Here is a 72,089-nt window from a genome sequence, read left to right on the forward strand (position 1 = left end):
CGAATTCGTCTGTTACATTGTTGGGTGACATTCCAAAATTTTTGGCTGTGATATACCCCTGCTCTACCTAGTGGACAGGGAAATACATTTCACAAATTCGTCTGTTACATTGTCGGGTAACATTCACCAATTTTTGGCTGTGATATACCCCTGCTCTACCTAGTGGACAGGGAAATACATTTCACTAATTTGTCTGTTACATTGTTGGGTGACATTCCCAAATGTTTTGCTGTGATATACCTCTGCTCTACCTAGTGGACAGGGAAATACTTTTCACTAATTTGTCTGTTACATTGTTGGGTGACAAATGCTCATCTTTTCCGCTAGAAAGTACATTTGCGGCCTACACTGCATTTAGGACAGTACAAATGGTGAGGCCAGAACAAGTACAAACGATAGTAGATTGGGTGGCTGACAGTGCCTCCAGTTCCTTCACATTGTCTCCCACCCAGTCCCCTGCTGAAAGATCAGAGTTGGCACCTACAGCCTATGGCCATCTGTCTTTCAACTCACTCCCTTGCAAATCAGGCAAGCAGTCTGAGCCCCAAGTCATGCAGCAGTCTCTTATGCAGCAGAAGTGGAAGAGATTGAGTGCACTGATGCCCAACCACTTATGTTTCAGGATGAGGACATGGGAAGACCACCGCAGCACATCTCTGATGATGACGAAACACAGATGCCAACTGCTGCGGCTTTCTGCAGTCTGCAGACCGACAAGGAGGGCAGGGGTAAAGAGTTGGTGGAAGATGATGTGGAGGATGATGAGGTACTAGACCCCACATGGAATCAAGGTCATGAGAGTGACGTGTGCAGTTTGGAGGAAGAGGCGGTGGTCGCACAGAGGTACAAGCACAGCAAAAGAGGGAGGAGGGTGCAAAAACGTCTGTTACATTCTTGGGTGACATTTTACCATTTTTTTTACATGAATAAACCCCTGCTCTGCATAGGTGACAGGGACCTAAATTTTAAAAAATCGTCTGTTACATTCTCAGGTGACATTTTACAATTTTTGCCGTATACAAACCCCTGCTCTGCATAGGTGGCAGGGACCTAATTTTTGTAAAATTGTCTGTTCATTTGGTGGGTGACATGAACCCAGTTTTGCCGTAAATAAACCCCTGCTCTGCATAGTTGACAGGGACCAAAATTGTTATAAATCGTCTGTTCCATTGGTGGGTGACATTAACCCATTTTTGACAATGAAAAACCCCTGCTCTGCCTAGGTGACAGGGACTTACATTTCTATAATATATGTCTTTAATTGAAGCGCGCCCCTTCCTTTCATTCAATCCTTCGCTTTAACAACTTGTCCCACATTTCGGCTCAATCACATTTCAGCCTTGATCTCCCTTGGATGTGGTATCCCTTTCTCACGCTCCCTCTCCGGCATGGAACCTTGATTCCCCTTTATCCGTGATCACCATGGTAGGCTCATAAATGAACATCGAAAGTTGATAGGGAAGATATCCAATTGGATCAAGGCCGTCACGGGGACGTGCGACATGGTTGAGCAGTATGTGTGCATACGCCTACACGTACTGACTGATTGGTCTGCCCCCTTTAACTTCTGGGTCTCCAAATTGGGCACATGGCCTGAGCTTGCCATTTACGCCTTGGAGGTGCTGGCCTGCCCTGCAGCCAGGGTATTGTCTGAACATTTGTTTAGCACGGCAGGAGGGGGTTATGAAAGAGAAGCGCAGCCGTCTGTCCGCAACCAATGTGGACAAGCTCACGTTCATTAAAATGAACCAGGCAGGGATCCCACAGGACTTGTCCATACCTTGTGCAGAAAAGACATGTATACCGGCCTCACCCAACCATTGTTATACTACAGCACACCTTCTCTTTGTTTTATTTTTTAGATTTCCCAATGTTTTGGGGTCTACCCAAATTTTAACAAAATAAAAAAAAATTATAAAATAATTCAAAACCAAAACCAAAAACCAGTGTTGGCTTTCTCCTCCACCGCCGCTTCCACCTACAACACCCCATACACCGCCTCCTCAACCTCCTACTCCATATGGACCTCCTCCTCCTAGATCAAGATTATTGTCACGAGGGTGTCAAGACCCACGCCTGACTCCGTTATACCCGGGGTCAGGAAGTCACAGCGGTTGGCTGCGCGCTCTATGTAAGATAGTGCTGTTTCCTTATGGTAGCTTTCTGGGTTTGCTTTGCAACCCTTTTTGGCTCACTCAGGGATCCGTAGCTCCTTCTTCTCAGCTGTTCCTTGTCCAGCACTCCCAACCTCCTTATATTCCCCTCTCACACTTCTCTGGTTGCCAGATATAGAGCTTCCTGCCTGGACTTCTATACTGACCCTCTGGAGCTGTGTTGCTGCGTTCTCTGGTAGTTGGTCCAGAACGTTACCCTCCGGATCCCTGTTGGACCTTTGTTGGTCTGCTGTGGTCGCCCACCTGGGTGTATGTGTTTGTCTGTATTGTCTGTACTCTCCCTGGTGTTTCCCTCTTAGTGTCAGTGGTGCGGACTAGCGATCCCACCGGCCCGTTCACTATCTAGGGCTCATTCTAGGGAAAGCCAGGGTTTAGGCACGTGATCGCCGCACGGGTGAGGAACCCGTCTAGGGACGTCAGGGCAGTCAGGTGCCAGCCGCAAGGTGAGTCAGGGGTCACCACCTTTCCCTCTCCCTTGGGCAGGGCTTTCCCTTTTCCCTCCCTGTGCGTGACGCCGGTCATTACAATTATTATTTTTAATTTTTACATATTTTATGTTATTTTAAGTCATTTCCCTATCCACATTTGTTTGCAGAGAACTTGCCATGCTCTTAACCACATTTTGCTGCCTTTTGCAGCCCTCTAGCCCTTTTCATGACTTTTTTAGAGGCATTTTAGTACTCCAAAGTTTGGGTCCCTATTGACTTCAATGTGGTTCGGGTTCGGGGTCAAGTTCATGTCAAGTTCGGATCCCGAACTTGAACTTTTTTGTGAAGTTCGGCCGAACCCGAACATCCAGGTGTCCGCTCAATTCTACATACCTTATAAAATATAGAAAATGGTGCAGAATTTTAACAAAGACTATATTAGTAAGTGTCATATAACCACCTCACAAATTGGTCAACAGTAACCAGAAAGTGGCCAACCTCTTTTGAATAACAATGTATTCAAAAATGAAACCAGAAACACCATTTTGCATGCTTAAAATGTTTTTTCCATTTAGACCCCCACAATCACTTGCGAAATGCCATCACTCCTTTGTAAAAATTCCTTGGAGCTGAAGAAATTAAAATTAGTTTTTCCTAGATATATAAATATATATATACATACAGGAATGTCTACCAGAGCTGTTGCCCGTGCAATGAATGTTCATTTCTCTACCATAAGCCGTCTCCAAAGGCGTTACAGAGAATTTGGCAGTACATCCAACCGGCCTCACAACCGCAGACCATGTGTAACCACACCAGTCCAGGACCTCCACATCCAGCATGTTCACCCCCATGATCATCTGAGACTAGCCACCCGGACATCTGCAGCAACAATCGGTTTGCATAACCAAAGAATTTCTGCACAAACTGTCAGAAACCGTCTCAGGGAAGCTCATCTGTATGCTCATCGTCCTTATCGGGGTCTGGACCTGACTGCAGTTCGTTGTCATAACTGACTTGAGTGGGCAAATGCTCACATTCGATGGCGCACGTTGGAGAGGGGTTCTGTTCACAGATGAGTCCCGGTTTTCACTGTTCAGGGCAGATGGCAGACAGCGTGTGTGGCCTCGTGTGGGTGAGCGGTTTGATGACGTCAACGTTGTAGATCGAGTGGACCATAGTGGCGGTGGGGTTATGGTATGAGCAGGAGTATGTTATGGACAATGAACACAGGTGCATTTTATTGATGCCATTTTGAATGCACAGAGATACCATGACGAGATCCTGAAGCCTATTGTTGTGCCATTCATCCACGACCATCACCTCATGTTGCAGCATGATAATGCACGGCCCCATATTGCAAGGATCTGTAAACATTTCCTGGAAGCTGAAAACATCCCAGTTCTTGCATGGCCAGCATACTCACCGGACATGTCACCCATTGAGCATGTTTGGGATGCTCTGGATCGGCGTATAAGACAGCATTTTCCAGTTCCTGACAATATTCTTCAACTTCGCACAGCTATTGAAGAGGAGTGGACCAACATTCCGCAGGCCACAATCAACAACCTGATCAACTCTATGCGACGGAGATGTGTTGCACTGCGTGGCAAATGGTGGCCACACCAGATACTGACTAGTTTTCTGACTCCCCCCCAGTAAGGCAAAACTGTGCACATTTCAGAGTGGACTTTTATTGTGGGAAGTCTAAGGCACACCTGTGCAATATTCATGCTGTCTAATCAGCACCTTGATATGCCACACCTGTGAGATGGGATGGATTATCTCGGCAAAGCTCATGCAAGATGGGAGCAAAACCGAAAGTGTTGCGCTTATATTTTTGTTCAGTGTATTTAAACTAAACTTCGAATAAGGCTATCCAAGATGAGATATATTTTTACATAGTTATAAATAGCTGAGTTTTTCTACGGAACATAAAATAAATAGTAGGAGACAAAGTTTGGTGGAAATGCACTTTAATCATAGTATTATTATAAAAATCTAAGTGATGGATTTCATTCAACAGTCACTCAGAAAACATTTGGGGTGTTCTAGTAACTAATTCCAAACCTTCAGCAAGAAAACAACTTTATTGTGGTGATGAGTCAAATAGTTTAGCCTGGAGAAAAACTGCATAAAAATTGTTCTCCCAAATTAATTTCTTTATTAAATTACCATAATGTAAACTGTAAACTGTAAACAAAGTTAGAAGGGACGTTCTATACATAGCATCTATTTTAGGTTGCTTCAAGTGCCCATGTGTAAAAAGAACTGTAATTACTGTAATAGATGTGTAATGCAACGGAATGACCCTTGCATTACACATCAAATTGGTGTAAAATGGAACTGACTTAGTTGCCCATAGCAACCAATCAGATTCCACCTGTAAGGAATATGGATTATCATTTATTGGCAGCCCTGATTATCATTTGATTCACCTTTTGGCATGTACACAGTCAGTGTACATGCAAAATATGTGCTCACCCCCCAGCCATCTGCTGTCAGCAAGCAAGGGAGGAATCTCCAGGGGTCCAGGCTTCAAGGAGGCCCCAGGTAGATAACGTCCCACCTCAACCAGCCAGGTTGGAGGCAAGCTAATCCTGCAGGAAAACCCCCAGCAGGAGGTCTTAGCCCTTGCCCAGGATCAATGATACCTCCCAGACATGTTGGCATCTACATTTCATAAGGAATTATGAATCGTCCATCCATCCCAGGCATAATTTGGTTATCTTTTTGCGATCCTGGGGCAAAGCCAAACATCAACGTCGTCCTGGCTTGATGCTAGGATGCCCGGGAGGGGAGATATACATATCTCCCCACAGAAACCAAATAACAGTACCATGCTTGTACTCTAGTTGTAGCCAGAACCCAGGTGCATCAATTGGGCCCGGAACCATCTTCCTGCGGCATTCTGGTATGGGGCTATGAGCCCTAAGGGATTTTATCCACAGCAAAAAAGATGAAACGGCTCTCACCTGCTCTTCACCTGCTATGTGCCCGTGTGGACAGAATGTGTATGTGTAAACTGTACCAAGCTGACCTCACCTCCGGCAACTGGCTCCTTGGGGAGCTTTGGATGCACTCCCCCTCGCCTTGCAGGGTTCCTCCTCAACTGGAATGTCAGAGGGCCAGGTTAGTCCCTTCTGGACTGGCGACTTGGTCAGGAGCTGAGGGGAAGCAGGCACTACCAGCGGTGGCAGTGGCCATAGCTTCTGTCACGCGTAGTGGGAGTGCTGGGGCCCTGGGGGCCCCTCAGAGGACTGATGGCTTTCCCCTTCCGACCAAGTGGCTGCCAAGTCAGATGGAGGCCCGGGGACCTGAGAGAGGACGTGGCAGTCTCATCTATTCTGGCCACGTCCGATCAGGGGTTTCAGGTGGCGTTAGTGGCTGAATGCTCTAAAGGAGCAAGCGGCACTGCCGCCCTCGGACTCAGACCTCGAGTGGGTGTTCTGGGGCCAAGGACGGCTGTACCGGGTGACGGTCCAGCAGGGATCACTGGAGGAGTGGCCTAGGGACCGGCAATCTTCCTCCTTTCCCCCTTACCCCATTACTCCTACTGTCAGTGCTCAAAGCTGCACTGAAATACATTGTCAGGACTGCTGGGCACAAGCACCGGAGCCCTCTCCATTATGTTAGAATGGCATAGCAGGCTGGACTGTGTATATCAGTGCAGCTTTAGGTGCTGACAATAGAGGAACAGGGGGCAGTATGAGAACATAAAATAGTGATTTGGAGTCTCATGTATTACTGCAAATATGAGTCTAAGATCGTGGTTACAGATTCCTTTTGAATAATTGGTTATGAGTCAGTGGCGAATCCAGAGCCTGGTCTCGGGAGGGGCACTTCCAGATTATTTTCTGTCCGCCTACACAAAACAATGGTGCTTGGTGCTTATAGAACAGACTACACAGTGTAGAGGTATACTGTATATTGTGTGGCACAGTGTAGGCTATATGTGTATAACAAACATATTCCACATGAAAACTTACAATTACTTCGTTTGACGCCACTTCAACACTTTGACCGGGGGGCTTGGCGGAGCTGATGTGTTTTATCCTAATGAGAAAGATTTCATAATAAGGATTTGGAGAAGGGGCAGAGGGATAGCAGAGCAGGGGGAGGCTGGTGCTGCCACTAGGGGGTCATACGATGAGGGAGTAATAAAGCCCACCATAATGCCCCCCCAGTAGAAATAATTGTCCTTATAATGTGCAAAACATACCCCCTTGTAATGCCCCAGGTGAGCTAATGTCCCCATAGTGCCCCCATAATGTGCCAGTATAAAATACCCCTATATAGTGCCCCCAGTAAATGCCCCCATAGTGCTCCACACCCTCCTAGTACCCCCCATAATGTACCAGTATAAAATGCTCCAGTAGATGCCCTCAGTGTCCCCCATAATTTGGAAGTATAAAATACCCCTTCTTAGTGCCCCCGTAGATAACCCCATAGTACTCCTCTCCCCCCTTCCCCATAGTACCCACCATAATGTGTCCCAGTATAAAATTGTACTGTACAGAGCCCCCAATATAAAATACCCCTTCTTTGTGGCCTCAGTAGATGCCCCTATAGTGCCCCCAATAATGTTCCAGTAACAAGAGCAACCCCCCCAATCATGTGCCAGTAATAAAAGCCCCCCATGTGCCAGTAATAACAGCCCCCCATGTGCCAGTAATAAGTCCCCCATGTGCCAGTAATAACAGCCCCCCCATGTGCCAATATTAATAACAGACCCCCCATGTGCCAGTATTAATAACAGCCCCCCATGTGCCAGTATTAATAACAGTCCCCCCATGTGCCAGTATTAATAACAGCCCCCCATGTGCCAGTATTAATAACAGCCCCCCATGTGACAGTATTAATAACAGCCCCCCCATGTGCCAGCAAAACCAGCCCCCCCATGTGCCAGCAATAACAGCCCCCATGTGCCAGCAATAACAGCCCCCCCATGTGCCAGCAATAACAGCCCCCCCATGTGCCAGCAATAACAGCCCCCCCCCCCATGTGCCAGTAAAAGTATTGTATATATATATATTTAAAAAAAAAACATACTTACCTCAGCGATGCGATCAGGGCCGGTGCAAGGATTTTTGCCGCCCTAGGCAAGATAAAAATTGCCGCCCCCCCCCCCCCCCCCTTATCAGATGATCTGTGGATGACGCACTGTTATGGGGAGGATCTGTGGATGACGCACTGTTATGGGGGGATCTGTGGATGACGCACTGTTATGGGGGGGATCTGTGGATGACGCACTGTTATGGGGGGATCTGTGGATGACGCACTGTTATGGGGGGGATCTGTGGATGACGCACTGTTATGGGGGGGATCTGTGGATGACGCACTGTTATGGGGAGGATCTGTGGATGACGCACTGTTATGGGGGGGATCTGTGGATGACTTACTGTTATGGGGGGGATCTGTGGATGACTCACTGTTATGGGGGAAGGGGATCTGTGGATGACACTTATGTCATCCACAGATCCCCATAAGTGTCATCTACAGATCCCCCATCAGATGCATCAGTGTGGAGGGAGGAGGCGGAGACACTCATGGTGGGGCCCGGTGCAGTGATTCTACTCTAATACACTGGGTCCCGCCGCAGCTGTTAAGTCCATTCAATCCGAATGGGTCCACAATTACTGTACTGTACTTACTGTAGTACCTTATGTATAGCATTAAGACGGCGCAGACTGGCAGCTCCCTCCTCATGCGCCGCCTGCCTGCTTATCTCACTTTATGAATGAACAGGCAGACGGGCAGGCGGCGCATGAGGAGGGAGCTGCGGCAGGCGGCGCATGACCGAGCGAGCTGCTGGTCTGCGCCATTATACTGCTATACATAAGGTACTACAGTAAGTACAGTACAGTAATTGCGGACCCATTCGGATTGAATGTACTTAACAGCTGCGGGGCCTGGTGTATTAGAGTAGAGTCACTGCACCGGGCCCCGCCATGAGTTTCCCCACCTCCTCCCTCCACACTGATACTTCGCTGGCCGCGCTGTGCAGCATAGCGGCCAGCGAAGTATCCCCAATCCGCTTTATAAGACGCACGTCCATTTTCCCCCCACTTTTGGGGGGAAAAGTACGTCTTATAAGGCAAAAAATACAGTAAATAATAAACATATTGCATTGTCTACTGACTACTTACCAGTCCAGGACAATAAGATGAGCTGGTCTCTGGCTGCAGTCTGGCTCTTGGTCGGGCTCTGGGGACTGGAGACAAACACGGTACGTACACCATTCAGGAATGTCGCCCTGGCTGGGGTCCTGGGGAAGAAGAAAGCAGCTGCACCTGCAGGCTGCACTCCAATCCAGGCAGGTAGGAGGCTAGGAGCCCACTTCTAGTTCTGTCCCAGAAGGCACAGGCACTGCACGACTGCACTGCCGCACTGGGGGTCGGGGGAGGAAAATTGCTGGTGGTGGGCCACTGTGGCTGCTGGGCTGCTGAGTGTGCGGCCTTGCCGCCTTCTCTTCTTCCTCCTTCGCTCCACCCCTCATTAGCTCCAAAGTCAGCAGAGCTCCGCCTCCGCTCCACCCTCTGCACTGCAGCCTGAAGCCAGGTAAGCCGGCATAAGCTAGCAGCAGTTAGAACTTAGAATAGTCACTCAGAGTCAGGACGTCAGACCCCCCCCCCCCCCCCCCCCCCCCCCCCCCCCCGCCCCCACGGCTTTACTGAGGCAGCAGCGCTCAGTCACAGACTGTCACAGTCAGGAGTCAGCAGGCGCCGGCTCAGCCCAGTGCTGCGCAGTGCGCAGCCTGCTGCCTGTGTGCGCTGCCTGTCTGACATGTGCCGCCCGCCGCCGCCCGCCCGCCGGGATTCTTTAGAGCGCTCAGCCGCTCTGGCGGCGCAGCATGAGGGGCGCCGCCGGCCGCCACTGTTATGTTAGTTCTAACCAACTTCTTTTTTTTTTTTTTTTTTTTTTAAATCGCGGCGGGCGCCCCCTGCTATGTGGCGCCCTAGGCGACTGCCTAGTTCGCCTTACTGGAGGCGCCGGCCCTGGATGCGATGCATGCCTCTTCCGGCCTGTGTCCCGCGCTGTACGGTTCAGGCGGCACGATGACATCATCGCGCCGCCTGCGCCGGCCTCTGATAGGCTGCAGGCACTAGTGCCTGCAGCCTATCAGATGAGGGGAAAGGGACACGCCTCTCCCTCCCCTGCCCCACAGCACAGTAATCTGTATCGCTGTCCTGAGGACAGCGATACAGATGACTATGGAGATGAGCGCTTCCACAATGGAAGCGCTCATCTCCCTGTGCCCCACCGCCGCCAGCTCGGGGGGGGGGGCAATTGCCCCGTTGCCCCCCCCCCTGGATCCGCCACTGTTATGAGTAGTGTTGAGCAAATCGAGGTTAACAAAGTGGACTTCAATCTGAATTTCAGGAAAAATTTGATTCATCATGAATCCGAATTTCCTTGCATTTCGTCAGTAACAAATCACTTTTTCCTGAAGTGGCAGTAAAAAACAAAAAAATACATACTCACCTCATCCATTTGCTCGTGATGGGACTGTTGTGGCCATCTCGATTCAAGAAAACGCACCAAATCTCACACGCACTGATGTGTGACATTACCACGTCAGTGCTGGCTGGGCACAATGATGTAATTGGTGATGATGTCACCACGCACGGCCAGCGTGATGACATGATGATGTCATCACGTCAGGGCACGCAAGATTTGGCACATTTTCTTCAATCAAGATGGCCGATATGGCTTGTCTGCAAGCAAATGGATGAGGTGAGTATGTATTTTTTGTTTTTTTACCCCTGATTAACCCCTGAAAGGCCTTAATGTGGTTGTCAGATGCCACGATTAGCGTGGAACGTGGCATCTGAGGGATTCAATGACCGGGGACGGCATAATCGCCGTTTCCTGTCATTGTGTCCGCTACATACAATGGAATACGATTCGTGACAAAGTAATTTGGAATGAATTGAATTTCTTTACGAACTTCGGTGAAGCAGCCAAATTGAATTTTTGATAACTTTGCTAATCTCTAGTTATGAGTTCTGATAACACAAATACAAACATTTTAAGAAAATCTAGGATATTTTATACTTTATTCCAATCTGTGATTTTCCATTTTCATTCTTTCCTATATTCATCATAATGTTTGTACCATATTAAGCTATTCTAGTGTATCCAAGTATTAATATTTGTCAAAATACCATCACCAAAATACCCCCCCATGTGCCAGTATTAATAACAGCCCCCCCATGTGCCAGCAATAACAGCCCCCCCATGTGCCAGCAATAACAGCCCCCATGTGCCAGCAATAACAGCCCCCCCATGTGCCAGCAATAACAGCCCCCCCATGTGCCAGCAATAACAGCCCACCCATGTGCCAGCAATAACAGCCCCCCCATGTGCCAGCAATAACAGCCCCCCCATGTGCCAGCAATAACAGCCCCCCCATGTGCCAGCAATAACAGCCCCCCCCCATGTGCCAGCAATAACAGCCCCCCCCCCCATGTGCCAGTAAAAGTATTGTGTATATATATATATATTTAAAAAAAAAACATACTTACCTCAGCGATGCGATGCATGCCTCTTCCGGCCTGTGTCCCGCGCTGTACGGTTCAGGCGGCACGATGACATCATCGCGCCGCCTGCGCCGGCCTCTGATAGGCTGCAGGCACTAGTGACAAAGTAATTTGGAATGAATTGAATTTCTTTACGAACTTCGGTGAAGCAGCCAAATTGAATTTTTGATAACTTTGCTAATCTCTAGTTATGAGTTCTGATAACACAAGTACAAACATTTTAAGAAAATCTAGGATATTTTATACTTTATTCCAATCTGTGATTTTCCATTTTCATTCTTTCCTATATTCATCATAATGTTTGTACCATATTAAGCTATTCTAGTGTATCCAAGTATTAATATTTGTCAAAATACCATCACCAAATAATGTGTTCCTCCAGCTATAAACGTAAACTTGAAAGTACTTTTATATTTCAATAACTTAAATGGGTTGTATGGGATTAGAAATAAAAAGATCACTTGCAATACCAGATACAGCTGATGGACAACAGTGGTGCTATATCTGGTGAAAAAATAACAGACACATTTTTTTCTTATAGTTTTGCTAAAACAGGATGTGTAGGAAGAATAAAAAAAATTACGAATGTTTAATGGCGTCTTTGATGGTACTTACAAAACACCATAAACAGTACTTACGGTCTGCTGTCTTTAAAATAATGCCCTCTATTCCCTAGAAAAATAAAATTAAAGTAAAAACACTTTAATAGAATTGAGATACTTTTAGACAAGTATGTTCTTTTTGCCTGCAGCTTTAAGAGGACCTATCACCTCTCCTGACAGGTCTGTTTTAGTAACTACTTGTGTAGTGTACGGGAGTTGTAATACCCGTCACTACCAAAGTGTCACTTGGTGTGCTGTCGTCCCTCCTAATTATGGGGAAATTGTTGTATGCCAGTTTTATAAAATGTAATGTAATGTGTGTATTTCCCTGTCACTGAAACTTGCACTTACAGGCCGGCTAGGGGTGTCATTCCAGCTCTTAGGCGTTAGAGGGAGCTAGGGAGCCCTTGTTTATATAAGGGCCAGACAAGGAAGGGAAAGTCAGTGTAACCTGATCTAGTGTGGAGTGCAGAAGTCAGTCTAGACCACAGCTCAGAAGTTTCTAGAGCCTGAGGAAGTTTCCAGAAGCTGAGAGAGACAGAGGCAAAGATCAGGAAAGCAAGAGGTACTCAGAAAGACAGAGGAGGTACTTATTAAAGCTATAGCCAAGGAGATAAAGCCAGAACTAGGTTAATGGGCCTTGGTGAAGATATGCTGTATTCCAGGATCAGACAGAATTAGAGTGCAAGCTCCTTTGCTGCAAGTCCTGTGTTCAACACTCTGTAATTACCCTGCTGTACTGAATTGCCTGCATCGACCGAATTGCAAAATCGACTGTATGCTGAGGAACTGCGTTTCCAATATTGTCTCTGCCTGCAAACTACTAAAAGTTGAAGTTCTGTTTTAACACCACGTTTCCTCGAATTATTCCTGCATCCGCAAACGGCGTGCCACCGTTTACTTGGCACTGGCGTCACGAACTATTTCTACCTATACCTGCCCTTGCAGAGAGTCAGCTGTACCAGGTTAGTGTATATTGCACTACATCACCCAGAAACACCTACTGCACACAACTTGAGTACGCTGCACCTCTCTTTTGGCGTTCCACGAACAGGATACGCACGCTTTCTAGTGCAAGAAGCGTGAACTTTGTGCCTTATACAGTTGCCCTGTGACCAAAGTGACAATTTTCCTGTTTTATTCAAGTGGACTTTGTGGACTGAAAATCGTACCCAAAGTGTACCAAAAACCTCTAAAAAGCGCTGTGCAGTGTTGCGCTACCCAGAGGAAGAAAATCGCCGCATTGGAGTGTGGTTTTGTGGACTTTTTACAATCCTGCTTGCTGTCAGTGAATGGACAGCGTTTTGCTAAAGATGGCCACCGGCTGCCTGGAGTAAAGTTTCCCGCGCCGCTGAGGACATTCGTGGGCGGATCCCTGCAAAGACACAGAGAGTCCCGCCCCTCTTCATCATCGCACCGCTGCGGCCCTGCTTCTCCTGCGTCACCGCGGTCTCAGGACGTCCGGAATCTCGCGAGACTTGGCCTGCGCAAGACCAGCGATACCGGTAAGCATTTGTAACCGGAGGGAAGGGGAGTGTACCGGCCACTTTAGTCGCCAGCGGCCACCTCTCAATAGACTACCATGTCAGAGCCAGGAGTGCCTGAGCAGCCGGCCCCGGGAGAGCTTGCGGCTCCTAATCATCCTACAGCCCCCAGCATGATGCCCTTTACCATGCCTTACTATTTCGGGGCCCCATGGTTCCCCCGCTACAGGGGAGAGACCCATACCCTAAGGGACTTTAAAGAAAAGTTGCTGGCACTATTCCGATTGTACCCTATAAATGCCGACCAGCAAATGGAAATCATGCTGGCGCAACTGGAGGGAGCTGCCCGCAGGGAAGTGTTATCATGGCCTGCTACTGAGCGGAGTACTCTAGAACAGATCTTCACCCGCCTCAGAGCCACTTTTGAAACTAGGACTGCCTCAGAGATAAAGATGCACTTCTTTGGCAAGAAACAGAAGTCCGGTGAGTCCCTCCGTGACTTTGCCCTAGCACTTCAGGAGGCTTTAGGGGCTGTAATCCAGATAGATCCCAAAGAGGCTGATAACCGGGACCAGACCCTGAGGGAACAATTTATCAACGGGGTGTCTAGTGAACAAATAAGGACCCAGTTAAAGATGCTGTCCGCCCAGCACCCTAACAGTGCCTTTCTGGACTTTAAAGAACTGGCTATAAAAATTCTGGGGTCCACAGTATCTCCTGAGTTGAGCGCCCTATCTGAGTCATCAGCCTGCAAGCCAAAACCGCTTGTCACTAACCGAGCTGAGGCCGGCCAAGCTGTTCAAGTGTCAGCTACTGATACTATTGCCATGCTGACAGAGCAAGTAAATCACCTCACTAAAAGTCTAGAGAAAGTGTGCAGAAAAATAGAGGAATGGGAAAAACCCATAATGCTAGATGAAGAATTCCTGTCATCTCCTAGGCCGTTCCCACCTCCATACCAAGAGACTCACCCCAGGGATCCTGGGAGGCGTAATAGAGGTCGCAAGAAGCCCGTGTGTACATACTGCAAAAAGCTGGGACACACAGAATCCACGTGCTGGCAGTTAAACGGGCAACCCCTGAGGCTGAGGACCAACCCTCGGGAGGTAGAACACTAGGTCCAGAGGATCCAAATTGGATGCCACGTTATGTAGGATCCCATCCTAAAATCAATATAGAGATCAACGGGATCCCCTTTGAAGCCCTATTAGATACTGGGTCTCAGGTCACTACTATTCAGCTGCCTGCATTTGAAAAGTTCTGGGACACCAACCAGTTGACCCAACCGCCTGAATCCTGGGTGGAAATTATCGCCAGCAATGGCAAACCAGTAAAGGTTCATGGATACTGGGAACCCACCCTGCAGGTGGGAGAAGTAACCCTGCCTCAACAGGGAGTGATCGTAGTACAGGCCGGTGACAGAGGAGGACATCCTGTCATTCTAGGCACCAATGTCTTCAAAAACTGTTATTCAGAAATACTTGCTGTATTACATCAGACTTTGCCCACTGCTTCCTCTGCATCCAGGAGGGTGATTCAAAAGACTATCACTGTGTTAAGTGCCCAGCAGAGGTTTGCTAATGGGAAAGGAGAAATTTGTACTGCCAGGATCCGTGATATTAAGCCTGTGACTTTGCCTCCTAATTCTCAAACTCTTTTGTGGTGTCGTGCTGTCCTGGGAGTCGAAGGCCGAGATTATCCAGCCCTGGTGGAACCACTCCAGATGGAGGATTATCCTTATGTGAGAGCTGCCAAGTGCCTGGTGAACGTCTCCCAAGGTAAAGTACCTGTCCGTCTGATTAATCTGAGTAATCATCCTGTTGCGCTTACTAAGCATTGCCCTGTTGCCCAGCTGTCCCAGGTGTCCTTCCAAGACATCATTCGTCTTCCAGTGACAGAAAAGCCGCCAGCTGCAGACAGCAGATGTTCGCCGGTGACCCAGCCACAAGTGCCCTGGTGGGAAGAGCTCCATGTAGGGGACGAGACTACCCCCCAACATCAACAAGAAGGGATTCTACAGCTTGTCAAGGAGCACCACCAGGCCTTCAGTAAGCATGCTACTGACTATGGAGAGGTTAGTGTCATACAACACACCATACCTACTGGCTCTCATCCTCCTATCAAGGAGAGATACAGACCCTTACCACCTACTTCATATCAGACTGTAAAGGAAATGATCCAAGAAATGAAAGACTCTAATGTGATCCGGGACAGCCGTAGTCCGTGGGCTGCACCCCTGGTTCTTGTAAAGAAGAAGGACGGTAGTATCCGTTTCTGTGTGGATTATAGGAAAATTAATCAAATAACCCACAAAGATGCATACCCACTGCCCCGCATTGAGGAGTCACTAACTGCTCTGGGCTCCTCTGCCTATTTCTCCACATTGGACTTGACCAGTGGCTACTGGCAAGTACCCATGGCCCCTGCAGATAGAGAAAAGACTGCCTTTACTACTCCCATGGGCCTGTTCGAATTCAATTGTATGCCGTTCGGGCTATGTAATGCCCCAGGAACTTTCCAGAGACTAATGGAACGGTGTTTGGGTCACAAAAACTTCGAAACAGTGCTGCTGTATCTTGATGACGTCATTGTGTACTCAAAAACATATGAGGACCATCTGAAACATTTGGCAGAAGTATTTGAAATCCTTATCAAATATGGCTTGAAGGTAAAGCCATCCAAGTGTCACCTGCTCAAACCTGCAGTAAGATACCTGGGGCATATAGTAAGCGGAGAGGGAGTGCAACCTGACCCTGATAAATTGGCAGCTGTCTGTAATTGGCCGGTTCCTACTACCGTCAAAGAGGTGAGGAGTTTCCTTGGTTTTGCCGGCTACTATAGACGTTTCATCCCCCATTTTGCTCAAATAGCTGATCCTATCCAGGAACTCTTGAGGGGGCAACCCAAAAAGAGTCCTAGAACTCCTGTGCCCATTGAGTGGAATGAGAAAAGAGAGATAGCGTTCCAATTGCTAAAAAAGAAACTGACCGAGCCTCCAGTGTTAGGTTATCCAGATTATAGCAAGCCCTTCCATCTCTATACTGATGCTAGCAAGCGAGGCCTGGGAGCTGTGTTAGCCCAGATCCAAGAGGGAAAAGAGAGAGTGATAGCATATGCAAGCCGCTCCCTGAAAGGAGCTGAGAAAAATGACCAGAATTATAGTTCCTTCAAACTAGAGTTCCTGGCATTAGTGTGGGCGGTGACAGAAAAATTCAAGGATTATCTAGCCGCCACCCCGTTCATTGCATTCACTGACAATAACCCTCTGGCACATCTCAATACAGCTAGATTGGGGGCCTTGGAGCAGAGATGGGCCTCTCGCCTTGCCAACTATAATTTCTCTGTAAAGTATCGTGCTGGACGTACTAATGATAACGCTGATGCTTTATCCAGGCTTCCCACAGAGACAGCTCCTGATGATGTGCGAGATGCTTGGGAAGATGTAGAGATGCCGGCTTTCTATAACAAATTTGCTCAACAGGATCAGGCTCGAGCTACCAATAACAGAGCTGCAGTTCCTTCACCCTCCAGTAGGCCTGAACCTAAAGAAGAAAGGTGGGTGAAACTACAGTCTGAAAGTAGAGTGCTGGGTGAGTTGTTGGACTTCATTACTAGTGGCAGAGCCCCTGAGAGGATCCGGCGTAAGAGTGCAGATCCTGAGCTCATCAAACTGTGGAGACAGCGCCATCAACTCTTCATACAAAAGGGCCTATTGCTACGGAGAAGCCTAGACCCAGTGTCCAACGAAAGAGTACACCAGATTCTCATACCCCGACGAGATGCAGGTATGGTGTTGGAGATGTACCACAATCAATCCGGTCACTTTGGGGTCCAAAAGACTGAAGCTACTATCCGCCAGCGGTTTTACTGGGTAGGCATGAGAGAAGACATGGAGAAGTGGTGTCGAGAGTGTGTAGCCTGTGCCTTGAAACGGAGTGAGCACCATGATCAGAGGGCACCACTGAGACCCATTGTAAGTACCCGTCCTCTTGAACTTGTCGCCATCGACCATGTAAAACTGGAGCCTAGTCGCTCAGGGTATGCTTATGCCATGACTATTATTGACCATTTCACAAAGTTTGTTGTAGCAGTGCCTGTGAGAGACCAGACAGCCAAGACTACAGCCGAAATGTTCTGGAAGCACTTCCTCCTGCCCTATGGATGTCCAGAAAAGATCCTCACCGATCAAGGACCTGCTTTTGAGTCCCATCTGTTCCATGAACTGTGCCGCTTACACAACTGTAAGAAGATCCGGACGACGGCCTACCATCCTCAAGGTAACGGATTATGTGAAAAAATGAATCAGACCTTGATAGAGATGCTGAGGGCCGTGCCTCCTGAGAACAGAGGAGATTGGCCCAGTCTGTTGCCACAGCTCATGTTCACATACAATCATACCATACATTGTTCCACCGGGTATACCCCCTTTTATTTGATGTTTGGGCGCCAAGGGACATTGCCTGCTGATCATTCATTGGACATACATGTGCCTGATTGCATTAACCCATTACCTAACACCGACTGGGTTGCTGAGCACCAAAGGCGATTAGATGCAGCCAAAGCCATTGTTCAGGAACGTATGGACCTTGCTAGAGACCGACAGCAGAGAGACTATGATCAGGCAGCCCATGCAGAACCCTTGACCATAGGGGCCGTGGTATGGTTAAAGAATAACCGTCGTACCAGCAAATTGGACAGTAAGTGGGAGCGAAGTCCCTATGTTGTCACTGCAATCCCAAATGTTGGAACTCACACTTATGAGATCACCCGGGAAGACAAGGGATCCCAAATTGTACACCGAAACCGGTTGAAGCTCTGCCTGACACCAGAACCTAGTGCCGAGAGTTCCGGATCTGAATATCCTGTGTCAGAGTCAGCAATACAGCCCGATGATCCTATGCAGGCTGTCAGTGACCTAAGGTATGACGCTGATCCCATGCATTGGCTTCTGACACCTTGGTTGAACTTGCTGGTGCCTGCTCCGGCACCTATTGCGTCTTCACCTCCAGAAGAGCCGGTGCAAGATGCTCCGGATCCAGTTCCCCCTCTCGTGGATATTGTTGTTCCTGTTGTTCCAGTTGTTCCTGACCGAGGTCTCACGGATGGAGACCCTCCTGTTGCTCCTCTCCCTTCTACCTCGTTGCTAAGGGAAGAGGAGACCCCTGTTTTGAGAAGGTCTACCCGGATGACCAGGGGACGCCCACCAGTCCGTTTAGGAGACTTTGATTATTCTGGTGGTGTCTCCTCCCAAACAGTTGCCACGGGCAATACCTTGTTGGACATTTGTGCGCAAGAATGGACTCCCCCACGTGAGCCCTTGCCTGTGCTACACCCACAGGAAACCCCTGGGTAGTTCCGTTATTATGCTGTCATTTTATTGTGCAACTTCATACTAAGGAAATGTGCCCAGAGATGGACTCCACCGCATGAGAGCCTCTGTGATTAATAAGAAATAACCTGGGTACGGACTCATGTTTGTTATTTGAGCCTCCAAGAACTTTTATACTGTTTTATCCATTTTACTGTTTTATCATGGACTTATTCATTGTCATGGACTATCCTGGTTCTAATGTTACGCTGTGCCAGGTCAGCGCCCCAGTTCCATTCACTATCCTGAGAGAAGAGAACGACGCCCCTTGTCACCACACTTCACTTTTGCCAATTGGACCTGATGTAAATGTAAATGCAGATGAATTACATGTATGTATGCCTGCATGTCTCTATTTTCTATTTCAGGTAGAGATTCCAGTTGGGAGACCCATGATGGAGTACGAGGTCGTACTCAGCTTAAAGCAGTGGGGTATGTAGTGTACGGGAGTTGTAATACCCGTCACTACCAAAGTGTCACTTGGTGTGCTGTCGTCCCTCCTAATTATGGGGAAATTGTTGTATGCCAGTTTTATAAAATGTAATGTAATGTGTGTATTTCCCTGTCACTGAAACTTGCACTTACAGGCCGGCTAGGGGTGTCATTCCAGCTCTTAGGCGTTAGAGGGAGCTAGGGAGCCCTAGTTTATATAAGGGCCAGACAAGGAAGGGAAAGTCAGTGTAACCTGATCTAGTGTGGAGTGCAGAAGTCAGTCTAGACCACAGCTCAGAAGTTTCTAGAGCCTGAGGAAGTTTCCAGAAGCTGAGAGAGACAGAGGCAAAGATCAGGAAAGCAAGAGGTACTCAGAAAGACAGAGGAGGTACTTATTAAAGCTATAGCCAAGGAGATAAAGCCAGAACTAGGTTAATGGGCCTTGGTGAAGATATGCTGTATTCCAGGATCAGACAGAATTAGAGTGCAAGCTCCTTTGCTGCAAGTCCTGTGTTCAACACTCTGTAATTACCCTGCTGTACTGAATTGCCTGCATCGACCGAATTGCAAAATCGACTGTATGCTGAGGAACTGCGTTTCCAATATTGTCTCTGCCTGCAAACTACTAAAAGTTGAAGTTCTGTTTTAACACCACGTTTCCTCAAATTATTCCTGCATCCGCAAACGGCGTGCCACCGTTTACTTGGCACTGGCGTCACGAACTATTTCTACCTATACCTGCCCTTGCAGAGAGTCAGCTGTACCAGGTTAGTGTATATTGCACTACATCACCCAGAAACACCTACTGCACACAACTTGAGTACGCTGCACTTGTATGGCCCATGAAATTCTTCAGCTTTTATTTTATCATAACTAGATGTTGGGCTATTCCTCCTGGATATTTATGAGTAACTTGACAGCTGGGCACCTTTCCACTGGTGCTTCCACCGCTAGAATAGTTATTTTATGAAGACCATTTATATTTACTAAAACAGGATGTCAAGAGAAATGCTCAGTCCTCTTTAGGCTACTTTCACACTAGCGTTCGGAGCGGATCCGTCTGATGTTTCATCAGACGGATCCGCTCCGATAATGCAGACGTTTGCATCCGTTCAGAACGGATCCGTCTGCATTATTACTTAGAAAATTTTCTAAGTCTGAAAGTAGCCTGAGCGGATCCGTTCAGACTTTACATTGAAAGTCAATGGGGAACGGATCCGCTTGAAGATTGAGCCATATAGTGTCATCTTCAAGCAGATCTGTCCCCATTGACTTACATTGTAAGTGTGGACGGATCCGCTCGCCTCCGCACGGCCAGGCGGACACCTGAACGCTGCAAGGTGTCCGCTCACTGAGCGGAGCGGAGGCTGAACGCTGGCAGGCGGATGCATTCTCAGTGGATCCGCCTCCACTGAGAATGCATTGGGGCCAGACGGGTGCGTTCGGGGCCGCTCGTGAGCCCCTTCAAACTGTGCGCACGAGCGGACACCCGAACGCTAGTGTGAAAGTAGCCTTAAAGGGGTTGTCCAAAATTTGAATACAAGAAACGTGCAAGCAACGCAATACATAAAATATAAATAAATAAATAAATAAATAAATAAATAAATAACCAATGCTCACCTGCTAAAGCCCCTGCCAAACCAGTGGTCTATGACCATTGCAACCCATCAATGACGGCAGGAAAAGTAGAAAAAGATTGGCAGGGACCACTGGAGTGTTGATGCTGGAGCAGCAGGATTTAACATGTGAGTTATTGGCAACAAAGTTATCTTTTTTTACTTTATCACATTTGCCCTACAAGACCTATAATCTTGCCTGTAAGCCTCTGTTAATTTTCAAATGTGATGTTGTTTACGAGTGACAGCACCATTGGATTTGTCATTTCTGCATATTTGGTAATAGTTTGATATGATGTGATTTCACTCCTTCATGTCCTGGCGCAGATGCTGATAAATCTGGGGGACAGGGGACATGGCCCTACATCTCACAGCCACCTGAGCCCTGTGGGGACTGAACTGGCCTGAGGAGGAAGATACATATACATGAAGATACATACAAGCAATGTATACAGAAATAGATGGTTTATCTGCACAAGTGGCACGAAAGGAGAAGTATGAGAAGCTGGAGGGCGATGAGGAAGATTAGGCAGATGACACAGTATGGAGTGGAGATGGAGGCCGGGATTCCCTCCGAGTCCCTTGAGCAAATGGCCACATGCATGGTGAGTTGCTTGCGTACCATTCAGCAGAGGGATGACTACTGGCTCTCCACGATGTTAGACCCTCGCTACTGGGCCAAAATGGGGGCCTTTTTTACACCTGCTGAGAGCGAAGATAAACTCAACTACTATCAAGACATCCTATGTAGTCAGTTGGCGCTGCCTCTACCCTCACGCTTTACTGCCATGACTGCTGGGGGGGGGGGGGGGGGGGAGGCAGGAGCAGCACCAGCTCCTTCAGCAGTAACTTGAATATCCAGTCTCTGATGATCACATTTCTTCACCTGCCTACTGAAGAAACCAGCCAGCAGCAGGAGATGGAGCAGAACCTGAACGAGCAGGTGGTGGCATACTTGGACTGCATTGTGTCACCCCAGATCCAAGATCCCCATGGCAGCTAAACTTTTTGCCCTGAACAACCTTTCCTGCCTGGCCAGTAGTGTGGCATCAGAGCAGTTGTTTAGTGCAGCGAGGGACATAGTTACCCCAAAGAGAACTTGCCTTTCAACATAAAATGTTGAGCGACTAACCAGGCGTGGATCAACCAGGATTTCCACATTCCGGTGCCTGATGCATCAGAATAGATTGCCATCATCAGAATAGTGACCACAAGACTTGGGCAGAAGTAACGGGCCATTTGTCATAATGTTCTGGTGTGGCAGCACACTACAGTCAGATCATTACAATTCAAGTTTGGCTGATGCTGCTCCTGTCATTTTAGTATATACAAACTAAAAAGACTAGCGTGGTATTAGCAGGAGGTGCTCAAACCCACATGCAGTCGTGCATATATATAGGGGAGCAAATCCTGCACTTGTGGCCCGTTGCTAATTGCGATCCCCAGCAAAAATGCATATGGTGGAGGATGCCCGCGGCGAACCACAAGTACCACAATAGACATCCTACACAAGGTAGCAAGTGCGGATGTCATAATCAATATAACAATATAACAAAAATAATAGCAAAGACAGGTGCACTCTGCAGTCTTACTAAACCCTCAAACTGATTTTAAAATTGAGAGATTAGTCAACATGTCCTTCGGTGTAGGGCATGTCTAAGCCCGGGCACCACATTTTAGGAAAAAATTTGGATTCGTGGCAAATCAATGCTTTCCTGAAATTCGGATCAAATTCAATTAGTTTCACTTCGATTTACTCAACACTAGTAATAGAGTACCAAACATGCTAATTTGATTTTATTACGTTTTATTTTTAAATAATTACAATTCTGGAAAATCTACTTCTATCTAGTATTTTAAAAAAAAGTTATTTATGTCTAAATAGTTATAAATATATTATACACAATTGATTTTAATACATGGTTACATTTGAAAGCCCCTTCCCCAAAAAAATGAATAGAAAAATATCTTATATTAACTTACTTTTACACTTATCACCCATAAAGAGGACTTATGTGTATTTTTCAATGAAGGAAAGGGGTTTGTTTTAATTATCACACATAGCACAAGTCAAGAGATTTGAATTACTATGCTGGTATGTTAGTCTGGAGTGACTCAGCCTCCTCTGAGCGGAGCTTGGGTGGTCTGCTAGAAAATCGTATGAAGCAATCCATTAGCAGTATCTAGCAGTGATTTATGCAGCTGTCAGACGGCCTTCACAAGTGCAAGTAAATTGTGAACAGCATCAACTAAGGACATGGTCCTTCATAGTAAAAAAAAAAGGGCCTGATGCAAAAGAAAAACAGCCAGAGGTGCCACCCACTCATCTTCTCGCCTCTTATAAATGACAAGCTTCCTCTATACAAAAAGCATGCAGCTGCTGATCATTGGAGACCACACTTACAGAGACCCTTCTGTGTGATCATGAACAGCCAATGAAAGCAGGCTTTCAGGGAATGCATTTGAGCTAGTGGAGCAAAGAAAGCTTGGCAGAATTCCACCAACAACCTGGAGTGTATTGATGGCAAACACACATTTGCACAAGCTTGCTTTTATGCAAATAAGGAATGGTGTAAACAGCTGAATAATAGCATAGTAAATGAAGAGAACATCCATACTGACACAAATGTCCTTTTTACGTCATTCAGTGTAACTGCATTCCTGACAGACAATGCCTCAGCTGCATCTCACAACCGTCTGAGTATCCCACACAAGTATACCCATGGACATAATCTTATCACCATAGGTAATTCAATAGACTGAGAAACTTTGGACTTGATTCTGTTCCAATTGAAAAGTCATTTATAGAGCTACTTGTTTTTACTCGTTTTGTCTTTTTAAAGTTTTGTGGAACCAGGTGGATTTTTTGTGAAGTTCACATTTTTAGGAAAGGGAAAAATCATGCCATATTCTACTTTTATATGTACACCTAAGTCATATTCTAAGGGCTAGCACAGGGCCCCTATTCTTGTGCTCGATGGGGGCTCCATCAATTAGACCCCCGAGATATAGACACTTATCCCCTATACTGTGGATTGTGGATACCGTACTTGTTTGTAATGGGACAGCCCCATTAATAACGCCAAAATTTTATTCCTCATGAATTTATTTAATCCCCTATACTGTGGATTGTGGATACCGTAAGTGTTTGTAATGGGACAGCCCCATTAATAATGCCACAATTTTATTCCTCATTAATTTATTTAGAATCTGGGAGACTATGGCCACCATATGGCACTTACATACAAGATGCATCTATAGTACCTCTACAATTACATGAAACCTAATAGTTCCTTTACCACAGTAACATTGCATAAGGTTAGCTCCACTGCAAACACCACATAGAAATGCCATTTTCCCTGATGAGACCTGAATAAGTAAAATAAGTACATTTCTACAATACTTCTGGGAGACAGTTTTTACTGATAACATATAAAACTAATATACAGTTATAAGAAAAAACAAAGTACATCCTCTTCAATTCTATAGTTTTATGTATCAGGGCATAATTTAAAAAATCTGGTCGTCGGAAAATCTTAAAATTAGGTAAATACAATCTCAAATGATCAACAATTGACAAACAACAGTTATTATTTATTTAACAAAAACGAGTCCAAAATGCCAAAGCTGTGTGTGAAAAATTAAGTACACCCTTACTACTTCCAATTAAGAGGGTAAGTAGCAGCCATGTGCTGCTTATTAAATGTCCTTGATTAACTGTTCATCACCAGTACGTGTGACCACCTCTATAAAAGCTGAATTTTTGCAGTTAGCTGGTCTGGAGCATTCAGATGCGTTTTAACACAATGCCAAGGAGGAAATAAATTAGCAATAGGGATGAGCGAACCCGAACTGTATAGTACCGAATTTTGGGGTGTCCGTGACACGGACCCGAACCCGAACATTTTCGTAAAAGTCCGGGTTCGGTGTTCGGCGCTTTCTTGGCGCTTTTTGAAAGGCTGCAAAGCAGCCAATCAACAAGCGTCATACTACTTGCCCCAAGAGGCCATCACAGCCTTGCCTACTATTGGCATGGCTGTGATTGGCCAGTGCAGCATGTGACCCAGCCTCTATATAAGCTTGGGTCACGTTGCGCTGCACGTCACTCTGCTGATTCAAGCATAGGGAGAGGTTGCAGCTGAGACGTTAGGGCGAGATTAGGCAGATTAACTCCTCCAAAAGACTTCATTCTGTGATCGATCTGCAGCTGTGGATCATTGAAGTGATAATATCGACTTGCTCACTTTTTTGAGGCTGCCCAGAGCGTTTTTAAATCACTTTTTTTCTGGGGTGATCGTCGGCCATTTTGTGACTTGTGGTGCGCCAGCACAAGCTATCACCAAGTGTATTTAACCATCAATAGTGTGGTTATTTTGTGCTATATCCTACATCAGCTGCAGGCTGAGCCTGTGTCACCGAAGTGCATTTAACCATCAACAGTCTGGTTATTTTTTGGCCATATACTACATCTGGTGCAGGATGAGCCTGTGTCACCCAAGTGCATTTAACCATCAATAGTGTGGTTATTTTTTGGCCATATACTAGATCAGGGGCAAAATGAGCCTGTCACCCAGCGCCTAAAAAATAGACCTGACATTTCTATTCAACCAAATCTGTACTGTTTTAGCTGGTCAAGTTATTTGTAGTGACCGTAAAAGCAGACTTTTTGTTCTGGGTTCCCAAATTTGCCATTCTCAAAATAACTAGTTTCTGGTATATGAGGCCTACTTGAAATCTATCCAAAAAAAGGATATCTTACATTGAAGGTGCTGATAGTGTCATTCAGAAAAACCTAAGACACACGCTACCGTGCAGATAGAAGTCTGATTCTGTGATTAAACCTATACGTGTCACACAGCGCAAAAAAAAACAGGCCTCACATTTCTATTCAACCAAATCTGTACTGTTTTAGCTGGTCAAGTTATTTGTAGTGACCGTAAAAGCAGACTTTTTGTTCTGGGTTGAAAAACTATTCCCAAATTTGCCATTCTCAAAATAACTAGTTTCTGGTATATGAGGCCTACTTGAAAGCTATCCCAAAAAGGATATCTTACATTGAAAGTGCTGATAGTGTCATTCAGAAAAACCTAAGACACACGCTACCGTGCAGATAGAAGTCTGATTCTGTGATTAAACCTATACCTGTCACACAGCGCAAAAAAAACCAGGCCTCACATTTCTATTCAACCAAATCTGTACTGTTTTAGCTGGTCAAGTTATTTGTAGTGACCGTAAAAGCAGACTTTTTGTTCTGGGTTGAAAAACTATTCCCAAATTTGCCATTCTCAAAATAACTAGTTTCTGGTATATGAGGCCTACTTGAAATCTATCCCAAAAAGGATATCTTACATTGAAGGTGCTGATAGTGTCATTCAGAAAAACCTAAGACACACGCTACCGTGCAGATAGAAGTCTGATTCTGTGATTAAACCTATACCTGTCACACAGCGCAAAAAAAAAACAGGCCTCACATTTCTATTCAACCAAATCTGTACTGTTTTAGCTGGTCAAGTTATTTGTAGTGACCGTAAAAGCACATTTTTTGTTCTGGGTTGAAAAACTATTCCCAAATTTGCCATTCTCAAAATTGTGGTGAACGGGAACAATGAGGAAAACATCTAATAAGGGACGCGGACGCGGACGTGGACATGGTCGTGGTGGTGTTAGTGGACCCTCTGGTGCTGGGAGAGGACGTGGCCGTTCTGCCACAGCCACACGTCCTAGTGAACCAACTACCTCAGGTCCCAGTAGCCAGCAGAATTTACAGCGATATTTGGTGGGGCCCAATGCCGTTCTAAGGATGGTAAGGCCTGAGCAGGTACAGGCATTAGTCAATTGGGTGGCCGACAGTGGATCCAGCACGTTCACATTATCTCCCACCCAGTCTTCTGCAGAAAGCGCACAGATGGCGCATGAAAACCAAGCCCATCGGTCTGTCACATCACCCCCATGCATATCAGGGAAACTGTCTGAGCCTCAAGTTATGCAGCAGTCTCTTATGCTGTTTGAAGACTCTGCTGCCAGGGTTTCCCAAGTGCATCCACCTAGCCCTTCCCCAGGGGTGGAAGAGATAGAATGCACTAACGCACAACCACTTATTTTTCCTGATGATGAGGACATGGGAATACCACCTCAGCACGTCTCTGATGATGACGAAACACAGGTGCCAACTGCTGCGTCTTTCTGCAGTGTGCAGACTGAACAGGAGGTCAGGGATCAAGACTGGGTGGAAGACGATGCAGGGGACGATGAGGTCCTAGACCCCACATGGAATGAAGGTCGTGCCACTGACTTTCACAGTTCGGAGGAAGAGTCAGTGGTGAGACCGAGCCAACAGCGTAGCAAAAGAGGGAGCAGTGGGCAAAATCAGAACACCCGCCGCCAAGAGACTCCGCCTGCTACTGACCGCCGCCATCTGGGACCGAGCACCCCAAAGGCAGCTTCAAGGAGTTCCCTGGCATGGCACTTCTTCAAACAATGTGCTGACGACAAGACCCGAGTGGTTTGCACGCTGTGCCATCAGAGCCTGAAGCGAGGCATTAACGTTCTGAACCTTAGCACAACCTGCATGACCAGGCACCTGCATGCAAAGCATGAACTGCAGTGGAGTAAACACCTTAAAAACAAGGAAGTCACTCAGGTTCCCCCGGCTACCTCTTCTGCTGCTGCCGCCTCGGCCTCTTCTGCTGCTGCCGCCGCCTCGGCCTCTTCTGCTGCTGCTGCCACCGCCTCGGCCTCTTCCTCTGCCTCTGGAGGAACGTTGGCACCTGCCGCCCAGCAAACATGGGATGTACCACCAACACCACCACCTGCGTCACCAAGCATCTCAACCATGTCACACGGCAGCATTCAGCTCTCCATCTCACAAACATTTGAGAGAAAGTGTAAATTCCCACCTAGCCACCCTCGATCCCTGGCCCTGAATGCCAGCATTTCTAAACTACTGGCCTATGAAATGCTGTCATTTAGGCTGGTGGACACACACAGCTTCAAACAGCTCATGTCACTTGCTGTCCCACAGTATGTTGTTCCCAGCCGCCACTACTTCTCCAAGAGAGCCGTGCCTTCCCGGCACAAACAAGTGTCCGATAAAATCAAGTGTGCACTGCGCAACGCCATCTGTGGCAAGGTCCACCTAACCACAGATACGTGGACCAGTAAGCACGGCCAGGGACGCTATATCTCCCTAACTGCACACTGGGTAAATGTAGTGGCGGCTGGGCCCCAGGCGGAGAGCTGTTTGGCGCACGTCCTTCCGCCGCCAAGGATCGCAGGGCAACATTCTTTGCCTCCTGTCTCCTCCTCCTCCTACTCAGCTTCCTCCTCCTCTTCTTCCACCTGCTCATCCAGTCAGCCACACACCTTCACCACCTACTTCAGCACAGCCCGGGGTAAACGTCAGCAGGCCATTCTGAAACTCATATGTTTGGGGGACAAGCCCCACACCGCACAGGAGTTGTGGCGGGGTATAGAACAACAGACCGACGAGTGGTTGCTGCCGGTGAGCCTCAAGCCCGGCCTGGTGGTGTGCGATAATGGGCGAAATCTCGTTGCAGCTCTGGGACTAGCCGGTTTGACGCACATCCCTTGCCTGGCGCATGTGCTGAATTTGGTGGTGCAGAAGTTCATTCGCAACTACCCCGACATGTCAGAGCTGCTGCATAAAGTGCGGGCCGTCTGTTCGCGCTTCCGGCGTTCACACCCTGCCGCTGCTCGCCTGTCTGCGCTACAGCGTAACTTCGGCCTTCCCGCTCACCGCCTCATATGCGACGTACCCACCAGGTGGAACTCCACCTTGCATATGCTGGACAGACTGTGCGAGCAGCAGCAGGCCATAGTGGAGTTTCAGCTGCAGCACGCACGGGTCAGTCGCACTGCGGATCAGACACACTTCACCACCAATGACTGGGCCTCCATGCGAGACCTGTGTGCCCTGTTGCGTTGTTTCGAGTACTCCACCAACATGGCCAGTGGCGATGACGCCGTTATCAGCGTTACAATACCACTTCTATGTCTCCTTGAGAAAACACTTAGGGCGATGATGGAAGAGGAGGTGGCCCAGGAGGAAGAGGAGGAAGAGGGGTCATTTTTAGCACTTTCAGGCCAGTCTCTTCGAAGTGACTCAGAGGGAGGTTTTTTGCAACACCAGAGGCCAGGTACAAATGTGGCCAGACAAGGCCCACTACTGGAGGACGAGGATGAGGAGGAGGTGGAGGAGGATGAGGATGAAGCATGTTCACAGCGGGGTGGCACCCAAAGCAGCTCGGGCCCATCACTGGTGCGTGGCTGGGGGGAAACACAGGACGATGACGATACGCCTCCCACAGAGGACAGCTTGTCCTTACCTCTGGGCAGCCTGGCACACATGAGCGACTACATGCTGCAGTGCCTGCGCAACGACAGCAGAGTTGCCCACATTTTAACGTGTGCGGACTACTGGGTTGCCACCCTGCTGGATCCCCGGTACAAAGACAATGTGCCCACCTTACTTCCTACACTGGAGCGTGATAGGAAGATGCGCGAGTACAAGCGCACGTTGGTAGACGCGCTACTGAGAGCATTCCCAAATGTCACAGGGGAACCAATGGAAGCCCAAGGCGAAGGCAGAGGAGGAGCAAGAGGTCGCCAACGCAGCTGTGTCACGGCCAGCTCCTCTGAGGGCAGGGTTAGCATGGCAGAGATGTCGAAAAGTTTTGTCACCACGCCACAGCTAACTGCACCACCACCTGATACGGAACGTGTTAGCAGGAGGCAACATTTCACTAACATGGTGGAACAGTACCTGTGCACACCCCTCCACGTACTGACTGATGGTTCGGCCCTATTCAACTTCTGGGTCTCCAAATTGTCCACGTGGCCAGAGCTAGCCTTTTATGCCTTGGAGGTGCTGGCCTGCCCGACGGCAAGCGTTTTGTCTGAACGTGTATTCAGCACGGCAGGGGGCGTCATTACAGACAAACGCAGCCGCCTGTCTACAGCCAATGTGGACAAGCTGACGTTCATAAAAATGAACCAGGCATGGATCCCACAGGACCTGTCCATCCCTTGTGCAGATTAGATATTAACTACCTCCCCTTAACAATATATTATTCTACTCCAGGGCACTTCCTCATTCAATACTATTTTTAATTTCATTTTACTATTATATTGCGGGGCAACCCAAAGTTGAATGAACCTCTCCTCTGTCTGGGTGCCGGGGCCTAAATGTGTGACAGTGGCCTGTTCCAGTGGTGGGTGACGTGAAGCCTGATTCTCTGCTATGACATGAAGACTTATTCTGTGCTGACATGAAGCCAGATTCTCTGTTACGCGACCTCTCTCCTCTGCCTGGGTGCCTGGGCCTAAATATGTGACAGTGGCCTGTTCCAGTGGTGGGTGACGTGAAGCCTGATTCTCTGCTATGACATGAAGACAGATTCTGCGCTGACATAAGGCCAGATTCTCTGTTACGGGACCTCTCTCCTCTGCCTGGGTGCCTGGGCCTAAATGTGTGACAGTGGCCTGTTCCAGTGGTGGGTGTCGTGAAGCCTGATTCTCTGCTATGACATGAAGACAGATTCTGCGCTGACATAAGGCCAGATTCTCTGTTACGGGACCTCTCTCCTCTGCCTGGGTGCCTGGGCCTAAATGTGTGACAGTGGCCTGTTCCAGTGGTGGGTGACGTTAAACCTGATTTTATTACAAGACACGGAGGCTCATATTTGCTTAACTCTTTCTTTACTGAAAAATAGCAGCAAAGACAATTGAAGAAAAAACCATAAGAATATCCATGGTAACAGCTCCTCCCCTTCTACCCCTATATAAGGGACATCACTGGCTGGACACTTCCTCTTTCTTTGCTGCTCCAGCTCAGATAAGTGGTCTAAAATTTCTTTCATTTTAATTGTCTTATTGATTTCTCCTTTTTAGTTTCTGAGGGGTACCTTTTGGAGATTGTGTTTGGATTATATCCTTTACCCCAGTTCCTTCTGGAACAGGGGTTCTTAGGGTTATCTTTCAGGGCCATTTCCTTATTGTGTACCCTGTTGATTTGTCCCGACTGGCAGGGGTTAATTGTGCCGCTTGCGATCCCTCCCGTTCTACCCCTGTGACACCGGGTCGGTCTCCGGCTGTTCGGTGCCGTTTTCGATAGCCCCTTAGTTATATTTCGGCCATTTTGTCTACTGTCGCTCCTTCTCCTTACCTGTGCCTTCCCGCGCTGTTTTCCCGGGCTTCGGCGTCTCACATCTCGTCGGACGGGATTCTCAGGCGCCATCTTTGTTTTCTCCCCTCAGACGCCGAGATCTCGCGTTTCTTGGCGAGATTCTCGGACGCCATCTTTCTCCTCCTTCTCTTCCGATTGGTCTCTCTCTGGAAGGGGGAGGGCTCTTGCTCCTGCGCTCCTCGTCGGATCATTGCTACACAGTGCTGTCCGCATCGCTCGTTCGGTTTCCTGCTCTCTTGCCAGCGTTTTTTCTGCTATCTGTTGGGGTGACCTACTCCTCAGGTACATATCTCAAAATGTCTTTGGTCCCTGTGTCCCCTGCCAGTTCGGTACCGGTGAGAAGATCCAGTCAGGTCTCACCTTCCCCCCCTCTTAGGGTTAATGATGTCCCGGCTCAGGAGATGCAGGCTGCTAATCTCCAGCAGTCTATTTCAGATGCAATAGTTGCTGCTATGGGGACAGTTTCCGAGTCCTTATCACACACTATATCCCAGGTCCTAAGGGCTCAAACTAACCCTGTTATGCCCCCTCCTGCCTCCAGAACAAATGTGAATGTGGGTTCTGGCCCATCCAATGAATGCGCAGTCAAATCGCGCAAAAGAGCTAATTCACGCCCGGCAGAAAGGGCACGTGCATGGAAGACCGCCCGGTCCTTACCGGAGCAGGTTTCTGATTCGGACGCAGAGTCCGTTGAGGAGGCGTATGATGATTACCCCCTTTATTCTGGGGAAGATAATTTAAATGATGTGGCAGTAGATCCTGCTATTGAGGAGGACCCGTCTAAATCAGCGGGGACCGATATAGACCCTTTAGAGTCCGGCAAGGACACTATTCTGGATCCCATGGGTGACCCCCTATTTAATCCGGACCAGTTACACCATCCTAGGTCCTCAGAATGGCTTCCCGCCACTCATGTGGCGCAATATTTGGAAGCAAGGATTCGTACTCCCCTCTCCAAAGAAGCTCGCAGTAAGCTTCGGGCAGAGTGCCCACGACCCCTGATCCCCCACAGGATTTGTGAGACACCTAGTGTGGACCCAAAAGTGGTGCAATTTCTAGCTAAAACGGGGTTCAACCCGCGTAAAGGCTTAGACTCCGCATTAAAAGCCTGTCAGGATAAATTATTGGATATGACAGGTCCGCTGGCCAAAATTTTTTGACTTAGCCGAATCTGCTAAGGCAGCGGGCACCCAGGTAGATCCTGAGGATCTTAGCGGTTGGGCCCAAAGAGCGATTTGCCTAGCTGGCAATGTTAATACTTCTATAGCCATTGAAAGAAGAAAGGCCATCCTAATGAAAATTGAGCCTAAATTGGCAAATTTATCCCTGACGGAATCCGGGAAAGAGGCGCAAGGCCTATTGTTTGGGGACCCCTTCATAAAAGAGTTGGGGAAGTATGTGGGCGCCTTTACGGCCCTTGATAAAGCGCAGAGCTCTATGCGCCGCGTCTTTCAAGCGCGTTTTTCCTCCAGGGCCGGCAATCCTAGGGGCCGATTGTCCGGCCGCTCCAACTTTCAGCCCAAAGGCACGGGCCATGGCTCCTTTACTTATCGACAGTCGCTGCAGGACTCCAGGTACCAGCCCACCTTCTTTCCGTCCCGCGGAGGTCCTTCCCGTTCCAGAGGTTTCCGTGGCACTCCGGGCTCAAGGCGCCCATATGGTAAGTCCTCCTTGTGTGCCGCCCCTGAGTTCCCTGCAGGTTGGGGGAAGACTCCGTCACTTTTTGCATGTGTGGTCAGGGATCACCTCAGACCAGTGGGTCCTGTCTACGGTCCGGGGTTTTACCATCGAGCTAGTATCCATCCCGCAGGGCCTTCCCGCTGTTTGGGGGGGTCCGACCTCGGACCGGTCGCTCCTAAATTCAGAACTGTCATCCCTTCTATTCAAAGGGGCCATAGAATTGTCTCCCCATCCCTTCACAGGGGTTTTGAGCAGTATCTTCCTGGTACAAAAGAAAGGTGGCCAGTTTCGGCCAGTCATAAATCTCAAACATCTAAATGTCTTCGTTCGCTACAGGCATTTCAAGATGGAGGGCATCCATCTGCTCCGGGATATGCTTCTGCCGGGAGACTGGTTCGTCAAACTGGATCTGAAGGATGCGTATTTAACGGTCCCAGTAGCTCCTCCATCTCGAGATCTCCTGCAGTTCTTATGGAACGGCCAGACTTGGCGGTTTACGTGCCTCCCGTTTGGCCTGTCATCCGCCCCGTGGTGCTTTACGAAGATCATGAAGCCGGTAGTGGCTTGGCTCAGGGCGAGAGGGGTGCGTCTAATTATTTATTTGGACGATATCCTGATCATGGCCCAGAATCCTTCCCTTCTGTTGTATCATTTAGAGATGGCCAAGTCCCTGCTTCAAGGGCTGGGTTTTGTTCTCAACCTAGAAAAATCATGTCTGGTCCCGGACACCTCGGTAGAGTTTCTCGGTTTTTCCGTGAACTCTTTGGATCAGTCCCTCAGTCTGCCCTTAACCAAGGTCAAATCAATACGCAAGGAAATTCGGCATGCTCTCTTGCTTCCTCAGTTATCTCTCCGTCACCTTGCTCGCCTGATCGGTCTCCTCACTTCCTCCATTCAGGCGATATTCCCTGCCCCTCTTCATTATCGGGCTCTACAGAGGCTGAAGATTGCTCACCTTCGAGCAGGGGCCTCTTATTCAGACACTCTTGTCTTGGACACAGAGACCAGGGACGAATTGATGTGGTGGATACACAACTTGTCGGTATGGAATGGTTGAGCGATATTCGGTCCTCTTCCGGATCTGGTCATCGAGTCAGATGCCAGTCTGAGGGGGTGGGGAGCACACTGTCAAGGAGTATCCACGGGTGGAGCATGGTCTCCGGAGGAGACTCATCTTCACATCAATGCCCTCGAACTCTTAGCGGGCTCTTTCGCGATCCGCAGCTTTGCTCAGGGGTCCGTACGGGCGTGTATTCGCCTTCGTATGGACAATGTCTCTGCGGTCCGTTACGTGAATTGCCTGGGGGGAACGCGGTCCAGGGTTTTGGCCTATCTGGCCAAAGATTTTTGGGAGTTTTGTCTTTCCAGGGGAATTTCGGTGGTGGCGGAATACATTCCAGGACTCCACAACACATTGGCCGACTGGAGTTCTCGTTGCATTTCGGACTCCAGCGACTGGAGGTTGGATCCGGGGGTCTTCCGAGATATTGTGTCTCTTTGGGGCCCATGTTGCATCGATCTGTTCGCGTCTCGCCTGAACACGCAACTGCCCAGGTACTTCAGTTGGCGTCCGGATCCTCAGGCAGAGGCCGTGGATGCTTTCCTCCAGAACTGGGGGGGTTCCCTCCATTATGCCTTTCCTCCGTTCGCTCTCATCCCTCGGGTACTCGCCCAGGTCCGTCGCCAGATGGCTCAGTTGGTCCTTGTGGTTCCCTTCTGGCAGACACAATCGTGGTTTCCTCAGTTACTGCACCTTCTCGCGGAGGAGCCTCGGCTCCTGCCGTCGTTTCCACAGCTTTTGCTCGACCCTTTTGGTCACCTTCATCCTCTTCTGCTAGACGGCTCTCTGCAGCTTCTAGCTTGCCGGGTTTCAGGGGGCCCTGGGATTCCTCGGAGTTTTCCACAGAAACCAGACAGCTGTTGGAGTCGGCTTGGGCTCCAGGCACTAGACGAGCCTACCAGGCGGCTTGGGACGTCTGGGTTCGTTGGTGCAATCCACGGGACTTGGATCCCGTTCAAGCCCCTGTAGTCGCGGTTCTTCAGTTCCTCACTTCTCTCTTTGAGGCGGGTAAAGCTTACCGTACCCTGAACGTCTACCGCTCGGCGATTTCTGCTAGACATTCCGGATTTGATGGTTGCCCCGCTGGTCAACACCCGTTGATCTGTCGTCTGTTATGTGGGTCTCGGTTGTCGCGTCCTCCTAGGCCGCGTTTCTCTACCACTTGGGACGTTGCGACGGTTCTCCGATTTCTGGAGGGTTGGCCCCTCAATTCGTTGCTGTCTCTTCGGCAGTTATCCGCCAAGTTGGTGACCCTTCTTTGTTTAGTATCTTGTAAGCGCGTCTCGGACGTACGGGCTTTAGATATTGACGCGCGTTATTTTACGCCTCAAGGGGTGCTGTTCAATATATCCCGTCGCACTAAGACGGGTATCAAGTCGGTTACTTACCCGTCTTTTCCTTCTTCTCTGCAGCTGTGCCCCGTGGCTTGTTTACGGGAGTACGAGTCTCGCACCGTAGCTTTTCGCTCTCGGGATTCCCCGCAGTTGTTCATCTCTTTTCGTCGCCCTTTTTCCCCGGTTACCAGTGTTACGCTTTCCCGTTGGGTTAAGTGGATACTTTCCCTCTCTGGTATTGATACTTCCATCTTCACCGCGCATTCGGTTCGGGGAGCGGCGGCTACCTCTTTGTCGGTGGCTGGTGCCCGTTTGGAGGATGTCATGCAGTTGGCGGATTGGTCCCGAGTCTCTACCTTTCGGGAATTCTATTTCAGGCCAGATCCTCACGTTTTTGCTTCAGTTATTGCCCAGCTTTAAACTTGCAAATATGAGCCTCCGTGTCTTGTAATAAAATTAGGGATTTTCCTAAGTCATGACGTAAAGTCATGATTTTATTAAAGACACGGAGGCGAGTATTTCCCGCCCATTGCAGTTTCACCCTCCCTGCTGGGTTTTAGGGTCTTTATACTGTTCGTTATTATTTATCTGTCTGTTACGGCATGTGAAGTATTTGGACTGCTGTGCTTGTTCGAGAACAATGCAGTTGGGTGAGTTGCTGCCATGATGTTTGTTTTTTCTCTTCCCTCCAGGTTGTTGCACTTTGGTCATCCATCGTCTGATGTTCACCTTCCAGAGGTTCCGTTTGATTGTTCTACGGCTGCTGTTCCGGTTGTTATTGTCCGTTCCAGAGTCCAGTTTTCGCCGTTGAAGACTGCAAAGAAAGAGGAAGTGTCCAGCCAGTGATGTCCCTTATATAGGGGTAGAAGGGGAGGAGCTGTTACCATGGATATTCTTATGGTTTTTTCTTCAATTGTCTTTGCTGCTATTTTTCAGTAAAGAAAGAGTTAAGCAAATACTCGCCTCCGTGTCTTTAATAAAATCATGACTTTACGTCATGACTTAGGAAAATCCCTAATTCTCTGCTATGACATGAAGACAGATTCTGTGCTGACATAAGGCCAGATTCTCTGTTACGGGACCTCTCTCCTCTGCCTGGGTGCCTGGGCCTAAATATGTGACAGTGGCCTGTTCCAGTGGTGGGTGACGTGAAGCCTGATTCTCTGCTATGACATGAAGACAGATTCTGCGCTGATATAAGGCCAGATTCTCTGTTACGGGACCTCTCTCCTCTGCCTGGGTGCCTGGGCCTAAATGTGTGACAGTGGCCTGTTCCAGTGGTGGGTGACGTGAAGCCTGATTTTCTGCTATGACATGAAGACAGATTCTGCGCTGACATAAGGCCAGATTCTCTGTTACGGGACCTCTCTTCTCTGCCTGGGTGCCTGGGCCTACATATGTGACAGTGGCCTGTTCCAGTGGTGGGTGACGTGAAGCCTGATTCTCTGCTATGACATGAAGACAGATTCTGTGCTGACATAAGGCCAGATTCTCTGTTACGGGACCTCTCTCCTCTGCCTGGGTGCCTGGGCCTAAATGTGTGACAGTGGTCTGTTCCAGTGGTGGGTGACGTGAAGCCTGATTCTCTGCTATGACATGAAGACAGATTCTGCGCTGACATAAGGCCAGATTCTCTGTTACGGGTCCGCTCTCCTCTGTCTGGGTGCCGGGGCCTAAATATGTGACAGTGGCCTCTTCCAGTGGTGGGTGACATGAAGCCAGATTCTCTGCTATGGCATGAAGAGACTGATTCTCTGCTGACATGAAGCCAGATTCTTTGCTATGGCATGAAGAGACTTATTCTCTGACGTGAAGCCAGATTCTCTGCTATGGGACCTCTGTCCAATTGATATTGGGTCATTTTTATTTTTTTTATTTTTATTTTAATTCATTTCCCTATCCACATTTGTTTGCAGGGGGTTTACCTACATGTTGCTGCCTTTTGCAGCCCTCTAGCTCTTTCCTGGGCTGTTTTACAGCATTTTTAGTGCCCAAAAGTTCTGGTCCCCATTGACTTCAATGGGTTTCGGGTTCGGGACTAAGTTCGGTTCGGGTTCGGATCCCGAACCCGAACATTTCCGGGAAGTTCGGCCGAACTTCTCGAACCCGAACATCCAGGTGTTCGCTCAACTCTAATCAGCAATGATCTTAGTTAAGCAATTAGGGAAGGGTTATAAAGGTAATTCCTAAACAATTTGAAGTCCATCATTCTACAATGAGAAATATTATTCACAAGTAAAAAACATTAAATCTTCCAAGGAGTGGGTGTCCAAGAAAATTCACCCCAAGGTCAGGTGCTTAGAGAAATTGCAAAAAAAAAATAAAAAAAACAAGAGCAAAGACTCTACAGACCTCATCATGTTAAATGTTCAAGTTAATGACAGTACAATTAGAAAAAAAACTAAATAAGTATAACTTATTGCGACGAATACCATAACTCGTGCCCGCTTGACGTCAACTACGTCGAGCTCACGAGCCGCGGTATGGTCACTGGTTACCAAGACGTGACGTTATGCCCTCCCGGAGGAGCATGTAAGGTCAGCTTGGTACAGTTTACACTGACTCCTCCTGTCCACACGGGCACAGAGAGGCAACAATCTGAGGGAGCCTGGTCACTGCCCCAGTGAAACAGCGCTTCTTCAGCCCGGGAAATATGCCACCAGCTTCTCGTTTGATATAAGCCCAGTCCGCTAACGGGATTATATAGGGTGAGAAACCAACCCCCGGTAGCTTATAACTAGGCTGAAACACGGACGTGGGGATTAGTGATCGAGATACAAGACAGCACAAGATTAAATTATATATTTAATCGCCTTAAGGGCACACTAGATAACACAATATACACAAGGAAAATATACAGTGGTCTGAGGTTACAAATACAGGTAATATGGTACAAACAGGATTACACAGAGTACAAGTCAGTTACCGGGTAGATGAATGTTCCTTTGGGTTATGATGGTGGAATAGTCCTAGGCTGCGGTCACGTGGGGGCAGTGATGTCAGCAGTTTCCAGGTCTCTCCAAACACATGGCACGATGTGACCCCCTTTCAGAGAAAGACACGCCCGCTTGCTGGCACAAGCCTTTTAACCTGTAGCCGGACCCTCCCCTCCCGGCCTCTGGGAGGGGTCTACCCCCCCTCTGCTAGGCTGGCAGCACATGAGCCACAAAACCGATTAGGGCTCATGGCTCCAGACCAGAATGTCGCAGGGAGGTGGTTCTGGGACCAATGGATCTACCTGGGTTCCAGCTACCAGTAGAGTGCAAGCATGGTACCGTTATTTTGTTTCTGTGGGGAGATATTTATATCTCTATTCCCTGGCCTCCCACCACCAGACTATGACCACGGGCCTGTTCGTCGTGTCCACAGAGACACAAATGTGTATCTGTGTCACGCCCTGCCCTGTGAGTGATCCCAAAAGATCTTTCAGACTTGCTGTACGTGAATCTATCCGACAGATTGCTTTGTTGTGGCTTTGGGCAAGATCCCACCCCCTCACAGGGTCTGCTCATTAGTTAGTTAGTGATGCCTCTCACTATAGCCCTGGCAGTTTATAGTTTCTCCTGAAGTTCTCTGCTGGTGTTTGGTGGATCTCCTGCTCCCAGTTCGTCTTCAGTTAATTCCTCCTTCCTTCCCTTCTGTTGTTTGTACTGGCTAGGCCTTTAGTAGACCCTGGTTCCTTCATCTTGTGCAAGGAACCGGTTGTCTTTTCGCCTGCTTCCTAGCTGAGGGTTTGTGTCAGTTGCAGCAGGGCTTAGGTTCGAGTGCATGAACACTTCTACCATCGAGATTTGTTCATGTTGGTAGCAGTCAGGGAAAGGCTCAGGGATTTTCAGGAGGTGACCTTTCCCTGTTCCCTAGCTGTGGCGCCTAGCCTGCTGTTTTGTTTAATTTTGTTGTGTTTGGTTTGCTTCCCTTCCCTCACCTTCCATGAAATTATAAACCGCCCATACCGTCTTTTTTTCCCTTGCTCCGTGCAAAATGGAAGCTGTTGATATTCTGGTTGATCGCATGCAGGAATTATCTTGGGAGGTAGCAGACCCCCGAAATTCAGTTGCACTGTGTCAGAGATCTCTGGCGTCTGGCGCCGTTGGTGGGAACCAGGTCAGCCTTGAACCAAAGGTCGCTCTCCCAGATAGGTTTTCCGGGGGAAGTCATAACTTTGTTCGGTTCAGGGAGTCTTGCAAATTATATTTTTGTCTGCATCCGATTACATCTGGAGATGAAAATCAAAGAGTGGGTATTAAAATTTCTTTGCTAAAAGGTGTTGCTCAGTCCTGGGATTTTTATTTGCCAATCGGTTCGTCCGATTGGTGGATGAATTATTCAGAGCCCTGGGCCTGATTTATGATGACCCAGACTGGGTCTCTCTGGCTGAATCTAAGCTGCGTAGCTTGTGTCAGGGAGAACATACGGCTGAGTCATATTGTGCTGAATTTAGAAGATGGGCAACTGACTCGGAGTGGAATGACCCTGCACCCCGTAGTCAGTTCTGTCAGGGACTGTCTGAGAAACTAAAACACGCTCTTGCATTTCATGAAAATCCCAATTCTTTGGAGGCGGCCATGGCTCTAGCCGTAAGGATTGATAGATGTCTGAGGGAGAGGTGCAAGGTTCCCCTCAGGCAGGAGGCACTGTCATATGGGGAATCTGTCCCTCCTGTCCCTCGGGGTACAGTGACACTTGAACCAGGGACTGGAGAGGAACCTATGCAGTTAGGTCAGGTCTCTTCTTGCCTTGGTAAAAGGAACTGTAGAGTGCAGAGAAGACTGTGTTATTTCTGTGGTAAAGAAGGACATTTCGTTAATGTTTGTCCTTTTATTAAGCCTCAAAGTGGTAACGAAAAACAAAAGGGGGGTTCTTTAAAAAAACAAAAACAAGTTCTTACACTTTGTAGCGTGAATCAAGAGTCAGAACAGGTATATTTGTATTCTACCTGCAGTACCCGATTCCTCCTGCCTGCCATTAGAAGTATTTGTTGACAGTGGCACAGGGGTTAATCTTGTTATCAATTTGTTCAGAGTCATGGTTTTAGAACTAGCGCATTAAACAAAGAGATATCAGTGTTTGCTATAGATTCCGCTCCTCTCTCGCAAAAATGTCATATTGTGCAGGATATTCATTTGAGGGTGGGTGATTCTTATGTTGAATCCATTTCTTGTTTTGTTCTTAAAGGTTTGCCTGATCCGCTGGTTCTGGGTTTACCATGGTTGACCAAACATAATCCTCCTATTGGAAAATGCAAATGTGATCGCACACTGCATCCAGCACTCTGCCCTCCATGCTGGATGAGACATTGGTTTATATTTTGGCCAAAGCATAGTAAGCCACTCACCGCGTCAAGGTCGTCTCAATTGAGTGGTCCCTAACTCTTGTTCCTACCTGTTCATGGGCCATGACAGCCACATAAAATCCAGGGAATGCAGGTCAGCATGCTGACCTGCATTCCCTGGATTTTATGTGGCTGTCATGGCCCATGAACAGGTAGGAACAAGAGTTAGGGACCACTCAATTGAGACGACCTTGACGCGGTGAGTGGCTTACTATGCTTTGGCCAAAATATAAACCAATGTCTCATCCAGCATGGAGGGCAGAGTGCTGGATGCAGTGTGCGATCACATTTGCATTTTCCGTTTGTGTATGTATTTCGCCATAGTGATGTGCACCTGCAGGCAGGTTGTGCGGACTCAACCCCTTATATTTTTTTCTTTGTAGCATATATTGGAGGCGTGGCGATCTCCTTTGAGTCAAGCACACCTGACCAGTTAATCTGTCCTGGAGGCTGGTTTTAAAGTCAGTATAAAACTGAGTCTGCTTATATAGAACCTACCATTAGCCATCTGGCTCCAGGAGAAGTATATGGTGGGTTCAGCATGCATGTTGGTACTTGCATCCCTGGATCCGATGAAAGCTGTAATGGCACCGGACGGGGTTACAAGCAAAGTGTACTTGGCTTGCATGCTGACCTGCATTCCCTGGATTTTATGTGGCTGTCATGGCCCATGAACAGGTAGGAACAAGAGTTAGGGACCACTCAATTGAGACGACCTTGACGCGGTGAGTGGCTTACTATGCTTTGGCCAAAATATAAACCAATGTCTCATCCAGCATGGAGGGCAGAGTGCTGGATGCAGTGTGCGATCACATTTGCATTTTCCGTTTGTGTATGTATTTCGCCATAGTGATGTGCACCTGCAGGCAGGTTGTGCGGACTCAACCCCTTATATTTTTTTCTTTGTAGCATATATTGGAGGCGTGGCGATCTCCTTTGAGTCAAGCACACCTGACCAGTTAATCTGTCCTGGAGGCTGGTTTTAAAGTCAGTATAAAACTGAGTCTGCTTATATAGAACCTACCATTAGCCATCTGGCTCCAGGAGAAGTATATGGTGGGTTCAGCATGCATGTTGGTACTTGCATCCCTGGATCCGATGAAAGCTGTAATGGCACCGGACGGGGTTACAAGCAAAGTGTACTTGGCTTGCATGCTGACCTGAATTCCCTGGATTTTATGTGGCTGTCATGGCCCATGAACAGGTAGGAACAAGAGTTACGGACCACTCAATTGAGACGACCTTGACGCGGTGAGTGGCTTACTATGCTTTGGCCAAAATATAAACCAATGTCTCATCCAGCATGGAGGGCAGAGTGCTGGATGCAGTGTGCGATCACATTTGCATTTTCCGTTTGTGTATGTATTTCGCCATAGTGATGTGCACCTGCAGGCAGGTTGTGCGGACTCAACCCCTTATATTTTTTTCTTTGTAGCATATATTGGAGGCGTGGCGATCTCCTTTGAGTCAAGCACACCTGACCAGTTAATCTGTCCTGGAGGCTGGTTTTAAAGTCAGTATAAAACTGAGTCTGCTTATATAGAACCTACCATTAGCCATCTGGCTCCAGGAGAAGTATATGGTGGGTTCAGCATGCATGTTGGTACTTGCATCCCTGGATCCGATGAAAGCTGTAATGGCACCGGACGGGGTTACAAGCAAAGTGTACTTGGCTTGCATGCTGACCTGCATTCCCTGGATTTTATGTGGCTGTCATGGCCCATGAACAGGTAGGAACAAGAGTTAGGGACCACTCAATTGAGACGACCTTGACGCGGTGAGTGGCTTACTATGCTTTGGCCAAAATATAAACCAATGTCTCATCCAGCATGGAGGGCAGAGTGCTGGATGCAGTGTGCGATCACATTTGCATTTTCCGTTTGTGTATGTATTTCGCCATAGTGATGTGCACCTGCAGGCAGGTTGTGCGGACTCAACCCCTTATATAATCCTCCTATTGATTGTCAAACTAGACAAATCAGTAATTGGAGTGCTTTTTGTATGGACAACTGTCTCGGCGCATCTATTTCTGGGGTATCCACTAAGGTGTTACCTCTGTTTATTTCTGATTTTTCAGATGTATTTTCGGAGGGTGGAGATCAGGAGTTGCCCCCCCACCGAGAGTATGATTGTCCGATCAATCTTAATCCCGAAGCAAAATTGTCGAAATCTCGGTTATATAATCTTTCCCAACCTGAAAGTGTAGCTATGTCTTTTCGCCTGCTCCCTAGCTGAGGGTTTGTGTCAGTTGTAGCAGGGCTTAGGTTCCAGTGCATGAACACTTCTACCATCGAGATTTGTTCATGTTGGTAGCAGTCAGGGAAAGGCTCAGGGATTGTCAGGAGGTGACCTTTCCCTGTTCCCTAGCTGTGGGGCCTAGCCTGCTGTTTTGTTTAATTTTGTTGTGTTTGGTTTGGTTCCCTTCCCTCACCTTGCGTGACATTCTGGTTTATGTATATAATGCACGAACGATTCATAATTCCTTATGAACCGCTGGTTCCAACCTGTCTGATAATCTGAGTGAAGTGGTGAATGGCTTAGACCTCATGCTGAGAGATTCTTCCTGTCACATCAGCTTGGTTCCTGACTGACTGGATGGAAGTGTGAAAAGTTGTAAACACTGGTGGACTGCTAGTGGTCCACTGCCATCTGCTGGCTTTGAAGCAGGGCCCCCCTGTGGAGCTCACTACCTCTGCTATCTGACAAGCAGAGGGTTGAAGTGAGAACTTATTTTGCATGTATACTGACCAAGGTGAATTAAATGAAAATCATGGCTGCCATTAAATGATAATCCATATTCCTGACACTTGTTTAAAAGGGTTGCCAGGAGAAAGCCTCTTCTTTAAAAAAAGAACATGGTAGTATGGCAAGACCAAAGTGGAGATGTTTGGCTATAATGCACAGCACTAAATCTGGTGAAAACCAAACACAGCATACTGTATCAGCACAACTGTCAAGCACGGTGGTGGACTTGTGATGATTTAGGCTTGATTTGCACCCAGGACCTGGGAATCTTGCAGTCTTTGAGTCGATTATGAACTCCTATGTATATCAAAGCATTACAGAGTCAAATGCCAGGCCATTTATCCAACAGCTAAAGCTTTGTTAAAATTGGGTCATGCATTAGGACAATGATCTAAAGCAAACTAACAAATTTACAATGGAATGGCTGAAATACAAAAGAATCAAAGTCTTGCAATGGCCCAATCAAAGTCCAGACAACCCAAATGAAATGTTGTGTTGGAACCTTAAGAGCACATTTGGGGAGCATTCTTGCTATTGGAGGTAATGTAGGGGGCACTATTCCTATTAAGGGTAGCCTGGGAGCTATAATACTATGGGGGAAGAACTATCTGTATGGCACTGTAATTTCTGCAGCATAGCATTCAAGGGCATTAGGGTGCACAGTGGGCACAGCATTAATGATAACAATGATGGGGCAGCGGGAAGGGGGAGAATGATGGAAAAGTAAGGAAACTAAAATGTCTGTGTGGCAAACTCTGCAGAGAGGAGACGTGGCTGAAAAAAGTCAAGGCAGTCTGGTCCAAATGGAAAAGATTAGTAGAGACATTAAAGGAGACATCTCTAGATGTAAGAGGTATGTGGTGCTGTATTGCCATGTATGTTTTGTAGCACTGTATTTAATGTCCATCCACATATGTCTTTAACAGTATGGCTGGGGGAGGAGGGATTGGATTGCAAATTTGGCGATGGGAGGGGAGCCATTTCAATTTTCACCTGAGGCAACAGAAAGGCAAGGTGCACTCCTGTCCAGAACGATGTGAGAAACAGATAAAGTCATACAGAACATGATTACATCAAGGTGTTGCTGCTAAAGGTGGTTCCACAAGCTATTAATTCATGGGGCTTACTTTATTTTTCACACATGGGTTTTCCATTTTTGCTTAATTTTTTTCAACAAATAATAAAACTGGAATCTGTTGTGTACTTTTTCTCATATGAAGTTGCATTTACCTAATTTTAAAGGGGTTGTTATATTGTTTCCCTATCCTCAGGATAGATAATTAATATCTGATCGGTAGGGGTCTAACTCCCGGAACCCCTGCCAATCATCTATTTGAAGAGGCCACAGTGCTCCAGTGAGCACTGCAGCTTCCTCACAGCTTACCAAGCATTACGTATATTGTACAGCGGCTGCACTTGGTATTGCAGTTAAGGCCCATTCAGCTACATTAAGGCCATGTGATGGATAAGTGTGACGTCAATGGCCTAGAAAGAGTCCGCACTGCTCATAGGATCGCCGCAGCCTTTTTAACCACCTCAGCTCCCCTAGCTTAAACCCCCTTAATGACCAGACCACTTTTTACAATTCTGCACTACACTACTTTCACGGTTTATTGCTCGGTCATACAACTTACCACCCAAATAAATTTTACGTCCTTTTCTTCTCACTAATAGAGATTTCATTTGGTGGTATTTCATTGCTGCTGACATTTTTACTTTTTTTGTTATTAATCGAAATTTACCTAAATTTTTGCAAAAAAATGACATTTTTCACTTTCAGTTGTAATTTTATTTTTTTAAATACATTTCTATATAAATTTTTCTCAAAATTTATTGTTCTACATGTCTTTGATAAAAAAAAATGTTTGGGTAAAAAAAAAATGGTTTGGGTAAAAGTTATAGCGTTTACAAACTATGGTACACAAATGTGAATTTTCGCATTTTGAAGCAGCTCTGACTTTCTGAGCACCTGTCATGTTTCCTGAGGTTCTACAATGCCCAGACAGTAAAAACACCCCACAAATGACCCCATTTCGGTAAGTAGACACCCTAAGGTATTCGATGATGGGCATAGTGAGTTCATAGAAGTTTTTATTTTTTGTCACAAGTTAGCGGAAAATGATGATATTTTTTATTTTATTTTTTCTTACAAAGTCTCATATTCCACTAACTTGTGACAAAAAATAAAAACTTCCATGAACTCACTATGCCCATCACTAAATACCTTGGGGTGTATTCTTTCCAAAATGGGGTCACTTGTGGGGTAGTTATACTGCCCTGGCATTTTAGGGGCCCAAATGCGTGAGAAGAAGTCTGGAATTCAAATGTGTAAAAAATGCCCTGTAAAATCCTAAAAGTACTCTAATTTGGGCCCCTTTGCCCACCTAGGCTGCAAAAAAGTGTCACATGTGGTATCGCCGTACTCAGAAGAAGTAGGGCAATGTGTTTTGGGGTGTATTTTTACATATACCCATGCTGGGTGAGAGAAAGATCTCTCTAAAAGTCAACTTTTCTCATTTTTTTTTATACAAAGTTGTCATTATAGAGAAATATTTCACTCACCCAGCATGGGTATATGTAAAAAGACACCCCAAAACACATTGCCCTACTTCTCCTGAGTACAGCGATACCACATGTGTGACACTTTTCTGCAGCCTAGGTGTGCAAAGGGGCCCAAATTCCAATGAGTATCTTTTAGGAGGGCATTTGGATTCCAGACTTCTTCTCACGCTTTAGGGCCCCTAAAATGCCAGGGCAGTATAAATACCCCACATGTAACCCCATTTTGGAAAGAAGACACCCCAAGGTATTCCGTGAGGGGCATGGTGAGTTCATATAAGTTTTTTTGGCACAAGTTAGGGGAAATTGATTTTTTATTGTTTTTTCTCACAAAGTCTCCCTTTCCGCTAACTTGTGACAAAAAATAAAATTTTACATGAACTCGCCATGCCCCTCACAAAATACCTTGGGGTGTCTTCTTTCCAAAATGGGGTCACATGTGGGGTATTTATACTGCCCTGGCATTTTAGGGGCCCTAAAGCGTGAGAAGAAGTCTGGAATATAAATGTCTAAAAAATTTTACGCATTTGGATTCCGTGATCGATATGGTGAGTTCATGTGAGATTTTATTTTTTGTCACAAGTTAGTGGAATATGAGACTTTGTAAGAAAAAAATATATATATCAATTTCCGCTAACTTGTGCCAAAAAGATGTCTGAATGGAGCCTTACAGGGGGGTGATCAATGACAGGGGGGTGATCAGGGAGTCTATATGGGGTGATCACCCCCCTGTCATTGATCACCCCCCTGTAAGGCTCCATTCAGAGGTCCGTATGTGTTTTGCGGATCCACGGATCGGATCCGCAAAACACATACAGATGTCTGAATGGAGCCTTACAAGGGGGTGATCAATGACAGGGGGGTGATCAGGGAGTCTATATGGGGTGATCACCCCCCTGTCATTGATCACCCCCCTGTAAGGCTCCATTCAGACGTCCGTATGTGTTTTGCGGATCCGATCCGTGGATCCGCAAAACACATATGGACCTCTGAATGGAGCTTTACAGGGGGGTGATCAATGACAGGGGGGTGATCAGGGAGTCTATATGGGGTGATCACCCCCCTGTCATTGATCACCCCCCTGTAAGGCTCCATTCAGAGGTCCGTATGTGTTTTGCGGATCCACGGATCGGATCCGCAAAACACATACGGACGTCTGAATGGAGCCTTACAGGGGGGTGATCAATGACAGGGGGGTGATCAGGGAGTCTATATGGGGTGATCACCCCCCTGTCATTGATCACCCCCTGTAAGGCTCCATTCAGTGGTCCGTATGTGTTGTGCGGATCCACGGATCGGATCCGCAAAACACATACGGAAATCTGAATGGAGCCTTACAGGGGGGTGATCAATGACAGGGGGGTGATCAGGGAGTCTATATGGGGTGATCACCCCCCTGTCATTGATCACCCCCCTGTAAGGCCCCATTCAGACGTCCGTATGTGTTTTGCGGATCCGATCCGTGTATCCGCAAAACACATACGGACCTCTGAATGGAGCCAGCCTTACAAGGGGGTGATCAATGACAGGGGGGTGATCAGGGAGTCTATATGGGGTGATCACCCTCCTGTAAGGCTCCATTCAGACGTTCGTATGTGTTTTGCGGATCCGATCCATAGATCCGTGGATCCGCAAAACACATATGGACCTCTGAATGGAGCCAGCCTAAAAGGGGGGTGATCAATGACAGGGGGTGATCAGGGAGTCTATATGGGCTATATGTCATTGATCACCTTCCTGTAAGGCTCCATTCAGACGTCCGTATGTGTTTCGCGGATCCGCGGACAATGGATCGGATTCGCAAAACACATACGGACGTCTGAATGGAGCCTTACGGGGGGGGTGATCAATGACAGGGGGGTGATCAGGGAGTCTAATATGGGGTGATCAGGGGTTAATAAGTGACAGGGGGGGGTGTAGTGTAGTGGTGCTTGGTGCTACTTATTACAGAGCTGCCTGTGTCCTCTGGTTGTCGATCCAAGCAAAAGGGACCACCAGAGGACCAGGTAGCAGGTATATTAGACACTGTTATCAAAACAGCGTCTAATATACAGTACAGAAGAGAAATCGGCCGGCACACGCTGAGATGCACGCTGCAAGGGATAGGACTGGTTCCACGTGTAGTTCAAAGAAAATCCCAGTAGACGTGACTTCAATGCTCGTGGAGTTTTATTCTCATATAACAATATGTCCCATAGAAAAGGACGCGTTTCGGCTAAGTTGCCTTTTTCAACAAGTAGATGTACATAGTAAGTAGCACATATATATATACACACATCAATGATTAAGGATAGAAACCTCCCTATGACGTCAATGCCCAAAAGGGGCGGTATATGCATGGTAACATAGTAACGTAATCAAATCAATCAATCAAGAAGACGGTACAGGTATCAGAACACATGTCAATAATTATTAAATGTTATTAAATACCAGTACAGCAGAGAAAATCCTTCATTATGTAGTCGATGTCTAGAAAATAATAATACAGAAATTAATGTTTGATGGTAAACAGAAAAATGCACAGGTAAACAAAAATCAACTTGTTGAAAAAGGCAACTTAGCCGAAAGGGGTCCTTTTCTATGGGACATATTATTATATGAGACTAAAACTCCACGAGCATTGAAGTCACGTCTACTGGGATTTTCTTTTAATATACAGTACAGACCAAAAGTTTGGACACACCTTCTCATTCAAAGAGTTTTCTTTATTTTCATGACTATGAAGGCATCAAAACTATGAATTAACACATGTGGAATTATATACATAACAAACAAGTGTGAAACAACAGAAAATATGTCATATTCTAGGTTCTTCAAAGTAGCCACCTTTTGCTTTGATTACTGCTTTGCACACTCTTGGCATTCTCTTGATGAGCTTCAAGAGGTAGTCACCTGAAATGGTCTTCCAACAGTCTGGAAGGAGTTCCCAGAGATGCTTAGCACTTGTTGGCCCTTTTGCCTTCACTCTGCGGTCCAGATCACCCCAAACCATCTCGATTGGGTTCAGGTCCGGTGACTGTGGAGGCCAGGTCATCTGGCGCAGCACCCCATCACTCTCCTTCATGGTCAAATAGCCCTTACTTTCAAAGTTTTCCCAATTTTTCGGCTGACTGACTGACCTTCATTTCTTAAAGTAATGATGGCCACTCGTTTTTCTTTACTTAGCTGCTTTTTTCTTGCCATAATACAAATTCTAACAGTCTATTCAGTAGGACTATCAGCTGTGTATCCACCTGACTTCTCCTCAACGCAACTGATGGTCCCAAACCCATTTATAAGGCAAGAAATCCCACTTATTAAACCTGACAGGGCACACCTGTGAAGTGAAAACCATTTCAGGGGACTACCTCTTGAAGCTCATCAAGAGAAGGCCAAGAGTGTGCAAAGCAGTAATCAAAGCAAAAGGTGGCTACTTTGAAGAACCTAGAACAGCGATGGTGAACCTCTTAGAGACCGAGTGCCCAAACTGCAACCCAAAACCCACTTATTTATCGCAAAGTGCCAACACGGCAATTTAACCTGAACACCAATATCATATATCTTCCATGTACTTTATCATTTAGCTATAATAACCTGCCTACATTCAATGCACTGCCTGTGCTGTTCATAGCATGTCCTGCACTGATGAATGGCAGGAAAAGTCTAAGGCATATTGGTGCACCATAGACTTTCTCCAGGGTTTGGGTGCCCACAGAGAGGGCTCTGAGTGCCGCCTCTGGCACCCGTGCCATAGGTTCGCCATCACTGACCTAGAATATGACATATTTTCAGTTGTTTCACACTTGTTTGTTATGTATATAATTCCACATGTGTTAATTCATAGTTTTGATGCCTTCAGTGTGAATCTACAATTTTCATAGTCATGTAAATAAAGAAAACTCTTTGAATGAGAAGGTGTGTCCAAACTTTTGGTGTGTGCTGTACCTTTTAGGGGTTAAAAAAATCGCATCTACAGCCTGCCAGCGAGCGTCGTTGGCAGGCTGCAGATCAGCTAGTTTACCTCTGGTTCCTGTGAACGCGCGCGCCTGTGTGCGCGCGTTCACAGGAAATCTCGCGTCTCGCGAGATGACGCGCCGGCGCGTCCACTCAGAATAACAGGGCCGCCGCAAAGACGCAATCCTGCGTACAGCGGTTCTTGTAGTGGTTAAACAGCCAATCAATGGGGATGTCAGGAATCAGACCCCCACCAATCAGATATTGATGACTTATCCTGAGGATAGGATATTAATATCCAAATCCCATACACTCCTTTAAGACCTTCTAAAGACCAGATTTTATTTATTTATTATGTGCTGATACGTAAAAAAATAGAATTCAAAGAGGGTGTACCTTGTTTGTCTCATGATTGTCGGCTGGAACCACAGGGGCAATTTTTATCCAGTATTTGTTTGTTTTTCACTCCAAAGAAGGGAATCCAAACAGAAGGAAACATATTAAGAAAAGTCTTAGGCTAGCCATACACTTTATATAGTTGTCACCTAAAAAGAGAAGAGAAGCCAAATGTCAGACACCTCTGGCAATGGTTTATCTCCCTTGAGGAAAATTGATTAGGCGTGTAGGGCTTCATTTACCTTTTTCCTGGCATCTGTTGGGAAAAAAGTTAGGACACTCCCATACAGTGTTCTACTAGAGCATGTCACGGTCTTTGTTGTGTGCCATTACACATTTGCCGTACATGTTGGTTGCCAGGGGAAATGCGTTGTTGTTTGCAGCATCTATGGACTTTTCTCCCCTTCTCCTGGTTCCTCCCCTGTCTGGTGCTGGAGGGGTTATCTTCCTGGCTGGGTGTGGCCACTTGGGTTTTATCACCTGCGGCTTCCAGGCTGGAGTCAGTTGTACTCCAGCCTTTGTTGGTTATGGATCTTTGCTCCTTTCCTGGGTGTTTTATCTGCCCAGTCCTTGAGGGCCACCTAGTGGGACATCAATGTCTCTCTGATGTCTTCTATGTCACCCCGTTGTCTACCTTCCCTTCACTACCCTTGCATATGTTTGGTGATGTTTATGTATGGGTGGCTGTTGTCTTGTCTAGTTGTTGATACTTGTATGGTCTGTTGGTGTTTTTAGTCCAGCATGTTTGCTAGACATATTCCCTGTGTGTTATGTCTCCAGAAGGGGGTCTCAGGGTTCCCTGGAGGGAGAACCACAAGCCTGCATGCAGTGCTGCCTGGGGCAGCCATGCATTTTACTGCATGGGGGTCCAGGTAGTAACTGGTGTGCTGTATACCTGTGCGTGTTGTTGGTATGGTGTCCTGCTTAGTGTGTGGGCTCCATAACTTATGTTCGGGTTCCAGTCATGGTGGCAGCGGCAGGTAAGTGTGTCGTTCTGTGTTATTACCTGGCGATCCAGTTGCTGTTTATGGTCTCCACTTTTCCCTGCAACTGTTTATCCGTGTCTGGGATGAACAGGTCGTCTCTGCCCCTTCCCTATTATGAAGGATTATCAGGGCGACTCAGGGTCCGAGGTTCCTGGGTATGAGCTGTCCTACCATCCAGGTCCGTTCATATGGTGAGGAGTTGGCCTTTATTAAAAATATTGAGCTGTTCTGTCACAAACGGTTAACAGTTTTTCTAGCTGTGTGTACTTTCGCTTTCTCTTTGTGCCGATCATCTAATAAACTTTATTTCTAAACAACTGAGAGGTCATAAACACTTATTTAAGACACATTCTTATCAGTAAGATAAGAACTGAGCTAACTGAGAGAACTGTTTATAATGACATAGAACAGAGATAAGGAGTCCGTCTGCTCCTGGTCTGACAGAAAAGACAGAAAATCCAAAGGGTGCTACTAGAGCATGTCAGCTCTGTACAGAAAAAAGGACGCCATATTTTTAATAAAGACCAATTAAAAAAAATATAGGCTGAACTGGTGTTGTTTTTCAGCCTTAGAAACTATGGGGCACATTTGTTAAGACCAGCGTTTTAGACATCAGTCTTAATAAATTCCTACACTGTCAGTTGATCCGCCGCAGTTATGTAGAGGAACCGGCCTCTACATAACTTCAGTGGATCCTCCGTCACTTCTAAATGTAAGACAGCTTCCTAGCTGTCTTACATTTAGACCATTTTCTAGAAAATGGTAAATAAGCACGGCTGCTCCAGGGAACCCTGAGACCCCCTTCTGGAGACATAACACACAGGGAATATGTCTAGCAAACATGCTGGACTAAAAACACCAACAGACCATACAAGTATCAACAACTAGACAAGACAACAGCCACCCATCCCCTTCCCTCCCCACACCACGTCAACTTTTTTAGTTGTGGGGTGAGCGGGAGAAGCCATAGATTGTGGTGCAAAGGATCTTTGCACCATAATTTCAACCATAATACTCCTAATTTAGGCATATTTATATAATAAATGGCCCCCTATGTTACCATGTTACTATGCTATGAATCAAAGCTGTACAGATAATAGCACATTTTAGCATGATGCCTACCATGTATTACTGGTTTTACACAATGTTCAGGAGATCCAATCTCCTCCTCCTGCTTGAAAGTAGGAATGAATCTCTAATATCATAACGTTTCCCTTCTGGAGTTTGTTTCTACCTGTATGACATCCATTTATCCAAATAGGGACAATCCCTTTAAAGAACAAACTTGCAAAAAAAAAAATGGTAAATAGATTATTTTGTATTTTAGTTTTAAGTGCCCTATCAAAAAGCCAGTTATCCTGCTATTTTCTACTATTTCCAGATGGCCCAGTTCAGCAAGGCAGAAAATACCATTCCTATCTTAAAAATACTAGGAAATTGCAGCCATTATCAAGCTGTGATAACATATGTTAGCTCACTGACCTTAACTTCAGTCTGAAAGTCCTTGGAGAAAGTTCACAATTACAGAATATTTTCACTTTATGACTTCCAATTCTGTTGTACAGACGTTACTAAACATAATTACTTTAAATACACTCTAGAGAAATAAAATACATATTTACATTGTTGATTACACAGTGTGTCCGAGAGCTCTGCAAGGGTCTCTAACTGGCTAATTGCCAAACTTTGGCAAGTGAGAGAAAAATAATCTAGTTTGTCTGAATAAGGCTCAGTTTTATTATTGCATTTGTGGCCAGTTTAATTAGTGGCCATGTTTTTGTTCCAAGGTTTGATTCTCCACAGCCGCCACCTTAATTACTAAAATAATATTGATAGATTGAGCAAAATTAGAAAACACTGGCTGTAAAATTATTCTAATACAAAGAAATGATAAAGGTTTTCAGAAACTGAAAAGAAAAAATATTGTCACCATTCCTATAATGCAGAGCTTGTTAAGAGGTTACTTGTATCCCTTTCTTCCCTAAATTCCAGAGGAGCATATATGGTCTATAGGTCTCCTCAAACTGACTAAGTCACTCTCTCTGCAAGGAGAGATAGTACCCCCAAATCCTGACTTAGGTCTCTCACCCAGTTAAGCCAGTACTCTCTGCTCTGCACTGATGAGGGGGCAATAATCCTGAAACAGCTGTTGGCAGATGAGGTGCTGGCTTAATATCTAAGTCATGTCTCAAAAGCTATTTAAAGGGTCGAACATATAACTTCTATAATTAGTTCATAATGGAAGCAATAAGAGAAGGTTCATTTATAGGTATTGTAGGAAGGCACAAGGGTCCTTCGTTGCCGGAGGGTATGAGTCACCGAGGTTCATGGCTTCAGTGAAGTAAGAGCCAGTATTTTCAGGTGTCAGCAGCAGCTAATGCTGATTGACACTTTGCTATTTTAGTATGGATGTATAGCTGATCCGGGACGGCTCTTACTGGGAGTAGTCAAAGTGCTGGGTGGGTGACTACTCCCCACATTCCAGGCCGGGTCTTGACTGGCCTATAAAAAAAAACAGCTGGCAGTGTCAGCTGGTAGTGATTACCTCTCTCTGACAGAGGAGCTCCGGCAATCGCTGGTGTGGGAAGTGAGCCCTGTACTGGGCTGAAAAGCTGAGACCTGTGTGTTGGGAGAGCAGGCCACCTAAAGCCTGCATTTGGACTGCTGGAGGCAGAACCGCTGACAAGGTGACGTTTTTTGTTATACACAAACTTTCTACTAGGTGTGAACAAACACCAACCCTGCAAAGAGTGTTTTTTGTTTGACCTTATGTGTGAATACACATGGACATTTGAATTACGAACTTGTACTTTGCCTCTGTACTGCACCCGATTATCCCAACTACCAGAGCGAATCCCAACATATGGTGGAGGATGTGGGCATTGCAGTGAGGCTGGCGTGAAGATCGAAATATTTTTGTTTTTTCGGGCACGCGAGATTACAAACCGTGTCCCTCGACAAAATGGAAGCTGTCGTGAAAGCCCTCGTGGAAGCTTACCTGCAACAGCGGGAGGCCAATAAGCAACAGCAGGAAACAAATCGGCTGCTGTTACATGTGATGGCTTTACAAGCAGCAGGAGCATCCCAGAGTGACCACGATGCCCGGAAAGCTGTCCGTACGGTGATCCCCAAGGATGACCCCCACAGACAAAGTCGAGACCTATTTGGCGATCTTCGAGAAGGTAGCCGTGAGAGAGAAGCTACCCCGGGAGCAATGGGCTGAGGTCGTGTCACAGCCAGACAGCTGAGAAGCGCTCATAGGAACTTTTCAGATCCTCCTCCTTGAATTTCTTTGTTTTGGTTTAGTTTCTCTTCTCGTTAGTCTATCTCAGCTGTCATGCAGTCGGACTGATTGCTGCCCTTTAAATTCCTCCCCATAATGCAGTAGTGTGCGGCTGATACTACTTCCTGGAGTGTGTGTGCATGCTGTTCCCAGTTCCCAGTCCTCAGTCCTCAGTCGTCTGCAAGTTAAGTGCTGTTTATATATTTATGATTATCTCTTTTCTGGATCCAGGTGACCCTGACTCCCTCCGTGTCAGTGTAGGGAGCCGGTGGTCGTGTCCCCTCACTATTGTAGGGTCTTCAGGTAATAGATAGCCGAGGAACGTGGATATGCGCCCATCCACCTTTGGGGTGTTCGCATAGGCTGAGCAGTGAGGGAGAGCGGCAGGTCTATTGCAGGGGTCTCCCTTTGTTCCTTAGTTGTGGATCCAGAGAGACATTGTTTATATGGTTTTGTCTTGTTTCCTGTACACCATCCGTGACAGGTCGTCGCTCCATTCCTGGCATCTGGACCCCAGCAGGTGTATGTTGACTTACCGGATGATCAAGCAGCTGATTACCCCAAGAGTAAAGGGTGAGATCCTGGCGAGACTGGGGGTGAATGTATTAGTCCGGGCCCAGCGTGTGCATCAGTGGGAGTTTAACCCAGCTGAGCCCGCGAGGCCCCAGTATTATACCCTATTACACCTGTTGCAAAAATGGCTGCAACCTGACGTGCTGAGTCCCACTGCCATGTTGGACCGTCTGTTGGCTGATGTGTTCTGGAGGGCTTTGCCGTACCCCGTCCAGCACTGGATCGGCCAGGTGTCTCCTGGTAATGCCCTTGAGATGGTGGACCTGGTGGAACGCTATGAGCCTACCAGGAATTTGAAAGGGGGTTCGTTTGGGAGGGGAGTAGCCATACACCATCAATCTCCATCCCAGACCCAGAGACTTGTGCCAACCAAGCCAATCCGGGGTGCACCCTCCGTAGACCCGGCTCCGATAGTATCCTGGCGGTGTCAGGAGCCTGGCCACGTAAAGGCCGACTGTCCCCATCGGACTTTGTTGGACTCAGGGAGTCTGGGGTCCCTGGTAAGAGCTACCCTGGTGCGGCCCAACAAATGTGATGCCAATATTCAAAAAGGGTCCAAAAACAGAGCCCAGAAACTATAGGCCGGTAAGTTTAACAACTGTCGTGGGTAAGCTGTTTGAAGGTTTTCTAAGAGATGCTATCTTGGAGCACCTCAATGAAAATAAGCAAATAACGTCATATCAGCATGGCTTCATGAGGAATCGGTCATGTCAAACTAATTTAATCTAATTTCTATGAGGAGGTAAGTTCTAGACTTGACAGTGGTGAATCAATGGATGTCATATATCTGGACTTTTCCAAAGCATTTGACACTGTACCGCATAAAAGGTTAGTATATAAAATGAGAATACTCGGACTAGGAGAAAATGTCTGTATGTGGGTAAGTAACTGGCTCAGTAATAGAAAACAGAGTGTGGTTATTAATGGTACACACTCAGATTGGGTCACTGTCACTAGTGGAGTACCTCAGGGGTCAGTACTGGGCCCTTTCCTCTTCAATATATTTATTAATGATCTTGTAGAAGGCTTGCACAGTAAAATATAAATTTTTGCAGATGACACTAAACTGTGTAAAGTAATTGACACGGAAGAGGACAGTATACTGCTACAAATGGATCTGGATAGATTGGAGGCTTGGGCAGAGAAGTGGCAGATGAGGTTTAGCACTGACAAATGTAAGGTTATGCACATGGGTAGGAATAATACAAGTCACCCGTACATACTAAAAATGGTAAAACACTGGGTAACACTGACATGGAAAAGGACCTAGGAATTTTAGTGAACAGCAAACTAAGCTGTAAAACCAGTGTCAGGCAGCTGCTGCCAAGGCCAATAAGATAATGGGTTGCATCAAAAGGGGCATAGATGCCCGTGATGAGAACATAATCCTACCACTTTAGAAATCACTGGTCAGACCACATATGGAGTACTGTGTACAGTTCTGGGCTCCTGTGAACAAAGCAGACATAGTAGAGCTGGAGAGGGTTCAGAGGAGGGCAACTAAATTAATTACGGGAATGAGGGAATTACAGTACCCTGAAAGATTATCAAAATTAGAGCTATTCACATTAGAAAAAATACGACTGAGTGGAGATTTAATTAATATGTATAAATATAACAGGGGTCAGTACAGAGATCTCTTCCATCATCTATTTATCCCCCAGGACTGTGACTGTGACAAAGGGACATTCTCTGCACATCGAGGAAAGAAGGTTTGTACACAAACATAGAAGAGGATTCTTTACGGTAAGAGCAGTGAGACTATGGAACTCTCTGCCTGAGGAGATGGTGATGGTAAGTTCACTAAAAGAGTTCAAGCTGGGCCTGGATGTATTTCTGGAATGTAATAATATTACAGGCTATAGCTAGTAGAAAGGGGTCATTGATCCAGGGAGTTATCTGATTGCCGGGAAGGAATTTATTCCCCTTAAGTGGGGGAAATTGGCTTTTACCTCACCGTTTTTTTTTTTTGCCTTCCTCTGGATCAAGTTGCAGGAAAACAGGCGGAACTGGATGGACAAATGTCTTTTTTCGGCCTTATAAATTATGTTACTATGTTACTATGAGTATACTTGCCGAAAAATCGGGGTCGTGTGCATACATGGAGATTTAAAGGACTATCCCACCGCCCTGGTGTCTCTATCCATTGGAGGCAGCAGGTGGACCCACAAGGTGGCCGTTGCCACCACTTTACCTTTATGAACTAATAATAGGGAGAGACTTTCTGAGCTTCCCGGCCCTGTGGCTGGCTGGGAGAGTTGATGCTGCCCCTGAGTCAGGGGTAACTTCAGCAGAGTGGCCTGGCTCAGGGGGAGGCCAGAACCCTGGGAATCCGAGGCCGAAGGGCCAGCGGTAGGAGTGACTGCCACTTTAGTGGAAGAGGGGGAGACAACCCCACTGAGTCTGTTGGTAGGAGACATTGAGGGCTTGCCACCGGGTCCTGCATTGGCAGACCTCAATCTCTCCGGTGAAAATGTAATAATTGATGGTGAACCACAAAAACCTTGAGCCGAGTCGATGTTTTGTCGTTCACCAGGAAATGCTGTATCAGGTAAACCAACTACAGGGTGAGCATATTGAACAGCTGGTGGTGCCAAAGGCATATTGCAAGCTCATATTGGAGCTTGCCCACCAACATGTTCTTGGGGGCCACTTAGGGTGGCAGAAAACGCAGGACCGGATACTACATCGGTTTTACTGGCCAAGTGTGTTCAGACAGGTAGAAGAGTTTTGTAAGTCTTGCCCAACCTGCCAGATAAATAGCCCCAGACACATTTCCAGAGCCTCCTGGTGCCTCTCCCGATTATCGAGGTCCCATTCGAGTGAATTGCTATGGATCTCAGATCTCATAGGCCCAGTACCGAAGTCCGCTAAAGGGCACCAACACATCTTTGTCATCCTCGACTATGCCACTCGGTACCCGGAGGCGGTGCCACTGCGACATACATCAGCCAAACTCATAGCTAAGGAATTAATGGAGATGTTTTCCCGAGTGGGACTACCTAAAGAGGTTCTGACTGAGCAAGGGACCCCTTTAATGTCCAAGGTCATGAGGGAACTCTGTAAGTTGCTCCACATAAAACAGCTACGGACGTCCGTGTATCATCCAAAAATGAATGGCCTGGTAGAGAGATTTAATCAAACATTAAAAAACATGTTAAAAAGAGTGGTGTCTAAGGATGGGAGGTACTGGGGCCTTCTTCTGCCCCATCTCATGTTCGCAGTGTGAGAGGTGCCCCAGGCCTCTACTGGGTTCTCGCCCTTTGAACTGCTATATGGCAGACACCCTTGCGGTCTGTTGGACATAGCCAAAGAAGAATGGGAACAACAACCCACACCGCACAAAAGTGTTATTGCGTAAGTCACCCAGATGCAAGGACGGATGGAGACAGTGTTGCCTCTGGTCAGCGAGCCCAGAGTAGGGTCTATAATCGGCAGGCTCGGGTCCAGAACTTTAACCCAGGTGATCGGGTTTTGGTTCTGGTACCAACTGTAGACAGTAAGTTCCTAGCTAGGTGGCAGGGACCATACGAGGTACTCAAGAAAGTGGGAGAGGTAAATTGCAAGGTACACCAGCCAGGGAAGCCAAAGCAGGAGCAGGTGTACCATGTGAATTTACTAAAACCATGGAAAGATAGGGAGTTCTCCACTGAAGACAGCCCACGGCCAGGTTTTGTAGGAGAAAAGGTTCAAGCTCCTCGGCCTGATGCAAGAGAAGCAGTTGCTGCAGTAAAAATTGCTGACAGCCTCTCCTCTAAACAGGCTCAGGAAGCCAGGGAGTTCATTAGTCGGAACACGGATGTGTTCTTGGACCTCCCTGGACGCACTTCCATAATCCAGCATGACATTGTCACGCCTCAGGCAAAAGTCCAATTAAAACCATACCAGCTACCCGATGCTCGGCGACAAGCTATCGTGGAGGAAGTGCAGCTAATGCTGCAACTAGACGTCACTGAGGAGTCCAAAAGTGAATGGGCCAGTCCGATAGTCTTAATACCCAAGTCGGACGGGACGTTACAGTTCTGTAATGATTTTCGCAAACTAAACGAAATCTCCAAGTTCGATGCGTATCCAATGCCCCGGGTAGATGAGCTTATCGAGAGGTTAGGACAAGCCCGATATTTTTCTGTTTTGGACCTCACGAAGGGCTACTGGCAGGTGCCCTTAACAGAGGCTGCCAAAGATAAATCTGCCTTTGTCACCCCTGAGGGGCTGTATCAGTATAAAGTGTTACCCTTTGGTCTGCATGGTGCCCCCACCATGTTCCAACGACTCATGGACATTTTACTTCGTCCACATCGTCGGTACGTGTCGGCTTACCTGGGCGATATTGTCATTGACAGTACCGACTGGGAAAGTCATCTACCCAAAGTGCAGGCTGTAGTGGACTCCCTTAGGAAGGCTGGACTGACCGCTAACCCAAAAAAATGCGCAATAGGGTTAGAGGAGACTAAGTACCTGGGGTACATCATTGGACGTGGAGTTATCAAACCCTAAGTGAATAAAATAGAGGCGATTCGGAATTGGCCCCGACCTGTCACCACGAGGCAAGTAAAGTTGTTCCTGGGAATGATGGGCTATTATATGAGGTTCGTTCCCCATTTTGCCACTTTAGCGGCTCCGTTGACAGGGCTCTTGAAGGGATGGAAGTCCGTGATGGTCTGCTGGAATGACAAGGCGGAAGAGGCTTTTTGCGAGTTGAAGTCGGTCCTGTGCGGGTCACCGGTTTTGGTGAAGCCCGACTTCAAGAGGGAGTTTGTTGTACAGACCGATGCCTCTAAAGTAGGCCTCGGAGCTGTACTTTCGTAGGAAATCAATGGGGAGGAACATTCCGTTGGTTTTCCTGAGCCTCAAACTCCCCCCAGCCAAGACTAGGTACAGTATAGTGGAGAGAGAGTGCCTGGCCATCAAATGGGCACTCGAGTCTCTCCGCTATTATCTGTTGGGGAGAAAGTTCAGTCTGGTGACTGACCACTCCCCTCTCAAGTGGATGAGCCAGGCCAAAGAGAGGAATGCTCGGGTCACTAGATGGTTTTTGTCATTACAGAACTTCAAGTTCTCAGTGAAACACAGGACAGGCCGCTTGCAGGGAAACGCGCTGTCCCGGGTACACTGTCTGGCAAGTGTTCAACCCCTCAGGGTTGAACAGAGGGGGGAAGTATGTAGGAAGGCGCAATGGTCCGTCGTTGATCGAAGATATGTGTCACCGAGGTTCATGGCCCCGATGAAGTAAGAGCCAGTATTTTCAGGTGTCAGCAGCAGCTAATGCTGATTGACACTTTGCTATTTTAGTTTGACTGTATAGCTGATCCAGGACGGCTCTTACTGATCCAGGACGGCTCTTACTGGGAGTAGTCAAATTGCTAGGTGGGTGACTACTCCCCACATTCCAGGCCGGGTCTTGACTGGCCTATAAAAAACTCAGCCGGCAGTGTAAGCTGGGAGTGATTACCTCTTTCTGACAGAGGAGCTCTGGCAATCGGTGGTGTGGGAATGGAGCCTTGTGCTGGGCTGAAAAGCTGAGACCTGTGTGTTGGGAGAGCAGGCCACCTAAAGCCTGGATTTGGACTGCTGGAGGCAGAACCGCCGACAAGGTGACGTTTTCTGTTATGCACAAACCTTTTACTCTGTGTAAACTAACACCAACCCTGTGTTTTTTGTTTGACCTTATGTGTGAATAAACACAAACATTTGAATTACAAACTTGTACTTTGCCTCTGTACTGCACCTGCTTATCCCAACTACCAGAGCGAATCCCCACAATATGCATACAGTTGCAAGAAAAAGTATGTGAACCCTTTGGAATGATATGGATTTCTGCACAAATTGGTCATAAAATTTGATCTGATCTTCATCTAAGTCACAACAATAGACAATAACAGTCTGCTTAAACTAATAACACACAAAGAATTAAATGTTACCATGTTTTTATTGAACACACCATGTAAACATTCACAGTGCAGGTGGAAACAGTATGTGAACCCCTAGACTAATGACATCTCCAAGAGCTAATTGGAGTGAGGTGTCAGACAACTGGAGTCCAATCAATGAGAGGAGATTGGAGGTGTTGGTTACAGCTGCCCTGCCCTATAAAAAACACACACCAGTTATGGGTTTGCTTTTCACAAGAAGCATTGGCTGATGTGAATGATGCCTCGCACAAAAGAGCTCTCAGAAGACCTACGATTAAGAATTGTTGACTTGCATAAAGCTGGAAAGGGTTATAAAAGTATCTCCAAAAGCCTCGCTGTTCATCAGTCCACGGTAAGACAAATTGTCTATAAATGGAGAAAGTTCAGCACTGCTGCTACTCTCCCTAGGAGTGGCCGTCCTGTAAAGATGACTACAAGAGCACAGCGCGGACTGCTCAATGAGGTGAAGAAGAATCCTAGAGTGTCAGCTAAAGACTTACAAAAGTCTCTGGCATATGCTAACATCCCTGTTAACGAATCTACGATACATAAAACACTAAACAAGAATGGATTTCATGGGATGATACCACAGAGGAAGCCACTGCTGTCCAAAAAAAACATTGCTGCATGTTTACAGTTTGCACAATAGCAAATCCACAGCAGTACTGGAAAAATATTCTGTGGACAGATGAAACCAAAGTTGAGTCGTTTGGAAGAAACACACAACACTATGTGTGGAGAAAAAGAGGCACAGCACACCAACATCAAAACCTCATACCAACTGTAAAGGATGGTGGTGGGGGCATCATGGTTTAGGGCTGCTTTGCTGCGTCAGGGCCTGGACGGACTGCTATCATCGAAGAAAAAATTAATTCCCAAGTTTATCAGGACCTTTTGCTGGAGAACTTAAGGCCATCTGTCCACCAGCTGAAGCTCAACATAAGATGGGTGTTGCAACAGGACAACGACCCAAAGCATAGAAGTAAATCAACAACAGAATGGCTTAAACAGAAGAAAATACACCTTCTGGAGTGGCCCAGTCAGAGTCCTGACCTCAACCTAATTGAGATGCTGTGGCATGACCTCAAGAAAGCGATTCACACCAGACATTCCAAGAATATTGCTGAACTGAAACAGTTCTGTAAAGAGGAATGGTCAAGAATTACTGCTGACCGTTGTGCACGTCTGATCTGCAACTACAGGAAGCGTTTGGTTGAAGTTATTGCTGCCAAAGGAGGTTCAACCAGTTATTAAATCCAAGGGTTCACATACTGTTTCCACCTGCACTGTGAATGTTTACATGGTGTGTTCAATAAAAACATGGTAACATTTAATTCTTTGTGTGTTATTAGTTTAAGCAGACTGTGATTGTCTATTGTTGTGACTTAGATGAAGATCAGATCACATTTTATGACCAATTTGTGCAGAAATCCATATCATTCCAAAGGGTTCACATACTTTTTCTTGCAACTGTATATTGTATATACAGCAGGAATTGACATGTGAGATACAAGATATAATAGATGCAGTGTGTACAGGTATATAGTAAATACAGCAGTGTATTGACGTGAGGTGTGAGGTATAAATTACAGCTCGTACCTCACATATCAGTCCACTGCTGTATATACTATATCTGTACACACTGCATCTATTATACCTCGTACCTCACATATCAGTACACTGCTGGATATACTATATATCTGTACATATTGCATCTGTAATACTGTGTAATATATGCAGTGTGTCTGTATGTATGTGTATATATACAAACCGGATTCCAAGAAAGTTGGGACACTATACAAATCGTGAATAAAAACTGAATTCAATGATGTGGAGGTGCCAACTTCTAATATTTTATTCAGAATAGAACATAAATCACGGAACAAAAGTTTAAACTGAGAAAATGGACCATTTTAAGGGAAAAATATGTTGAATCAGAATTTCATGGTGTCAACAAATCCCCAAAAAGTTGGGACAAGGCCATTTTCACCACTGTGTGGCATCTCCCCTTCTTCTTACAGCACTCAACAGACGTCTGGGGACCGAGGAGACCAGTTTCTCAAGTTTAGAAATAGGAATGCTCTCCCATTCTTGTCTAATACAGGCCTCTAACTGTTCAATCGTCTTGGGCCTTCTTTGTTGCACCTTCCTCTTTATGATGGGCCAAATGTTCTCTATAGGTGAAAGATCTGGACTGCAGACTGGCCATTTCAGTACCCGGATCCTTCTCCTACGCAGCCATGATGTTGTGATTGATGCAGAATGTGGTCTGGCATTATCTTGTTGAAAAAAGCAGGGTCTTCCCTGAAAGAGATGACGTCTGGATGGGAGCATATGTTGTTCTAGAACCTGAATATATTTTTCTGCATTGATGGTGCCTTTCCAGACATGCAAGCTGCCCATGCCACACGCACTCATGCAAACCCATACCATCAGAGATGCAGGCTTCTGAACTGAGCGTTGATAACAACTTGGGTTGTCCTTGTCCTCTTTGGTCCGGATGACATGGCGTCCCAGATTTCCAAAAAGAACTTCGAATCGTGACTCGTCTGACCACAGAACAGTCTTCCATTTTGCCACACTCCATTTTAAATGATCCCTGGCCCAGTGAAAATGCCTGAGCTTGTGGATCTTGCTTAGAAATGGCTTCTTCTTTGCACTGTAGAGTTTCAGCTGGCAACGGCGGATGGCACGGTGGATTGTGTTCACTGACAATGGTTTCTGGAAGTATTCCTGAGCCCATTCTGTGATTTCCTTTACAGTAGCATTCCTGTTTGTGGTGCAGTGTCGTTTAAGGGCCCGGAGATCACGGGCATCCAGTATGGTTTTACGGCCTTGACACTTACGCACAGAGATTGTTCCAGATTCTCTGAATCTTCGGATGATGTTATGCACAGTTGATGATGATAGATGCAAAGTCTTTGCAATTTTTCGCTGGGTAACACCTTTCTGATATTGCTCCACTATCTTTCTGCGCAACATTGTGGGAATTGGTGATCCTCTACCCATCTTGGCTTCTGAGAGACACTGCCACTCTGAGAAGCTCTTTTTATACCCAATCATGTTGCCAATTGACCTAATTAGTGTTATTTGGTCTTCCAGCTCTTCGTTATGCTCAAATTTACTTTTTCCAGCCTCTTATTGCTACTTGTCCCAACTTTTTGGGGATTTGCTGACACCGTGAAATTTTGAATCAACGTATTTTTCCTTTAAAATGATACATTTACTCGGATTAAACGTTTGATCTGTCATCTACGTTCTATTACAAATAAAATATTGACATTTGCCATCTCCACATCATTGCATTCAGTTTTTATTCACAATTTGTTTAGTGTCCCAACTTTTTTGGAATCCGGTTTGTATATATTTGTGGTCATGGCTGCGGATGAGAGAACCTTGTGTGAGAAGTGGGGAACAGGCCTGACCTGTTTACTTACCTCTAACCTATCCTTACCTCTAAGACTGAATGGCTGGTGGTGTGCCCTTAGCCATGAACGAGGGTAGACCTATAAGGGGGCACACACTGGTAAGATGTAGAAATAAGGGAGGGGGAGGGGCACAGAGAGCTCACGGGCATCGGAGAATAGCGTGCCTTGACTTTTAAAGGCACCACCGCCCCTCCCACAAATACAGGCTGACATGTCAGCATTAACTACTTGTGGTCATGGCTGCGGATGAGAGAACCTTGTGTGAGAAGTGGGGAACAGGCCTGACCTGTTTACTTACTTCTAACCTGGACTGAATGGCTGGTGGTGTGCCCTTAGCCATGAATGAGGGTAGGCCTATAAGGGGGCAAAGAGCAAGCCAGGTAGCGTAGAAAGAATTTTATTAGATACGCAGCAAGTCATAAAACCAAACTACAGAAAGCCTCAGATATCTCTACGTGAGGGTTCGGAATGTAACGACCGTAGCATGAAGAGTGCCAGCGACACATTTTTTGAATGATGTGAGCTGGAACATTGTGCTTTGAAGCTGCGGATGCAGCCCCAATTCGAAAGGGATGCCCCAAAATGGTTTTCGGGTCATACCCTAAACCGGCCGCTAGTAAGCGGATGTGCGAAATGAACTGGGATGAAGTGATGGACCTAACCTTGAACGGGAGCAAAGGGCTGTCTTGGGCCAAGTCGCCCAACGCCGCAAGAAACTTCTGGAAAACCTGAACCGGGCACCATTCATTGAAAGTCGGGAAGTACCTGATTTCTACCGGTGGCCCGACTTGGGACGTTTTAGAAGAAGCGAGGTACAGGATGAACTGGTCGTTTCACCGGACCAGTTGACCCTGGTTAAACCCTGTCACGGCTGAGGATGGGGGAAACCCTCAGCCGTGAGGTGCCAGGTGTTGAAGTAGCTACTCGGCCATGAAGCCACAGGACAGGGAGCAGGTCACCTCCTACAGCGTCCCTACCCTGACCCTAACTCCTAACCTGCATGGGCCGACCTTTAAGGTAGGAGGGCCCATGCGCCGGAACCTCGGAGCCCTGTCTTACCCTCCGCAGATCCCTGAGCTAGGAGCTGGGTAAGGCAACCTACTCCTCCTTGACACGGAGGAGCAGGAGCCTCAATGGCCAAGCTGTTGGGAAAAGGGGAACAGAAACAGCAATACGGAAATGGCAGGTGAACAGACATTCACCAACCTGCCACAGCCCTGCTGACTGGATCCCTAAACAGACAGGGATCCAGAACCGTTATGCTGCACAAACACATATGAAAATCCCAACAGACAAACTTGCTACAACACACACATAAAGACATAGGCAAACATAAAACTATACTATGAACTGTAAACTCAAACTTAAACTATGACCACAGTGGTGGCTCTCACTGGCGGATGACAAACACAGGAGGCTGCTATCAGCAAGCATGCTGAAGCAACCTACTGAGCTCTGCAAGAGAGAGGGTCTTTATAGGCCCAAGTGGCCACACCCAAGGATTGGACACACCCAGTGACATCACACACACACTGGGAAGGAAGTTAACCCTTCCAGTAACACAAAAGGGAAAACAAACATACATAAAGGGAAAGTGCACACAATAACTAACAACAAGTGCACACATACACACATCACACAAAACCGCATGCACAACGTAGCAAGCTGCAATGGCACGGCTCCGACTGCTACGTTGCCCATACACACTGTTGCCAGCGGCAACCACAGGTGAGGCAAATACCACAGCCCTCACCTGTGATTGAACACCAAAGAGAACCGCTGACAACCGCATGCGGTTCAGGAGTCACGGTCATAGCCATGGCCGTGACAAACCCTTGACTCTGGCAGAGGTGCTGGTGAACTCCCCTGGCCTTAAGAAACTGTAAAAGCTGAGGTACATAGCCGCTTTGATAACGGTACTAGAAAGGAGCCCAAAAGGATTGTCATCTAGGGAGGTGGAAAACTTCCTAAAGAGCTCTCCTGATACCGGCTGTCTGCGAGTGCCCGTCCCCCCGCTGCTCTTTTGTATGCCCCTGAGGGTAGCTTTTATCACCTGTGACAAGAAAACCGACCTACAGTCTGGATCTTCCAACATGAGGAAATGCTGTACCCCGGCCAGGTATAACTTTATGGAGTTGTAGGAAAGTTTGAGTTCCAAATGGCAGTACGCCAAGAAAGCCATGATGTATGCGGTCTTGCCGATATCATGTCTTGGGTGAAGCAGTGTGAATCTGTTGAACACATTCCAGACGGTTTTTATAATTTCTAGACGTGTTGACAGACAAAGACTTTTGCACCAGATTTTTTGCTGAATCAATGTAAGATTTTAATCCATGACCAATGTTTGGAAAGCTGGAGAGGTTAAACCCACTCGTTCCGCCTCCGGCATTGCCTGGAAAAAATTGCGAAAATTAAATCGCGACAAGGCATCTGCAGCAACATTTTGTGTGCCCTGGATATGCCTGCATGTTATGTGAAAATTGTGGCACAGGGAAAGCCAGATCAACCTGCGGGCGAAAGACATGATAAAAGATGACTTGGATCTGCCTTTGCCGATGATGTCTACTACCGCCTATTTGTTTGTGACAAAAACTACTGAAGAGTCGGCCCATTGACTGCCCCAAACTTGGGCCGCTGCTACAATTGGGTACACCTCTAGCAATAAGGAAGACTTCAAAGCAAGCTGCGCTGAAGATATCTCTTTGGGCCAGGAACCAGCAAACCACTGATTCCCGCTGATTGCTGCGTAACCTGCAGAGGCGGGGGCGTCTGTAAAGATCATAGCCGATGCGGGACCCCATTGAGGAACGAACATGGAGACCCGTTCCAATTGGAGAGGAACGTATTCCACATTGCCAAATCAGCGAACACTTGGCTGTCTAAGCAGATGGGGCTATCCTGCTCGGCGGCTGAGGGAAGTAACTACAACAACCGGGAGGTGAAGGCCCTGCTTTGTGGCATGATTCTGGTAGAAAAGTTCAACATGCCCAGCAAGATTGCAATTATTCTTTAGTGAAACTTCTGCGCAAATTTATCGAACAGCCAGGGACTGCTCTTGGACCCGAAGGTCAAACGGCTAGAAAAATAGCACAGATTTTGCCATTTGATGCCATAAAACCTCCAGAGCTGCGGGTGGATAGGGAGCAGTTTGAAAGCATCCGCGATGTCTGCTTTGGATAGCCAAGCCCCTCTGCCTACCTGGAGGATGAGATGGATAGCATCATCGACTGAGGAGTACCGCATGGAGAGTTCCTCAGAGGGAATCAGAGAGTTGAGGTTCAGAATGCCGGAACCATGAGGCGCAGAGAGATCATAAATAAGACGTTTTTTATTGGAGAATTTTTTAGCCACAATGCCAATAGGGCTGACCCTCCAAGAGTCAAAGGGGACAGTGGAAAATGGCCCAATAAGGAACCCCTTCTCTAACTCAGACTGTATTAAGACTCCTACCGAGTCAGGATCCCTGGTGGCTGAAAGGATATTAGGACCCTCCCAAGTGGACTGGGGAAGAGCGACTAGACCCATATGGAACCCCTTGGCAAACCGGGCTGTTAAGAACTGGACGAACCGGGAATTGGGATAGTCTTGGAGGAGAGCTGCCAAGAGATCCAAGTTGACCCCGGCTAGTCATGAGGTCCTAGATGAACGCTGTGGGCAGGTTGTCAGGGGGTGGGCTCTAAAACAAACGGAGCAAATGTGCAGGGCTCTACATTTGTTGTAATTACAAATGGCCATGTTGTAATTGTTACAAATTTGACTATTGCCCAGGAAAACTATGGTGCGGCCTAATTTATCGGTGGATGGGGCAGGTCTCTGCGGGAAACCAGAGGTGTTTGGAAGGAACCTGCCCTGAGAGACGGGAGGAACTGCGTTTGGGCACCAATCTGAAGAGTGGAGGATGGAGTTGCAAGAAGCACATGCTGGAGCCTTGAGGCCAGCGAAATGGCGACAAAAGAGCTCCATATCCATGTACGCCCAGTTGGTGGTGTGCTGAAATTGGGCAAGAGTGGCGGCCGCCTTGGCGGAAAACGAGCGGTGGTAGTCGTAAAAGGCGTGGCCGTCATACTTGTGGCCTAGATCTGTGACCCTATACAGATAGGTGTCCAGTTCCTCTCGTCTCCCAGGGTGGGCAGAACAGATGATGTCCCTGTATAAACTGAAGGCCAGGACAAATTCAGGGATGGACAATTTTTTGTTGAGGCGGACGTCCCTGGCCTTTAGAATGATGGAAACGTCGCCGCAAACGATGGTCCTGTTGTCTACGGTGTCATGGGTAGCTATGAGGATGGAAGCTAGATTAATGTCCTTTCCCTCTAGGATATCCTTCCTGATGTTGTCCGGGACAAAATGTGCCGGAGCTACCTCAGGCGTGTATGAGGCCCTACCTGGGGAATGAGAACAGGAAGCAGAGGCCACTGGAACAGGAGGGGCAGAGGGACTAGGTGTCAGTCCCCTGGACTCTACGGCGATCAACCTAGCCTGCATGTCTGACACAGAGGTGGCGATATTGTTGATCGTAGAATGCAACTGTGCCAATGACAATTGGATGGTCGACATGGGGACTTGTTCCGCCGGTGGAGCCGTTGGCTCAGACACCAAGAGCCTGTATAGCTCTGCCTTCCGGGCCGACGCTGGATAATAAATCCCCCGCCTGTTGAGTTCCTTAATCAGTTTGGGTACTGTCCAACTTCTGAGCGACATGGTGCTGCCATGGCCGGAAGCGGAGAACTCTGGGATTGATAGGGATTCCTCAACGTCTGACAAGTGAGACTTGCTGCGAGTGTGAGATAATAATGACATAATTAACGGTCGGACTTCCCTGGTGTGAAGAGAGAGACCCGAAACCATGAAGTGAAAACTTAAGAAGTGGTGGTGCTGGTGAAGAACGGAGTGTAGGCGCTTACCTGTGCGGAACCTGGAAAGAAAGTTACAACTGTCAAAGACGTGACTTGAACAAAGAAGGGGGTGGACTGTGAAAAAAAAGGTGTGCACCAAAGTGATAATGACTAGACGGTACCTGAAGAATGAACCAGGAACAAACAAAGATGCAAAAACAACTGGCCCCGGACCTGAATTGTACAGGATGATGAGGTTAGTTCTCATAAGCCTGAGAGTGGTGGACCGAGAGATCATGGAAGGTGAGTATATATATGAAAATTAATATTGATAAAATATATTTTTTTTTTCATGACCTGGATGTAGTGACGAAGCATTGTATAGATGTAAGCCTGAGCACTGTACCAGGCCATGGATATTAACCGCCTCCGGACCGCCTAACGCAGGACCGCGTACCGGAGGCGGCAGCTGCAGGCAGAGTCACGCATATACGCGTCATCTCGCGAGACGCGAGATTTCGCTCAAAGCCGGCCCGCGCATGCGCATGGCCGGCCGGCAAAAGTTACAGGACAAGTTTGTCATCAACCTGCCAGCCAATAATCGTCGCTGGCAGGTTGATGATTTTCAAAAAAACTAATCACAAGCCATCTAACACCTTATATTTATAAATATAAGGTGTTAAATGGCTTCTCTGCTCCTCTGCTGGTCCTTTTGGTCGGTTGGTTCCAGCAGAGGAGCACACATCACAGTGAGTAGCCACCAAACACTACACTTAGCCCCAGATCACCCCCCATCACCCCAATTAACCCCTTGATCACCCCCTTGATCGCCCCTGTCATACACCTAGTGAAAGGGAAAAAGGTGATCAGTGTAAACTGTCACTTTTTTTTTTCACTGGTATTGACTGATAGTTTTAGGATAGTTTAGGCCCCTTGGTTAGGTAGTTAGCGATCGTTTAGCGCCCAGCCCACTGCACCGCAGTCACTGATTCGCTGATTAGCGTATCGCTAATCAGCATTTGTACTTTTATAGTATCTGTAAGTGATCAAAACTGATCACAGTCAGATCTATAATAGTATTAGTGTCACCTTAGTTCGCCCTCCACCCAAAACGCAGTGTTTGCCCGATCAGGCCTGATCGGTCACCCACACGTGCGTTCACCCACGCCCGCCCCGCCGCAGTGCCAAAATTTATTTTTTTTTTTAGCACTGCACAATCACTTTACAAGCGCTGCGGCGATAAAAAAATCAGTTTTGATATTTTTTATCAATCGCAGCGGCCTCCGGTACTTCGCTAGCCTCCCATTTGTAAGACAGGCTTGCTTTTTTTTTTGGGTAGTCTCAGGGAATACCCCTAAATTTAATTTTAAATTTAAATTTAGTAGTCCATTTATCAAACAGGGGGTATTCTTCTGAAGAGGCCTACAGGCTTCTGACCCAGTCGGATGAGGAATGGGAACCCTCATCTGACGAATCCAGCGGGTCAGAATATGAACCTGTAGAAAGCAGTGGCAGTCTGACCCAAAGTTCGGACGAGGAGGTTGAGGTCCCTGATAGCACCAGGCGTACCCGGCCCCGTGTCGCTAGACCACAGGTTGCGCAGGATCCGCTTCAAGGGCAGCAGAGTAGGGCCGGCGCTGTCGGATTACGTGGTGAGGCATACACCAGCAGCCCTCCCTGGACCTAGTACCAGCACTGCCGTACAACATGGTGAAGTGGCGAGCACCAGAAGGGCAGTTGAAGCTGGTACGGTGGCACGTGCAATAGTTACCCCGTCGCAGCCACCGCACAGACAGGCCCGTAGAGCCCCTAGAGTCCCTGAGGTGCTGGCAAACCCTGATTGGCAGTCCCCAACTTCAGCCGCACCTGTAGTTCCCCCTTTCACCGCCCAGTCTGGAGTTCGGGTTGAGACAGCTCAGATCGGTTCGGCACTGGGATTTTTTGAGCTGTTCTTGACTGCTGAGCTCTTGGACATAGTGGTGGCAGAAACAAATCGGTATGTCACTAAATTTATAGCCGCCAACCCGGGAAGCTATTATGCCCAGCCTTTCCGGTGGAAACCCGTCCAAGTTTCCGAATTAAAAAAATTTCTGGGCCTTCTCCTCAACATGGGTCTAACCAAAAAGCATGAATTGCAGTCATATTGGTCCACGAACTCAATTCATCACATGCCCATGTTCTCTGCTGCTATGTCCAGGGCACGATTTGAGGCCATCCTGCGTTTCCTGCACTTTAGCGACAACACCACCTCCCGTCCCAGAGGCCACCCAGCTTTTGACCGGCTCCACAAAATTCGGCCCCTCATAGACCACTTCAACAACAAACTTGCAGATTTGTATACCCCTGAGCAAAACATCTGCATAGACGAGTCCCTTATACATTTTACCGGGCGCCTTGGCTTCAAACAATATATCCCAAGCAAGCGCGCCCGGTATGGGGTCAAATTGTATAAGCTCTGTGAAAGGGCCACAGGCTATACCCACAAATTTCGGATCTATGAGGGCAAAGATCAGACCCTGGAGCCGGTCGGTTGCCCTGACTACCTGGGGAGCAGTGGGAAGACAGTCTGGGACTTGGTGTCACCCTTATTTGGCAAGGGGTACCATCTTTATGTGGACAATTTTTACACAAGTGTGCCCCTCTTCAGGCATTTGTTCCTAGAACAGATTGGCTGCTGTGGCACCGCGCGACCTAGTCGCCGGGGCTTCCCCCAACGGCTCGTTACCACCCGTCTTGCAAGGGGGGAGAGGGCTGCCTTGTGTAACGAAGAACTGCTCGCGGTGAAATGGAGAGACAAGCGTGACGTTTACATGTTCTCCTCCATTCACGCAGACACGACAATACAAATAGAACGGGCAACCAGTGTCATTGAAAAGCCCCTCTCAGTCCACGACTATAATGCGCTCATGGGAGGGGTGGACTTCAATGACCAGATGTTGACTACTTATTTAGTTTCCCGACGCACCAGACGCTGGTATAAGAAGGTGTCTGCATATTTGATTCAATTGGCTCTGTACAATAGTTTTGTTCTCTACAGTAAGGCTGGGAGAACAGGATCCTTCCTCAAATTTCAGGAAGAGATCATCGCGAACCTCCTGTATCCAGGAGGTTCCGTGGCCCCAACCACCAGTGTAGTGAGCCGTCTACAAGAGCGACATTTCCCCAATGTCGTTGCTGGTACC

This window comes from Bufo bufo, chromosome 2, assembly GCF_905171765.1.
Source record: "Bufo bufo chromosome 2, aBufBuf1.1, whole genome shotgun sequence".
Classification (NCBI taxonomy): Eukaryota; Metazoa; Chordata; class Amphibia; order Anura; family Bufonidae; genus Bufo; species Bufo bufo.